At 35.3% G+C, this 72,089-nt stretch overlaps 3 protein-coding genes across 6 annotated transcripts; all 3 read right to left on the bottom strand.

Moving 5' to 3' along the window:
• Positions 1–6,630: 6,630 nt before the first annotated feature.
• Positions 6,631–8,067, bottom strand: LOC131165443 (uncharacterized). Its single transcript, XM_058123270.1, has 2 exons — positions 7,886–8,067; positions 6,631–7,785 (listed from the first exon to the last, which is right to left on the bottom strand). The coding sequence occupies exons 1-2, from the start codon at positions 7,937–7,939 to the stop codon at positions 7,030–7,032; spliced, it is 810 nt and encodes a 269-aa protein (XP_057979253.1). The 5' UTR covers positions 7,940–8,067; the 3' UTR covers positions 6,631–7,029.
• Positions 8,068–20,441: 12,374 nt separating this feature from the next.
• On the bottom strand, positions 20,442–45,705 carry LOC131165441 (SHUGOSHIN 2). 4 transcript variants are annotated; one of them, XR_009139564.1, is made up of 13 exons: positions 45,457–45,605; positions 44,805–44,962; positions 44,663–44,700; positions 44,428–44,536; positions 44,274–44,297; positions 44,106–44,174; positions 43,976–44,017; positions 43,767–43,869; positions 43,639–43,696; positions 43,227–43,529; positions 24,972–25,037; positions 20,703–20,918; positions 20,442–20,454 (listed from the first exon to the last, which is right to left on the bottom strand). XR_009139564.1 is itself a non-coding variant. In XM_058123269.1 (11 exons), the coding sequence occupies exons 1-11, from the start codon at positions 45,500–45,502 to the stop codon at positions 22,477–22,479; spliced, it is 963 nt and encodes a 320-aa protein (XP_057979252.1). In that variant the 5' UTR covers positions 45,503–45,605; the 3' UTR covers positions 22,172–22,476. The 4 variants fall into 4 exon arrangements, 2 of the variants coding, with proteins under 2 accessions (XP_057979252.1, XP_057979251.1); XR_009139565.1 differs by lacking the exon at positions 20,442–20,454 and adding an exon at positions 20,527–20,539 and having other exon boundaries at positions 20,703–20,802; XM_058123269.1 differs by lacking the exons at positions 20,442–20,454; positions 20,703–20,918; positions 24,972–25,037 and adding an exon at positions 22,172–22,489.
• Positions 45,706–47,714: 2,009 nt separating this feature from the next.
• Positions 47,715–48,044, bottom strand: LOC131166530 (uncharacterized mitochondrial protein AtMg00820-like). Its single transcript, XM_058125122.1, has one exon. It carries the CDS (start codon positions 48,042–48,044, stop codon positions 47,715–47,717), a length of 330 nt encoding a protein of 109 aa, XP_057981105.1.
• Positions 48,045–72,089: the final 24,045 nt, after the last annotated feature.

The following is a 72,089-nucleotide window of genomic DNA, read 5'->3' as shown; positions in this document are numbered from 1 at the left end:
CAAATAATTAATTATATAGATCAGACTTTAATTAAAATTAAAATATAATGATGTGTGAATCTAAAATATAATTATGATAATTGTATTCATTTTTTTTTCAATTTTTTTAAAAATAAAAAATAAATTTTAAAATTCATTTTTTATTAATTTTCAGTTGCCTTTTACAATGATATTTCTTATAAAGTACTAAAAAGTGAATTTAATAATAATATAATAATCATAAAATTTTCAATTATATATATTTTTATTAGGTAGCCACATTTTTCAATTTTTATTTGTCTCAAGTACAAAAATGAGCATGAATTTAGAGAAAATATTAATTTGTTTTAATTTTAGAAACAGTAACAAAAAATTAGTATTTTTTAAATTTTGGTTTTTGTTTTAAATTTTTAGTTTTAGTTTTTATAAATTTTGACAATGGTTTCTTAAATTTAAATTTTTATAGTAAGGAATACGAGATGGAATAATGACGAATTAAGCACTCCTCCTAATTAAGGCATTAAGCTCAATTAATGGACCTCTAATTAACTATGGACACCTCCAAAGAAAAACCGACATAATTTCTTCACTAGATGTTATGTTTAAATTAGATGTCAAAGTCTTTTTATGGAGCTTTGACTTTGGGAAAATTAATAACGATGATTTTTTAATTAATTAGTTTGGTCAATCTAATCAGAACATTACTTTTTAATAACTAAAAAAAGGTTTTCGGAGCACAAGACTCCTTGTTTTGCAAAGGGGAGGGAGGGATTGTCACTGTGTCACATTGTACGCAACCTTATCCCTACTTCTATATATAAATTTGAAGTTGTGATCAACCAATCACAAGGGAGAAATCTTATCGCTAATTCAAGGACCATTCTATATTTAATGACCCTTTAGTAATTGATTAAAACAAATTATTTTTTAAGATTAGTTGATAACACGAACATGGCAAGAGGTGGCTAAAAAATGCTACTAGTTAGGAACATCTATCCTTTATAACAGTTAAAGCTCGAATCCTTTATGACAAGGATTTTAAATTTGACTAATCCTGAAATGGCTGGGAAGAGATATAAGATGAGAAATGAGTTATCTCTCCTTACATGATCTAGATTCGATCTCGAGAATGATGTGTAATTCAATTAATTAATTATTTAATTCTTCTCTCTTGAATGGGTTATATATATAAAAAAAAGTCAACAAGTGATGAGGCAGTGTTTGGTAAATCAAGACCTATATATATATGACTATTGGTTTTGGAAAGGTTGAAGGTAAAACAATGGGAGGAAGAAACTAAAATGTAGAGGAAGTCATACGTAGGCACATGCATGGAGCATGCAGCGTATTTGTGTCGGTGCCAATGAAGAAGTCCTAAGAGGACTAATCTCTCTCTCTCTCTCTCTCTCTCTCTCTCTCTCTCTCTCTCTCTCTCTCTCTCTCTATATATATATATATATATATATATACTCAAATAAATATATTAATGCTGGGATATGATAATACAATCAAATCTCGTACGACTGTACGATGCGAAGATCTCTTCTCTGCAATTCATATTATAATCTACGCACATCCACACAAAGTCCATCTCTCTTGATTTTTGGGTTAAAACTTAATTCTCTAGCTGCATGCGTGCGCTATATTTTAATTACTTTGTAGAGGAGGAATTTTTTTTTCTTCTTCTTTTTCCAACTTTGATTTGGTAGGGATATATAGAAAGTTGATTAAGGAAAAGAGAAGATGGAAATGGGACTTTTGTTTTCTTTTAAAATCAAATTTCCCAAGGAAACAACTAGTAAAATAAGTTTTGCATAATAAATGGGTGCGATATAATTTTTTTCCCTTTTATTTCTTTTATTCGGTTTAATGACAACAAAATGGTCACCATAATAGTAGTTAATATAGTTAATATTTTCCAATATTATAGGAGCAACCTAATCATGCTCATGCTTCTTCAATTGACAAATCAACTATATGACTTTGATTAGTTTATAACTGCACTGTTTGTTCTTCAATCTAGCATTTGACTTGAATTGTCCAATAAAACTAACAATGTGACTTCTGGAATATTAGATGTTTATGTTCAATCTGGAGAACACAAGAAAATCCCATGTATGTCGTAGGTATTTTTGGTTCCCTTTGAATAAAAGATGCTTATAAAACATAAATATTCAAACTCACTGCTTGTTTAAGCATAACCCTTTAATAGTGTTAATTAAGAGTATAAAAATTTAATAAATTTTAATTAATAATAGAATGATTAACTTATCATTTCATTTTATACATACATATGCACATTACAAGGATTAATATACGTAACATTATTGTAGTTACATGTTTAAGAGTACTCTAATCTAGTAATTGGTTGAGGTAACATTAAAATATCCATATTATTGTTAGTGCCGGAGGAGTCCATGGGTGGGCTTGATACACATGAGTGAACACCAACTTGACCCAAAAGCTTAAGCCTATTGGGTCTTGGGTCTAACCATGTATATAAACACTCATCATCCACTCAAATTTTTCAATGTGGGACAAACTAACAAGTAAAATTCTCAACAATTATGCTCAACATTATAATATTAGTCGTGAAACATAACGAACAAACTAAATAAAAATATTCCTATCACTTAGTAAATCTATTCCGGGTTACACACAAACATTATTGTAGTTTCATGTTTGAGAGTACTCTAATCTAGAAATTTATTGAGATAACATTAAAATATTCATATTATGCCAACTTTATAATATTAAACGTGAAACTCTTAATAAGCAAATCAAATAAAAATTTTCCTATTATTATAAAATGATGCATAAATTAATAATAAAATAAATAGAGATGAACAGAAAAATAAATAAAGACGAGACCGAATTTTACGTGGTTCGACTATGCCTACTCTACGAGCGGATGAGATACAAAACTTCACTATCACGGGCGGAATTATAAGATGATTTGGAATAGACCTTATAATAAATATCGGAACTGGTCTTATATAAGATATATGTCTTCTCTTTATTTACTCCAATTTTCTTCCTTACATTGGCTATGTGGGAGGAGGAGGTATTTATAACCTTCACAAACTAGCTAATGCTAACTTTATTAATACAAACATATGGGGTAAGGTAACATGGGACATAATTAGTGTAGACATATGGGGAAGGTTCATAGGGACATGAATTAGTGCAGATATATAAGACATGTTCATAGAGATATGAATTAGTGTAAAACACATATGGCAAGTTCATGAGAACATAAAAGAGGTGAACAAAATATGGATGAATGATAATCACGCTCATCCATTCATAACACCTATTACTTAGTAAATATGTTCCTGGGTATATTTCTAAAACAATGATTCTATGATACATAAATTCTCGAATCAATTGAATGTATGCACTAGGCTAGGGTTAAAACACCTCAATGGGCTGCATGCAATCTTTAACTAACCTCACATTGCTTCTTGCTTATTGAAGAATTCGAACATGAAATTTTCAGTTAATAAAGAAAGATGATATTTAGGATAATTCGCTCAGTTAAAGCCCCATCATCTTCTGAATTATTTTTTTTAAAAAAATAGAAGATAATTACCTATGTACTTAAGATTTCACAAAAAAAAAAAAAAATCTGACATTGTTTGAAATGTTAAAATTCTCGTAAACCTCGACTATAATCTGATATAAGACAAATCTTTCTGAAAACATGATTACGTCTTTTTTTTTTCTTCTAAAATTTAAGTAAAGTTAGTGTTATTTTTACAAAAAAAAAAAAAATAGAAAGCACATACGTCCTTTTTCATCGAAGTCCTTAATTAGTTTATTATGCTATGATCATATATATGATTTGTAATCTATTGACAATTAAGTACCACCCTCCTATATAGTCAAATTGCTGATAAAGTAAACATCTTTTCGGTGCTCAAAGAATGTGGCCAGAGATCAGACCAGTCATCGTCCCCATTCAACACAAAAGGAAGAGGCTGGCTTAGCTCATCCTTCTAGTTTCCGTAGCTCCAATTACGCGTGGTGGTGACGACCGTACCCTAATCCGCCTCGCCCATATTTGGACGGCCAGGATTAACTTATGAGTAATAATCAACGGTTCGGTCTGGCAAAGCGTGTGGAGCCCCACCGGAGGATCTGGGTTATGCATGTTCGGATCGGATGCCAGGAGGAAGCTTGCGACACCACTGTCCCATCTGAAAATGACCCACCCGTTTTATTATTCTATATTTCCTGAGGAATTAAAAATGGTTTTGGTTACTTGTAATTTTATTTGGGGTTTAATTTTTTAATTTTGATTTCGGTGCCTTATTTTTTTAAACACAGGCTGGGCTACTCTCAGCTTTTGAGTCTCTATAGAATTGGTCTTCCAATTAGAACTTATGAATATGTTTACTTCCAAATATTTTTTATAAGGAACTTCAGAAATCAATATCACACACTCGTACACATTTATTATTAATTAAAGAAATCTGTATTTTGAATAAATAGGAAGGCTATATGTAAGGGCGATACATCGGATTTGTTTTCGAAGTTTTTTTTTTGTTCCTTAAACATTTAAACTCCTTTGGATCAAAAAATGAATTGGTGACTAGTTAGTAAATTTATATTATATTTATTTAACATTTGTGGTTTGTTTATAGTTTTGTTTGACACAACAAAATGTTGGCGCCGAAAGAGTCCATGGATAGGCTTGATACACATAGGTGAACACTAGTTTAACCCAAAGTTTAAACTTATTAAGTGCTAGACACAACCATGTATTTAAGAACCTATCATCAACTCAATTTTTTTAATGTGAGACAAACTCACAAGTAAAATTCTCAATATGAAAGTGTTGGATAGGAGTGACCAAGAGGGAGGCTTAGTCCATTTATATGGTATAAGACTAACTCATCCATTTCTAGAAGCCCTTTAACTTGCTCTCTCTCTCTCTCCCTCTCTATATATATATAGATTATATTTTGGTCTCTTAAATAAGTAGTATGCCCTTATGAATGACAATCTAAACATGAAATAAAATAACTATTGTACGTGGTCGATTAGTTAAATATAATATTATTCAATTCACAGCCAGTTGGGTTTGCTCAAGTGGTAAGTACGAAGTTAATCTTGGGTGACCCAAAGGTTCTAGTTTCAATTTCCTCACTCATCGCTTATCTAGTGAATTATTAAGAATGCGTCAATGGAGGGCAACAATATTATTTTCATTTCCCGATTTGGTGTCACTTTAGTGAATTCAAAGGGTTTATACAATCCAGTATAATCCCAAAAACCTCAATTACCAAAACAAAAGCATGCTAATGAACTATCGAAACCTTCTATTTCTATAACTTTTCCAATTATTTCTCCACCATACCCTAAATTTAGACATTATATGTGGTAGTCTTTAGAGGTAGAACTAAGATCTCTAATCATTCTTGTTGTTATTTCAATATTGAATGATAAAAATATTTTTGTAGAAAAATAATTTTAGTTTAATATGTCTAATTTAATAGAAATTATAAAAATGTCTCGCTTTTCTTTGTCCTTGTCGTTGATTATACTGGTTCTTTCACTCACTATAATTAAACAAATACAAACAATATTTCTAGAAATTTCCCCATGCCCCCTCCCACTCCCATTTGATCGTTGCAAAATCATTTTAGAAGTTAATATTTCACTATCAAACACCAACACAAGTCACCATCACAATTTTTATTAAAATCTTTGTTATCTGCTTCCTTAATATATGATAATTTTTTTGCTTTTGGTAATCTTCTACCACTACCATTACCTTATTATATGTTTTAATTGTTACCAAATGGGCGAGCAGTTTAAATTCTAAATCAAATCAAACTTGTTCAATCCCATGCACTCCGAATGAATTTCATTGATGGATCAAAAGGGATACAAATTAAATTTGAACAGTGGGACATTATTCTTGCAATTTGAATAACGACATTCAATTCTACACATGAATTGGAAAGTCCAAACCAGTTTCAATCCAGAGTAGTGAAAAGCAGTCCCAATCAAATCAATTAGTGAGGTTTGATTAGATTTTTCAAGGTGTATGCATGATTGAATTAAATTCTTCACGATTGTGATCAAATGGGATGCACTTTTTTCTTTTTTCCCTTTTGTTTTGTGGCAGATGCATGCCATTGACGGTGGGATATCATGGCGGGGCTTCATGGAAAGGAAGATCTTTGTATATACTACACAATTAATAAACTAAGGATCATGATTAGTGCCTTTGTTCTTTCCATGGTCATATTTGACCATCATTATTCCCCCCAGCTTTAAAATGAAAGTGACAGCAGCAATATTTATACCATCAACAGTTATTGATCTCTCAGCAGAAATAATTTAACTAAGAAACGAAAGCTAGAACAGTAATAAAATATGGCCCTCCAGATGTAGTGCAGCAGTAATTAAGAGCAGACAAGGACTGAAAGAGATTTAACATTCCATTTCTCAGTAAATCATTTCTGAATTATTCGTGCTAGTTGTGACGAGCGCAATCAGTTTATCTCAAATTTGATAAGAAGATAAGGAACGAAAGGGTCCTAACCACCCAGTTCCAATCATCCAAAAATGAAAATGGAACAAGTACATATATGCGCGCGCGTGTAATGTAAATGAAAGCAGGGAGACGTACGACTCTTCTTGTCTGGAAAATTTGAAACCCATTTCACAATGAACACTTGCAGTGGGAACAAGGAAAGATTATTAACTCCATCCAACATAGAAGTTAAACCCCTTGGAAAATTTCTCTCTCTCTCTCTCTCTCTCTCTCTCTCCCTCTCTTTCTCTCAATATTGGAGAAGTTAGAAGTTTTCATACCTAAGACATGAGCACTATTGTACAAATTAACTCTAAAAAGCTACACATGATAGCCACAGCCACCCAGTTCAATCCATTCTCACTGCTTCTTTGTTTTCATGGTTAACAGTATGAAAGGGATGGGTGGCCGGACGTGCATACTATGCAGGAAATGACGATAATGACGATGATGAGTAGTTGGACTATATGGGTATCTATAGTGCTTCTGTGTAGAATTATTGGTCAATGGTTAACAACCCTTTGATACTTGCCGGGGGAAGAAGAATTGGACCTTTCTTCACATGGCATCTGCAGAGCCCTTTTCTTACTCAGACTACTACTGCTGCAGCCATTGAACGTCATGCCCACCCCAGCTGGGTCTTGCAGTACCAGTGGGAGACAGTTAGGCAGCCTAGGCGACGGAATCGACACCGGCGGAATCTCGATAGACTCAAGCTGGGGAGGGGGGTGCTGCCACCGCGGGAGCGGTCCGGCCAGGAGGAGCGTCTGAAGGAGCGGCCCGGCTTCCATCACTGCCTTCAACAGCTTCCCCTTCTCCGGCAACGGCTTCTGCGGTACTGGCGGCACGGCCTGCAATACTTGGTGGACATTCCTGCGAGCGGTTGCCGGTGCAGAAGACGCGTTTGCGGTGTTGCCTTCGGAGTCGGAGCTCGAAAACCCATTGCTGGAGTCTCTGAGGTTGTCCTCACTGCTAGAAGTACCGGAATTAATGGACAGAGGAGGAATGGTGGGGGTGGTGGCGGTGGCGGTAGTATTGGGTTGCTTTAGTTTTTGTTGTTGGAGCATGTTGAGTTTGTCAAGAAGCAGCTTTTGGCATTTGGCTTGGGCTGTCTCTCTCTCTTTGATGGTTCTGTTGAGAAGATCACTTAGGTGGATGATCTCTTCTTCTCTTTTGGTAATTTCCTCTTGGGCTGCTAGGATTGTTTTCTGCAGCTCCAGAGTAGTGAGCAGAAGAGACCGCCTCAGCTCTTCCATTCCCTGCAGTACCCCCCAAATAAAATCAATTACATTTCCATAATTAAATACACCAAATCAAGTTAAAAATGCACATAACACAATTCGGATTGAATTGACTCACCTGTTCTCCTGGGTGGCAGAAAGCCCAGCTAAGATTGCTGCATTGATCCTCCATCAAGAGAGAGAGAGAGAGCAGAGAGGGACAGAGGGAGAGAGAAGCGTTAAACTGAAATAGGGTAGAGGGGCTAGGTGGGTTCTTGCAGTAGTATAAAAGGAGAGATTTGAAGCTGCTTGCTGCTTTTTCTGCTGTCTGAGTCAGTCTGAGCGCTTTATATCATGGGGGGACATGGGGGGAGGGGGAGGAGGTTGGACATAAACGCAATAGGCCAAAAAGCCATCACTCCATATAGAAAAAACAAAAAGGAAGAGCGCGGAAAGTGTAGGGGAAAAAAAAAAACCAAAGAAGCTTACTGCTGAGAATTCATGTTCTTCTTGTGGAGTGGAACTTAATGTGAAATCCGCGAAAACAGTGGAACTCACTGTCCCCTTTTTAAAATTATAATAAAAATAAATAAATATGTTCATATTTATTTTACTTCTTGAAAATTGCCCTTTTCGAGCTTTCGGATTTGATTTTACAGTTTAGTTATTCACGGTGTTGACACATTAGATTAAAGTCTGTTGTTTTGACAGCTATATCACAATATGAGTCTCTTTATATGTATCAGATTAATGATGCAATGAGTATGGAATGGATTGTCAATTTTTATTATTTAATAAAATATGATATTTTGATGAGCAAAAAGGAAATTAATAATTGTTATTGGAGAGCGATGGTTTGTTTAGGTGACTTGAGCATGAGACTTCTATTTTAGAAGTTCAATTACGATTCCAACTTTTCCGAGGGATAAAAAGGAATTTACAAAAAAAAAGTATGAGATGGTGATGACAAAGAAAGAGAAGTTTTTTAAATGTCCCAAATTTAACTAAAAGAAAGACGTGCAGAAGACCATAAGATATGCGAGAATAAAATATAAAAAGAAAACCAACACATTCAATCAAATTAATAAGATAAATTCCCACTTCTATATTATATAATAGCATTGAGTAGTTATAGATGAATATTGTAAAGGCAATTATAAAATGTTGTTGATTGGGGCAATCAAAGCATACAAATAGTAGGCGATTTAGAGATTTATATTAAGGTCATGAATTTGCTAAAGTGCAAACAAGTTTTTTAAAACTTTCATTGTTTTACGATAAATCACTTGTTTTTTTTCCCCTCAATTAAAAAGTTTGGGTGGAGTTTTAAACATTTACGATAAAAACGAAGAGGGTTGAAGGTGAGGCTTCAAAGAAACTTTGTGATGCTTTTAGTAATGGGTTATAAAAAGAAAGAGGGTGGACTACTGCTTGAAAATGATTTTGTTTTTTTCATAAGTTTCTTTCATATATATATACATAGTGAAATGGCTTGAGTACGTAGTAGAGATCATGGAAGTTGAGTTTAGGCTATCAGCTTCCATTGCACTAGCTTGCTAGAGATGTATGTCTATCCACTTGACAACACACAGCACAAGTGAAGTGGCTCCTCATATGCACATGGGCTAGATGACCTCTTCTCATTAAAATATTGGAATATTAGACATTAGTTGTCTCCCATGCCCTTGCTTAGCCTTGGATATCAAAGTCTAGAAGTAATTAGTTCAAAGTTCTAAATCTAACTTTATCAAGATGTATGCTATAGATGCTATTACCAACTTGGAACAGAGGATAAGTTTTCATTAACCAAAAGCAAAGATGATAAGGTTGTCCATGTTATATAGGCATCTTTGGCGGCTGTTAAAAAAAAAATAGGGCAGCTTAGTGCATCTTTGCCGTATGTGTACCCATATAATTGTGGACGATTGATCCTTGGTATCCCAAACACAAGAATAGAAAATTCATTAGTAGTACATTGAGCATTGGCCATATACACTCCTATAAGTGTTTGGTATGGTTTCTTAAAAAGATATTTAAAACTCGTTTTGTTTGCACAACTAGTTGAACTAAATGGTCTACCATGGTGTTGGGAAATATACACCCCTACAGGGTAGACCATTCATGAGTAGTACATTTAGCATTGGTCATATACTCCAACTCTGGGTCTTATGCTAGAAGTTCTTCACCGCTATCTCCTTGTTTTTTTTTGCTCGAGCAACAGTTTAAGCCCGGAATGGAGGAGGTTGTTCTTATCCTCAGTTAGCAATTCCTTCTCAAGCTTACTACTATTTTCCCTTCAAGTTTGACAGTGTTTTTACGACCTCCCTAGTTGGTGGCATGTGGTACCTCCCATATTTATAAAGAAATGGAGATTTTGGGTTGCTTGGCCCATTTTCCTTGAAGGCATAATCCATTCAATTGCTCCCTTAAACCGCAACTTTTTTACTCTTTCTTATCCTAGTTGATGTTCTTCTAAATGATTTTAGGAGTCCATGAAACCTCTTTTCATATCAATCGATATTTTTCTTTCTATTCAAGTTGAATCAAAAGGATTTGAAGATTTTTGTAATTTCACACTGATCAAATTTATCTTCTTCTTCTTTTTCTTTTTCAAAGATCACATCTTCTTTCCTTTGGTTGTTGGGCCTTCCTAATATTTCTATTATTTTTCATAATATTCACATTTTTACCTCTTATTGCTGTTGTTGGTAGAAAGAGAAAGAGGTTGGGGTCAAATTAGCATACCTCTACCTCGTGAATGTTTTTGGCTAGCTCAAATTTTTAGGAAAAATAAATATTAGTTCTTTCATTGTGAAAATTTATCCTTCTTTATTTCCTAAAAATATGTTTTCTTCTAAGTATTTCCATTTCTCTCCCCTTATTTTTTCTTCTTGTTTTTTTTTTTCAAAAACAGAATTTTAGGGAAATGTAGGGGCCAAATATAAAAATATGTCCCACCCTCTCAACCCTGCCCTCCAAACAAAAGATTAAGAAAACAAATTTATTTATTTGGTGAAATATTTTACTAAACTGATGAAGTCATAGGGACTGGTCAATTGAATGATAAGATCAACTCGATCTATGAGGATATATATATATATATATATATATATAGGGAGAGAGAGAGAGAGAAGAGAGAGAGAGAGAGAGAGATGCATCAGCATGATTTATTATATGTCAGGGAGTGATGGGACCAAATTACACAATAGATCCCTTTTGTCTGACCAGGAATACCTCAACTTGGTTATTGAATGATTAAATCCTCGTAGCCTATAAAAATTTTAGACTCTCACAAGATATGCTTAGGTTTTCTTTTTGACTCATGACACAGATTAAATAATTACTACGTTCAAATTTAGCATTATTGTTATTATTATTAAGATGAAAAGCTTCTTAATTAATTAATAGTATCATTATCTCATTACACATTAATTATATGCTTTTCATTTGATCGCTAGCCATTTGGTGTAGTTTTTTTTTTTTTAAAGAAATTTATAGGCTAAGAATTCAATTGCATGCATAGCGTGCAATATGATTTTGAGTCAAATATGTACAAAAGAAATTTTAGTCACATAGAGATAGCTTAAATTATCATTATATGAGGCATTGTTTATGAGACAATTATCTGATCCAATGATCAAAGCAGATAGTGTTTCGCAGGAGTTAGGTCAAGTCCCTTATATTTAGTAGCATAGAAACTGTTAAATTACAACTTTACAAATTACAACTTTACTTAAAAGTTTTAAGCACCTATGATAGGGAACATAATTTTTTTAAATACCACAAAATAATTACAAGTAACAAGACTAGAACTCAAAATCTCCTACAAACCAGCTCTGATATCATATTAGATTACCATTTTACCTAAAAGTTTAAGTTGTTAGGTTGTGATCCAACAATGTATATCATATTTTATTAGTAACCTTATAAGTATTGTTATATGATTGGATTATATACTGAAGTGTAGATCACTTTGAGGAACCTAGCATAATCTTACACCGAACATCATTAACCCCAACTTAAAATGGATAACAATCCACTAGAATTAACTCAAGACTATAAAACATAGGTCATATAATTCAATAGTGCTAATTATATATTCTATTGAAAATATAAAAAATTATGCCTAAAATCATCTCTTGTTATAGTAGAATCAACATGTCCACGTGTCATTAAGAAATTATAAATGAAGCTTAAACGATAATAAAGTGCTTGGGTACAAACCACTTTCAAATTGGTAAAATATTCACACTTCCTCCCGCTTTTTATTTGCTTGTGAGGAATTGGACATGATTTGGGAAAAAAAATTATTGTGATGTATTATGACGAAGGGATTTTTTTTATTTTTCATCTGGTAAAAAAAAGTAACTTTCCAGTGTGAATTTAATCTCTCTTTTATATTATAGATCTCATATTCAAACTTTAGGTAAGATGACAAAGGATTTGAGAACGAAAAAATACGGTACATGCTATGCTTCATTGTACAACCCGAGTATAATAGGGTCCCAATGAGTTAAAAAACTTAAAGAAAAAAGAGAGAGAGAGAGAGAAAAAAAAAACCAACGTGTTCCAATTAGCTATTTTCACTACGTCATGATATATTTCAATATAGAAGTCATTTCAAATGGGGCCTTAGGTTGCTAATAATCTAACATTTTTTTGTGGTATGTATTATTCTTCCAAATAACATTTCTCTTTAATGAGCGTAATTGGGATAGTAAAAAGTGTTTTAGTTGCCGTCAAAAGCATTTTTAACGTCCAAAAGTAAAAACACTTTCAAAAAAGTGACTAAAATGTTCGAAAATAATAATTTTGAGGCCAAAGCAATTTTGAGCCCCTAAAAAGCTGTTTTTAATAGGAACTTTGTCCACTAATAATCTAGCATTTGAACATGGCATTCTTCTTTGAGGTAACATTTCACTTTAAGAGTCTCAATAGATGTTTTAAAATTTTTAAAATGTCGTCTTACACATTATATTTTTCTAACTACAGTCAAAAGCGATATTGAAACCTATAATAATACCTCTTTTATAAAACTGATTCATCTGTTCAATAAAAATCCTTTTAGGGGTTTAAAAGTAATTTTGAGCCATTTTCCATTTCAAAAAAGCTTTCATTTAATTAATTTATAGTCTAGAAAGTTATCCTTTTGTTATACTATTCCTTCTAGAGTGTCAGAAATAACGTTACGGGTTTTTAATTGTGGACAAAAATTACTTTGAAGTCTACAATCACTTTTTTAAAAATAGATAAATAACAAAAATTTCCTTTGACGATTTTGATAATAACACTTACCCTCTTTGACGTTTAATAATTTTACATCCCTATTTGTATAAATTGAATATTTTGTTTTAATTGTAAGAAGGAAAAAAAACCCACAACTTGTCTCTCTCTAACCCAATATGTAAGTATAATATTATATATATATATATATATATATATATATATATATATATATATAATATGGGGAAAAAGTTTAAGAATAATTTTGACAGCAAATAAAATGATGTACTCAATGCAACCATTTTTCATCTATGCCTAGTTTAAATTTTGAACTATTTTATTATATTATAAGATTGCATTGTATTTATTTTAGCTTAAACTTTAAAATTTTAATAATTTTCTCTTTGTGAACTAGTATTTTATATCAAAATTTAATTTATTTTTATTTTATGGTAATAAATGTTACTTAAAGTAAATTATTAAATTTTATATTCAGATTAATTATAAAAGAATAATTAATATTTTAATACCAAACAAACCCTTCAACAAAAGGATATGATCATACCAGCATTAATGTATCAGATCTCATTAGAATTCTGCAGTTAGGTGCACCCTCATTTTTTTGTTTAAAAAAAAAAAAAGCCCTTTATCAAATAACAATTTAGCATTCTAAACCATAATCTGTCTTTTGTATAAATTATCATCTTGACGTCGTTGTAATATTTTTACTGCTGATAAAAGAAGCATAATTGATTTTCCATAATTTTTTTCTTCAATTGTCTTTTCGAAAAAAAAATCCTTATGTTATATTTGGGTCTTAAATTTAGATTTGTGTGGATTTAAATAAAATTTAATGTAATTTCATAATAAATTTTTGTCCAAATCCATTGAAGACCTCAAATTCAAACTCCCAAGCACAGCGCCATTTTGCAAGTTCTTATGACTACAATATATATCAATTGTGGATATAAGTAACTTAACAAATTATTTTTACTTTAAAATTATAGTAAATTTTTGTAATTACACATTATTTTTTAAACTCTCCATCATGCCCTAAAAATAATAAATTCAAAAATACATATGGACATAAAATTAGTATAGTTTTGAGAAATAGGATAATACGTTCAAGATTTTGAACTTATGAAAATGGTTCACTTCTACAAAATAAAATCATAAAATTATTAGAACAAAATAAATAATGAAAATAATTTTTTGTATTTCTATTTCTGAAAAACAAATTTAAACTTTAAGAATAAATTATTTACCTAGTAGGTATATCTTTCTTCCGCTCGTGCGCGTGCGAAACCCGACGCGGTTTTATTGTTCATTTTGTTTTGATTTTTTTAATTTATTTTAATGGGTACGCGGTTTCACTTTGTGGGAATAAGATGTTGTGAGGACGACCGTTTTTGTTCCCTTGTGCATGTGTGTGTGTGTGTGTGTGTGAGAGAGAGTGAGAGAGAGAGAGGGTTTTAGGGTTTTATAGGTAGTAGGCCCATGTGTTTGATTCTCCTCTTGTTGAACAACTTCTCTTCTACGACCAATCCAAAACAACATAATTTATTTTATTTTATAAAAAAATTGGGACATAAAATTTTTACGATTCGAGCTATCCTGTTTGGAGGTAGATTGAAGCTAATTCTAAAGAAGACTTTGATGTTCGAATGTTTTGAGACAACCTCGGGGTAGGTTCTTTAAATTTTGTAGCACTTTAATCTCGAATGCATGTTTTTACATTTTGGAAATCGAAACACGTGGTTTCCAAACGTGCTCCATGTGGCCAATGTTTCAAAAAGAGAAAACGAAAATAAATTTAACCCGCTTCCAGTGGATGTGTGTTTATAGGGTCTTTTGAAAACTCAGTTATGTAAGATGAATCTCAAACGAAACTCCACGTGCCCTTCTCTTTTTTCCCTGAAAAATAATATTTACACGCAAACGCAAGCGCAAATGCACGTACATGAATATATCTATATCTATCTACACCATGTTAGGTGTTTTAAGTTGAAATCTGCATCCTAATCAAAAATTTTTAAAAATAACTTAGACAGACGTTTTCTTTATGGCACATTAGGGTCCATTTAGCAAAAGAAATTATATTCTTTTTTTTACATTTTTTTTAAAAAAAGTTATAAAAAGGTTAGTTTATTTTTCACTTTTCTAAGATTTGTGTCAAAAGATTAAAAATAAAATATTTAGTTAGTTAGGCAAAACACTTTTCATTTTTTATTTCTAGCAAATCACCTATTTTTCTTCCAATTTTTCAGAAATATTCTATATAAGAAAATAAAAAATATATATATAAAAAAAATGATATTTTCCAACTTTTCAATATAAATTTTAAAAATTAAAAATAATATGACTTTGTTATAATTATTTTAAAAATTAAATTGTGCCAAGCCGATACTATCGATTTTTTTTGTTGTTATTTCCTAGTTTTTATGCAAATATTACAAAACTGAGAAATAAGTTAATTTTTTTTAACCCTTAAAATTAAAAATAAATAATAAAAAATAATTTCCACGACGACCACAACTAAATAAACTCCATTGCACTTGAGGGCATTGATTTTAAATTTTAAATTTAAATTTGGGTAAATTTAGTTAAAATCTAATATGATTTTGTATTATATTTTGTTCAAAACCAAATCCAAAATCTTTCCTAGGATTAGAATTATTTTTATTTTATTTTATTTACTGTTATAAATAATTGAGAGAGTGTTGCAACTTGCAATCAAGATTGTTTCCAAAACCAATTAGAAGCAGTTTTTGTTTTAAAAATCAGCATATTTTAATGCATGTTTTCAAAAAAAAAAAATCAAAATCACGATGCTCTTACTCATAACTTTTTTTAGGGCAAAAGACACTGACCTCCTTTGTGGTTTAGCAAAAAGATAGGGAACTCACATAAGGTTTTAAAAATTTTAAAACCTTAAAAATCTTAAAAACCTTCCTCTAAGGTTTTAAAATTTTTAAGACCTCTTCTCATATTTGCCAAAAAAACAAAAACCTCTCTTTTGTCTTTCGAGATAAAGTTTGTGTCTTTTTTCCAAATCCCAAGAGAGGTCCGTCACATTTTTGAAAGTAAGCCGATGAAAATTTTGAAATCTCGGGCGAGATGATTGTCTTTTTCTCAAACACCAAGGACGTTAGTTGAGTGTCTTTTATTTTTTATTTTTAAAAAAAAATATTATTTCACACAACAAAAGAACATGAAAATAAAAAATAAAGATATTTTTCTTATAAAATCAATTGCCTGTGAGTAAGCAAAGCAAGGCAGTAGCCAGTAGGGCTCTAATTTTTAGTCCCAAAGCTAGTCCAAGCCTAGGAGGAGTGTGTAGGCTGTTCTTTTCATATTTCTTATTTATTCTAAATTATTTTAATCATATATGCATATATACAATAGTTTTAATAAAAAGATGTGTATGTAGGTGCCCTATTTTTTTTTTTTTTTAAAAATAGAATTTGAAATTTAGATTTAGATTTTATATTCTCAAATTATTTGATGATATATAGATATCATCATAAGATCCAAAATATTTTAAAGAATATATTTAATGAGTTATTTATGTGTCATGATTTTAGCGGGTGAGGTGACGAATCATATTAATATATCACTATCGTTTAACTATTTAAGATAAATCAGAAATAAAAGTTAATCCGTATCAAGTATAAGTGGGTTATCTTCTTCTATTTATGTGTACCTCCAATTTTTGTTATTTAAAAATGGACTTGTATAAATATTAATTGAGTAAAAAAAATTAATGCGATGTTAAAAAAATATTAATTATTTAGGGTCATTTTGTATCACTATTAAAAATTACAAAAACGAAAACCAAAAGCAAAAATAAAAAATCAAGAATAAAAATTAGAAATTAAAAACAAGCAACCTCTCAGGCTAATGTTTACAAAATTTAAAAGAATTAAAAATAAAAATAAAAGATACTTATTTTTGTCTATAAATCAAAAAATATTATAGAAATACAATTAAAATAAAGAAATTATTAAATAATACACATTAAAAAATAATACAACAAAAATAAAAATTATAATGATTATTTTATTTAATTGTTATACATTCAACATTTACTTTATAATAAAAGTTTTATTGAACATGAAAAATGAAAAACAATAAATATATTTTGTAATCGACTTTATTATTATTTTTTAAAATTTATGCATATTAAATTCATATGACCATTTTATTTACTTTAAATTTAAAAGTATATAAATAAATGATTTAATCAAAAAGAATAATTTTTTAGATATTAAATTTTTTAGCAATAGTTGTCAAAATAACTAAAAAGTATAAAATCTATTATTTAGTTTTTTTTTTTTTTTTCCAAAGAGTTGAAAACCAACCATAGAAACAGAAAATTGACAACAAAAACAAACAAATTTTATAATTTGTTTCTTCACTATGCCAAAATAAAAACAAAAAATAGACAATAATACAAAATAGATAATCTTAACCGTTTTAAATTAACTTAAAATTATCACATAACTTTAGGTCTTCCTTTGCCGCCCACTTTAACTATGCTAACATGTGATGACAAAATCAAAATTTCTATAATAATGAAAAAGACTATTACTTAACAATATTTATTCAACAAATAATAATTCATGATAGAATACAAAATAAATAGGTACATACAAAATTAATTTCATCATATAATAACCAAAAAAATAAACAAAAATGGAAAAAAACTTATTTAATTACAGAACTTTTATGAAAAAAAAAAAAAGACATTAGCATGTGTATCCATCCAGTAATTAGTATTATATTTATTTAAATACAATAACAAATTTGAAAAGACAAGCAAGCCCCTCTATTATAAATAAAAAATTTTAAATTATGTCCATAAAAGAAGTTAAGCATGACAAAAGTAGATCGAATTGAATCAAATAATTCATGATAGATTAGATAAATAATTCAATGAGAAAATCAAAGTTCATTTTTGATTCATTAAATAATGAATTCTTTTTAGCTAATAGAGTTTGATCATAGGTTAATAAACTATTTTTAAGGCACCAAGCATAACAATACTCATTTAAATATAAATTTAATCCATTAAAGAATTAAATTTAGAATGTGTAATTATTGATTTCGATTAGATATGTTATATTTATATCAAAAAGACTACATAATTCTAAGATTTTTTTTTTCCTTCAAAGTTATGAGCACTACATGACTCAAGCCTTGTTTTGAAAAACAAAAAAACAAATAATAAAATAAAATAAAAATTAAAGAAGTCCACTTTTTAATGTTTGGTTATCAAGTCTAACAAGAAAAATAAAATAAAAAATATACCAAGCTAATGATTTTTATACATTATTAATATTTGATTTTCTTAATTTTTAGTCATATTAGAAATAATTTTTATTTTATCAATATTTCATTTAAAGAAAAAATATACTAAAAAATGAGCTTCATTCTTATTTTCCTGTCTATCCGAAACAAAATTCTTGATCTAAACAAACTCTCAAAGTTCATATTTTCCAATTTCAAATTTGTAATTTTATTTTTATCCTCATTCATTTTTTGTCTCAATAAAGAAAATCAATTACAAGAGTATCAAAAGATTTCAAGAAAGCAGACCAATAAAGGATAATTGCTATAATGGAATAGTATAACGCTGATTGAGCTTTGATAGTTCTGAATCTGCCTCATTTTTTCTTGCATTGCTCTTTCACTTGGAAAATTTGGAATCAAGTCATTTGATTTTATTGGGAAAATTTTGGTTTTTCATATGCTAGCCATTCCTTTTTTAGGGTTCAAAAGGGGCAAAGTACTTTGTATGCTGTTTTGTACGATATTTAGATGAAAGGAACAATCATATATTCATACAACAAAAAAACTTCTTACATCTTTCATTTGAGATAAGACTCAGTATTGGGCTTTTCTATGGATAGTTGCTGCAGGTTGTATCAACTGATTATGTCTTGCATCTGTTCAGATAGTATAAATCTGGCTGATATATATATATATATATATATATATATATACTAGTTCCTACTCTGTATATCTACCTACATTTGTGATAAATAACTTTCATATTTTTATTTGTGTTAATTAATAAGCAAATTAACAGATATTTGCTTCCATTCACTAAGCATGTATAAGCATTAGAATCCATATCTAAATTATTGGTACGACTTCGGCATGTTCGATTTCAGACGTCAATTGGATGAGTAGGTTTATAACCATTTTGCCAAGTCTACCTTCAACGTCAATTAGATGAGTAGGTTTATAACCATTCTGCCAAGTCTACCTTCAAGAGTTCGAAAATAAAACATTAAAAAGAAGAAAACACAGTATCATAAGCATGTTTTATAGATGGATGTTGCCAACCTACTACTATACATCCCATTGGCTTAAAATGTAGCAATCGGGCCCATTTCAACAACTTTGGGCCCAACACCCTAAGGTCTAAAAAATTGGAAACCCCATCGGCCCAGCCCACGACAAATTTTAGCCCAAAAAGAAGAAAATACAGTATCATAAGCATGTTTTATAGATGGATGTTGCCAACCTACTACTATACAGCCCATTGGCTTAAAATGTAGCAACCGGGCCCATTTCAACAACTTTAGGCCCAACACCCTAAGGTCTAAAAAATCGGAACCCATCGGCCCAGCCCACGGCAAATTTTAGCCCAAAAATCAGCCCACCCTTTTTGTTCAGGAAGAATGGACCCCCAGCCCAACAAAAAGAAAATATGGAACTTTAGGGCATCTGTTTGTGTCTCAACTCTGATAGTGTTAATTGACATACTTTTCAAACACTAGTTAACAAATAAAAATACACCAGAACACATGCAGTTAGCCTTAAGAAATACGAAGTCCACAGAAAAGAAAAACATGATGAGGGAAAACAGAAGAGAGGCACGTAAATGCTAATTGCTAAGTGCATTGTTGCAATATCTGAACCACTTAATGTAACTAACTACATTGCATAGCTTATGATCAAAACTATGGCTTTTGTTAACAGTTAGGTCAGTTGATATTGCAAAGGAGAAAGACAAAAGTGCATCCAATTTCTATTCTCTATATATATCTAGTGGAACAAGGAAATGGACCTCGACTTGGGACTTGTATGAAATTAGGCAACATTAAGTACAAAATTATTGAATTTTGTGTAGTTTTGCATAATTTTAAATCCAAAATTGTCCTGGCTACTAAGCTATACAGCATCAGTACCACAGAAATAGTTTATGCACCCAAATCTTATGTCCAGGCCAAACCAATAGATATCTTCCTTCAATAGTTTATGCACATCTTCTCTACTCCTAGGATGATGATTTCCTGTTAGAAATTCTTAAAATGGCCCAATAGCTACTCATGTTTCCCAGAAAGCAAGAAAGCATGATACTAAAAACAGAGATCTTCCTTCTAATGTCAAATGCCCACTGCACTACCATGTTTCCTGCCATCCACGAACTTATCATTCACAATATTCCAGTGCAATCTTACTGAACATATTCCCCTGATAAAAGTAAAAAAAAAAAATACTGCACCAACCTTACCAAAGTACAGGCATAACCTTAAAACAAAGCTGTAATTTAAAGCAACTGCAATGAGAAATAAAAACTGCCTGACACTCTTATTACAGAAAACCTTACAAGAGTTTACTCCTGTACTCCTCATTTGCACAAAGTTCATTTATTTTCTAAACATTAAACAAGACACAATGAATACTTTAAGATAAGTCGCATGACACAAAAAAGTCATTACCTTGTTTATATACCGTCCAAATATTAGCAGGAAAACCGCCTTCAAAACATCATTGTCATAAAAGTAAACTTTGTTTTGGTTTTCGGCTATACTGGCAATCCTGAAGGAGCAGCACATTTTCGCAACCATAACCTCCGAAACCATCATGCTTCAAAGAGGGATGCTTTTACCATAGTATTAAAAAGTCAGGCAAGCAAGTTTGTTTTTCAGCAACTACTATTAGATCACATACAAAGCATTATAATGAGCATAGCACTACAAAAATCAAGATCTCTTCAGTTATCCTCCAGAACTACAACCTTAGGTAATGCACATCCTACAAAGCATTTCTAGGCATTCATACCCAATCGTACTCCTTAGTTATTTAAATTTTTACATGTCCACATCCCAAGCTTTTCGCTCTTTTCTCCCCAATAGAACAATATTCTAGGGTTTCTAAGTTGGTGTATACCATCCAAAGTTCTCCTAGCACTGATTAGTAATCTCGAAATATTGCTTTTTTGCTCCCTCTCGTTACAAATAAATTTAAGACAATATTATTACAAAATCATAGGCAATGTTCATCTGTTTCTTCGTTGAAATGTGCATAAAGAGGTCTAAATGAATAGATTTCTATACAACCATATGGTGCAAGTAAGAAAGAGAATTGTCTGAAAAATGAACGCCATATGTCATTGCCACGCCATATAATTTTACAAATATAGTTAGATAATTAAGTATTGAACTTCCCAACAAAACATTAGCTAAAAAAGCATTGTATATTACCTAGTAAAAATGAATCAAAATTACAAACAAAAAAACGATGCACTACTATGACTGCGGTGCAAATAATCATTTCAATAAATTAACATACCAGATACTGTTTCTTTTGGGCCAGAGAAAGAAATATGAGAAAAAATAAAGAAATAAAAGACTGCAAGGCAAACAACATTGTCTTTTTGAGATAGCTGTGAGAAAATAGCATGGCATACACCTTCCTAAGATTTTAAAAACATTTGAACTCTGCTGGTGATCTTTAGAATGCTAAAATTTAAACAGATTCTCAACATGAAAATTGGAAGACTTGTGACTGGTGAGTTCTCTTTTTTAAGATGCCAAAATTGACACTATGTCATTGATTAATGTCAGAGACATACATTTTTCCTCTCAAAAGTCAACATTGTAGAGACTACAAATATACGCATGCATGCACAAGTGATGAAGGACCACCAGCATATTTTAGGTGCCCATTTGGCAAACTTAATTTAGGTGAACATTTAGGAATTGGTGCTTGTATTAAACTTTTTGTTGCATTATGTAATTTTATGATTTAGGAATGCTCTTGAGCAGGTGAATTAGCGAAAAATGATTCATGTAGCCAACCCCACCTAGTGAGACTTAAGGCTTGTTGTTGTTGTTGTGTAATTTTTTGTTTTATTCAGATTTTTATGCATACTATAGACCCATTGTGGTCTGCCCCTTCCCCGGACCCTGCATACGGGGGAGCTTTGTGCACCGGGCTGCCTTTTTTATTAATACTTTTATGCAAATATGTGTTTTAATGCCGCCTATGATGCACTCAATGCGTTAGGTAGCTGATAGCTAGTGTAAAAAACTTGTCAAATCAATAAGATATGAATACTTACCAACTATTTTCTAGGGCATCCCCCACCAGCGACGCATTGCACTTATACCACCCAAGTGTAGCGAAAAGTGGGCGAGAGTGGGCAAGGACATTGCCCCAAAGCGACGAGCTGTGTTAGCGCCCGAGTACAGGGTCAAATATGTGCAAGGGTTATCGCATCATTCTAGATGTGGGCGGATAAATAAGTTAGTTCAAGAGACTAGGATTAGATTAGCAACTTGGAGTCTAGGAATACTAACGGAAAAAACATGGAAATTGTAAACATGATGATTAGAAAAATAATAATAATAAATAATCTAATTTGCTTTCAAGAAACTAAATGAGTAGGGGAGAAAGCTAGAGATTCAAAAATCAAGATTCAAACTTTGATACAGGAAAATAAAAACATAAGAATGGGGATTGGAATTATCATAGAAAAAAACTTAAAATACAACATTGTAGATGTCAAAACAATAGGTGATAGAATTATAAAAATCAAGATGCTCTTAGGCCAAGAGATAATAAATGCCATTAGTCCTTATAATCCTAAAGTAGGCTTAGCAGAAAACCTTAAGAGACAATTTTGGAAATATATGAATAAGAGATGATCTTAGATTTTTCCACGTCATATGATTTTATTACAATGAATACTTGTTTAAAGAAGAGAGAAGAACACATAATAACCTTCAAAAGTGGACAAATAAATGTCAAAAAAAAATTTCCTTAACTAGAAGGGTAGATCGTTTATTGTGCAAGGATTGTCAAGTTATCCTTGGTGAAAACTTAATCACACAACATAGAGTTTTAGTGTTAGATATATGTATTAAAAAATGGAAGAGGAAGAATGAAATAAATTAGTGCAAGAGAACTAGGTAGTAAAACCTAAAGGGAGATAATATAATAAAATTATCAAAGATGATCATTGGACTATAGAGAATGGTGAAGACACAAACACTCTTTAGCGTAAGAGAGCTAGCTCTATTAAAAAGATAGTAAATGAGATTTTAGGTGAATCAAGAAGAAGATTTTTGGATATCAAAGGTTGGAGATGGGATCAAGAAGTCCAAAAAGCTATAAAGACAAAGAATATAAAACATGGCAAAAATATAGAAACATGAAAAACTTTGAAAAGTATAAAGAGGCGAGAAAAGAGGCAAATGTGGTCATTAATGAAGCTAAACATAGATCATTTAATAAATTGCATGCTAGATTGCAAACAAAATAAGGAAAAAAAGACATATTTTGAAAATCTAACTCCATTTCTTGAAGCATCTTCTTTTGTAGAACCTTCAAATTCTTACCCTGCAGGCGACCCCACTCCTCTGGAACTTGAAAAATCAAAATTGCCTTTGCCTCTACCCCTACCCATGCCCAAGAACCTTAATGTAATCTTGGATGACAAGAAAAAGTTCACACAAGCAGGATCATACCGAAAGTACCTGGTCAAGTGGAGAGGTGAGCCACTTCTTGAAAGGAGCTAGAATTTTAAGGAAGACCTCCTTCATCTTAACCCAGAATGTTACTCCCAGTACTTCACCTCTGATTCTTCGAAAAAGAATTCTTTTGGGCCCGGGAGAGATGATGGGGATCATTTTGTCTTACCTATGTGATTTTTAGATGTTGTGACACACGGACGGCCTCTCGATGTCCACATTTCCTTTACTGATATGCTGACATGTGGATGACCCCCTGATGTCCATATTTCCTTTGCCGACATGATGACACGTGGACGACCTCCCGAAGTCCACATCGGTTCATAATTGTTTGTAAATTTTGAATGGATTATTTGAAGACTTGTTTTAAAGAATTTTCTGTGTGAGAAATACCTGAGTAGAGATGCCGAAGCAAGTCTGAGTTCAAGACCCATGTGGGCCCCTAATCTTGCAAGACAACTTGCTTGCTTGCATGTGCATGTCTTAGTAAGTTGTGTGTTGTAAGTTGTGTTAACATTTAATGTGTCTAGTGAGTTGTGTATTTGTAAGTTATGGATAGTATTTATTGTCTTGTAAGTTGTTTTATTTATTTTCTTTGCCTCCCATGCTTGTATGGGAATTGTTAGTTAGTTAATATCTTTGTCCCCCCATGCTACCTATATATACCGCCTTCATTGTAAGAACTATGTGCAGAGAAAAATATTGATATCGAAAGGAAATTTCTTTGTTGAAACTTGTTAAACTTTGTCCAATCCTTGTGATTGTGTAGTGAGAAGCTACGTCGTTCTCCTCAGAGATCAAGTGGTGAGAGACCACAATTCCATCTAGCGACTCCATCCCTACCCCACTTTAACGACTTCCCTCCATCACCCACACGGCCACCACCAAGTTACACCCAAGGGCAACAATCCACCATTCCATTGCAACATATGTCATGCCCCCAGCCCAGTAATAGGACCCAGAGGTGAATTAGTAACCTAACATGTCTCTGTTTCATATAAAACATGGACATGGGACAATGAATAAGGGTCTGACCCCGTGGGTTTCCCAGGCACTATACACATCCATATACAACAGAATATACATAGCAAAAAATGATATTTCTATACACATCCAGTACCATACCAGAATCTATACAAAAGGTAATCCAGGTCCATAATACAAAACACAACCCAGGTATCATCCAAAACCACAAAAGACCACCCGATACAGTCCTATTACTTATCAAAGTACCTCTCGCAGTACACCAACCACTATGCTCCCAACCCAAAGAACGCTAGTTCCGATTACTCGAACGACCTGAAAAAATATGTACGTACAGTAGGGGTGAGACACCTCTCAGTAAGGAAGAATCAGGTTATATCGGTGTGTGGCATTTGAGTGTTATCATGACACAACATATACAGTTAAATGCAATTCCAGTATTTTAATAATACAGTTCCAGTACAGTGCATACACACACACACACATGATCAAGCAACCCGATGTCGTCACACCCTTCGGCCTGAAGCCGGCCCGCATTACACGGCGTCCCCAACACATGGCTAGTCCTAGACTCCCATGGCATCATACCGGTACAACTGGTGGATCCACACCCTTCGGTGATCAGCCGGTAAGGCTCACGCTCTCGTATATAGAGTCGGACACTCTTGTCAAACATGGCCAGCGATTTCATACGCCCTCGAATATAAAGTCGGACACTCTTTCAATACCTGGAATAATTCGGAACCCAGTTCCTATTGCATTTCAACAAAACACAACTATGCATGCTCATATAACCAAACAAACCACACTCATTTGGTAATCTAAAATCATGATTTTCCAAACATAAACAGTTTAAACAAGTCAAGGCATGGTCATCCCTATAACACAATATATTTACGGTTTTCCAACAAAACGAGGATTGTAGCCCGTCGCCCCCTTTTCCCAAAACTGTAATCATGAAAAACTCATAATTTTACCCGTTAGATCCCCCCAAATGAGTAACCAAAACACACACAACACCGTGGAGCATAGTACCATCGAGTCCGATTTCACAAATAACCGACATAAACATAATTCCCCTTACCTTTCCCCAAATGGTCAATCCCGAACTCTACGGCACCTAAACAACAAATCGAGTTCCCAAAACTTACAAACCATAGTATAGAATATACTCACAACCCTATTCTCTACATAACTACCGGATCAGAATTGAAAACCGAGTCTTACCTCAATTTTGAGCCAAAACCCAAAAGTGCCTAAAACAAAGATCCGATCCGTGGAAATGTTGGATCAACAATTCCCGCAACGAATGGCAAAGAAATCTAGGGAGAGAGAGTACCCATTCTAGTTCTAGAGAGATAGAGAGAGGATTTGAGATTTCTTAACTGAGAAGTAATGAAAATTGATATTTATAACCCTTTGACTCAGCCATCCTCGTCGACAAGATGGCGCCTTTGTCGACGAGGCACTAAAGACACCTCGTCGACAAGATGGTGACCTCGCCGACGAGCCTGAGATTTTCGGATTCCCAAAACCTCTCGGCCTCTCGTCGACGAGACCCTACACTTCGTTGCCAAGCAACATATAGCCTTCGTCAACGAGCTCTAGCTTCGTTGACGAAGCTTGCTTAATTTACCACTTTACCCTTCTCTTAATTAATTTATTCCATATATCACGGTTCGAGTTCTTACAACCTCCCCTCCTTACAAAAATTTCGTTCTCGAAATTTGCAATCTCTCATTCACGAACTTATTCATAAAATCAAACACACACTCGACTCTAGAAATAAAAGAACTCGACGACCACTACAACGCAGCCCCATCACAATACATATATACCCTCACTTATGGCGGAGGAATACCGTGGTTACATGCATAAACCGTGTCAGGAGTTTATACATACACACACTCCCTAAGACTAACCACTTAATCCAATACAAAGTAGGGTAATGTACACATACTCAAAACAACTGTGGATACTTCTGGCGTATTTCGACTTCCAATTCCCAAGAAACTTCCTCAACCTCGTGATTCTGCCATAATACCTTCACCAATGGTATTTCCTTGCTACGAAGTTTCTGAACTCTACGGTCCAAAATCTGATTAGGTACCTCCTCGTACGCTACAGTATCCCCAATGTCCATGTCCTCATAACTCACAACATGCAATGGATCCAATACGTACCTCCTCAACATGGATATGTGAAATACATCGTGGATCCTAGAGAGTGCTGGGGGTAGTGCAATCCTGTAAGCTACTGGACCCACTCGCTCAAGAACCTCGAATGGTCTGATATACCTCGGACTCAGCCTGCCTTTCTTTCCGAATCTCATCACCACTTTCATCGGAGCGATCCTCAGAAATACCTTACACCCCCCCCCTCGAACTCTAATTCCCGGTGGCGAACATCTGCATAACTTTTCTGCCGACTCTGAGCTGATCTAATCCGATCCCAAATCAAACCCACCTTCTCAGACATCTGCTGCATGAGTTTAAGTCCTAACACCTGGCGTTCACCAACCTCATCCCAATACAGAGGAGATCGACACCTCCAACCATACAGAGTTTCGAACGGTACCATCTTGATACTAGCCTCGAAGCTATTGTTATAGGCGAACTCTACCAGTGGCATAAACTATATCCAGCTATCACCGAAGTCTAACACATAAGCCCGCAACATGTATTCCAAGATCTGTATTGTCCTCTCCGACTGTCCATCGGTCTGGAGGTGGAACGCTGTACTAAAAGTAAGCTTCGTCCCCAGTGCTTCCTGCAAGCTCATCCAGAATCGAGAAGTAAACCTTAGGTCTCAATCTGACACAATGGACACCGGTACCCCGTGCATTCTAACTATCTCAAGCACGTATATGTCTACTAGCCTACTCAAAGAATAGCTAACCTTCATCGGTAAGAAGTGAGCAGATTTCGTCAACCTATCCACGATCACCCAAATAGCATTCTGCCCGTGAAGTGCTGGCGACAATCCGGTCACAAAATCCATGGAATTGCCATTCCGAAATAGCTAAGGGTTGTAACGGCCCTAACGGCTTCTGATGTTCATCATTCACCTGCTGAAACGTCAGACACTGCTCCACGAACTGAGCAATCTGCATTTTCATACCACTCCACCAGAAGGTCTCGCACAAATCCCGATACATCTTCGTACTACCCGGATGTTCCATATACAACGAACGATGCGCTTCCTCCAGAATCATCCTTCTGATCTCATCGTCATTCGGAACATATATCCTGGTCCCAAACGTCAACACACCTCCCTCGAAGAGGTTAAATTCCGCAACCAACCCCTACTGCACTTTCTCCACAATCTCAGCTAACTTTGCATCACTAGCCTGCACAGCTTTAATACGCTCAAACAAAGTCGGCTGAATCATCAAACTAGCAATGAAAGTTTGATTGTCATCGGCCACCAACTCTATAACCAAGCTTTCCAGATCCCGTCTGATGCGATGCTGAGCTACAACTGCAGATAATGTAGCATATTCCGACTTCCGACTCAATGCATTTGCTACCACATTAGCTTTCCTCGGGTGATAACTGATGGTACAATCGTAGTCCTTGATTAGCTCAAGCCACCGTCTCTGCCTCATATCCAACTCCTTCTGCATAAAAAAAGTACCTGAGGCTTTTGTAATCAGTGAAGATCTCGCATTGCACACCATACAAGTAGTGTCGCCAGATCTTCAGTGCATATACAACAACAGCTAACTCCAGATCATGCGTGGGGTAATTCTTCTCATATTCCTTCAGTTGCCGAGAAGCATACGCTATTACCTTACCCTGTTGCATAAGCACACACCCCAGACCCTTCAAAGATGCGTCGCTATAGATCACAAAACAGTCATCCCCAGAAGGAACGGTCAAAACTGGAGCAGTAACCAGCCGGTACTTCAACTCCTAAAAACACTGCTCGCAATCACTGGTCCACTCAAACTTCACCCCCTTCCTAGTCAATCGAGTCAGAGGCCCAGAAAACTTAGAGAAATCCTCCACGAACCGACGATAGTAACCCGCTAGTCCCAAAAAACTCTAAACCTCCTGCACATTCTTTGGCCTCACCCAGTCAACCACAGTTTCAATCTTACCAGGATCAATTGAAATACCGTCCTTAGACACTACATGACCTAAGAATGCAACCTGATTCAACCAGAACTCACACTTCTTTAGCTTAGCATACAGCTTCTTCTCCCGCAGAATCTATAATACTAACCTCAAATGACTTTCATGCTCTTCCGAACTCCTCGAGTATACCAAAATATCATCGATAAACACCACTACGAACTGGTCCAGGTACTTATCGAAAACCCTGTTCATAAGATCCATGAACACTACCGGAGCATTCGTCAAACCAAAAGGCATGACTAAAAACTCGTAGTAACCATATCTAGTTCGGAAAGCAATTTTCGCCACATCCTCATATCTAACCCTCACTTGATGATACCCTAACCGTAGGCCGATCTTCGAAAAGACCTGAGTCCCCTATAGCTGGTCAAAGAGATCATCAATACGAGGCAAAGGGTAACGGTTCTTCACAATCACCTTGTTGATTTCACAGTAATCAATGCACATGCGCATTGACCCGTCCTTCTTCGTAAATAAAATTGGAGCTCCCCAGGGCAAAACACTAGGTTGAATGAAGTCCCTGTCCAGTAATTCTTACAACTGCTCCTTCAACTCCAGAAGTTCTGCTGGAGCCATCCTGTATGTAGCTTTAGAGATCGGTGCCTTGTCAGGCAGTAACTCTATTGCAAACTTCACCTCACAATCCGGAGGTAAACCGAGTAAATCTTTTGGAAATACATCCAGGAATTCGCTGACTACCCGAATATCCTCGAGCCTCATCCCATCCCGCGGCAGTTCCATTACGAAAGCCAGGTACCCCTGACATTCGTCCAAGAGTAACCTCTTCACCTGTAGTGTCGATAGAACCTGTGGTGTCGAACGCACACATGATCCTACGAACTCATACACCTGCTCCCCCGAATGGTGTAACTATAGACAATACTTCATCCATGACTTGGGTCTCCACCTCACACAGTTTTACAAAATTAACAGATATAAAGGAGTGGATAGCACCCAAATCAAATAAAACCACAGCTCTATTTAAAAGCAACATCATAGTACCTGTCACCACATTCCCCGCATGCTCAGCATTTATTGGAGTAAGCGAGTACACTCGTGCCGGAGCTGTGTTCGCCTGATACGTCCTCTGGGATACATGACTACTTCCTCGATTCTAACTTGAAGAAGGCGTGCCCCTCTTTAGCGCGTGACAATCCCGAGCCATGTGACCTAACTGGCCACAATTATAGAAGTTACCCCCAAACGGCTGACAATCACTGCTATGCCATCTGTGACACTTGGTACAATGATCACCCGACTGGCTCATCTGAGAACCCTAGCACTCGGTATTCTGACGGTAACCCGAGCCCTTGCTCTTCTTCTTCCATGATCCCTGACGAGATCCCAACTGAGAAACAAAAGGTACTAACCTCTTCTTCAATTCTTGATCCACCTCATCCTCTCGGATGCCGGTATTGATCACAGTGGCCTTATCCACCAAGACCAAAAACTCACAGATCTGAAGCGTCCCCATTAATCTGCGGATGTCCTTCCTCAAGCCTTTCTCGAACCTTCGAGTCTTCTCATACTCGCTCGAGATCAAGCACGAAACGGGATAACTCTATATACCGAGCTGCATACCCCTGCACCGTCATACTTCCCTGAGTCAGCACAGAAAATTCATCTGCCTTAGCGTCACATGTGGAAGTTGGGAAGTATCTGTCAAAGAACACCTTAAAACGGCTCCACGTCATCTCCACAAGAATGGCCCTCTGCTTCTCCAACAGACTCACCGCAGTCCACCATGGACCCACCTCCCCAGACAGCTGGAAGGTAGCATAGAGGACTCTCTACCTATCTGTGCAGCGTAAGACCTCCAGAATCCTCTCGATCTTCTCAACTCAATCCTCTGCTATCATCAGGTCAGGTCCTCCTGAGAACGTCGGAGGATGCATGCGTGTGAACCTCATAATGGTGCACCCCGCAAACGTAGGAGAGCGTTCGCGTCTCCTGACACTCCGCTCGATCTCCCGCAAGACCTGCCACGTCAATCCTCAAGGCACAAAAGAAGACTCATCACTCGCCGTCTCCTCGGAGCCACTCCCCAAGTCATTATCCTAAGGCTCCATTCTGAAAACACAATAGGAATCTATTAATACCCTTATAACACATACAGTTAACACAATTATCTACGACTAATCATGTTAACTACCACCTCACGGGTCCAGGTCTGTCCCATCACACTGACATGAAAGTCATCAATGGTTTGCCATGATTTTACTGAAATCGTCATTCTAGGAAAAACACAGAACACCCTGTCTAGCAACAAAACAACCCTCGACCTACTCTACCTATTTCCAACATCCTATACTCTGGTATGTACTCATAGTTACATCTACCAAGTCTACAAAACCTAACAACCTCGTTAGCTTTTATACCAAGCTCACACCCCCAACCCAGTAATGGGACCCAGGGGTGAATTGGTAACCTAACATGTCCCTATTTCATACAAAAGTCCATACACAAGACAATGAATGAGGGTCCGACCCCGTGGGGTTCCCAGGTACCCTATACACATTCATATACAACAGAATATACGCAGCGGAAAATGGTCTTTCTATACACATCCAGTACCATACAAGAGTCTATACAAAAGGTAATCCAGGTCCATAATACAAAACACAACCCAGGTATCATCCAAAACCACAAAAGACCACCCGATACAGTCCTATTACTTACCCAAGTACCTCTCGCAGTACACCGACCACTATGCTCCCAACCCAAAGGACGCTAGTTTCGGTTACTCAAAGGACCTGAAAAATATGTACGTACAGCAAGGGTAAAACACCTCTCAGTAAGGAAGAATCAGGTTATATCGGTGTGTGGCATTTGAGTGTTATCATAACACAAAACATACACAGTTAAATGCAATTCCAGTATTTTCATACAGTTCCAGTACAGTGCATACATGCACACACACATGATCAAGCAACCCGGTGCAGTCACACCCTTCGGCCCGAAGCCGGGCCGCATTACACGGCGTCCCCAGCACATGGCTAGTCCCAGATTCCCATGGCATCATACCGATACAACTGGTGGATCCACACCCTCCGATGATCAGCCGGTAAGGCTCACGCCCTCGGATATAGAGCCGGACACTCTTGTCAAACATGGCCAGTGTCATGAGCTAAGCTTGTTCAGGGCATTATGCTTGCCTGTGACCGCTTATCTCGTGTGCTTGGGATGGGTTTCCATCATGTAAATACTAGTGTAGGGTTATTTTCTACTAGTAGAGTCTTTGTATGCCAAACAAGGCAGTATGATTCCTCGCTCACTTTGATGTTTCCTAGTGCCAGGATGATAATTACATAAAAACCTCCTTAGGGGAGGGTGAGTGTTCATTAGTCATTGTAAAACTCACTAGCTATTATCAACGTGTTTAGCCTACTTGCCTCCCTCGCTAAACACACCATGTCAACAGAGGTGTTGTTAATGAATTATGTTTGCTTCAATGTTTACTGCTTGCTTGCTTCACGACTTTTATGAATTGATTACTGTTTCCGCTGCTATTTGAATGAATGTTAGTGAAAGTGCTTCATGGATGAATGTTGGTAAACGATAAGCTAGCTAGTTAAGCAAGAGTGCTTTAACTAGCACCGCATGGCCCTTCACAAGGGTGTGCAAATAGTCAGATCGTGACACCAGCGATTTCATACGCCCTCGGGTATAGAGTCGGACACTCTTTCAGTACCTGGAACAATTTAGAACCCAGTTCCTATTGCATTTCAACAAAACACAACTATGCATGCTCATATAACCAAACAAACCACACTCATTTGATAATCTAAAATCATGATTTTCCAAACATAAAACGTTTAAACAAGTCAAGGCACGATCATCCCTATAACACAATATATATCACAATATATTTACGGTTTTCCAACAAAACCAGTGATGTAGCCCGTCGCCCCCTTTTCCCAAAACTGTAATCATGAAAAACCCATAATTTTACCCGTTAGATCCCCCCAAATGAGTAACCAAAACGCACACAAGACTGTGGACGACAGTACCACCGAGTCCGATTTCACAAATAACCGACATAAACATAATTCCCCTTACCTTTCCCCAAATGGTCAATCTCGAACTCTACGGCCCCTAACAGCAAACCGAATTCCCAAAACCTACAAACCATAGTACAAAATATACTCACAACCCTATTGTCTACATAACTACCAAATCAAAATTGAAAACCGAGCCTTACCTTAATTTCGAGGCAAAACCCGAAAGTGCCCGGAACAAAGATCTAATCCGTGGAACTCATAGAGAATCCTTTCCTGATCCTCGTGGTAACGTCGGATCAATGATTCCCGCAACAAACTACGAAGAAATCTGGAGGGAGGGTATCCGTTCGAGTTCTAGAGAGATAGAGAGAGGATTTGAGATTTCTTAACTGAGAAGTAATGAAAACTGATATTTATAACCCTTTGACTCGGCCGTCCTCGTCGACGAGATGGCGCCTTAGTCGACGAGGCACTGAAGACACCTCGTTGACGAGATGGTGACCTCATCGACAAGTCTGAGATTTCTGGATTCCCAAAACCTCTCGACTTCTTCTCGTCGATGAGACCCTGCACTTCGTCGCCAAGCAACACAAAGCCTTCGTCGATGAACCTGCTCAATTTACCACTTTACCCTTCTCTTAGTTAATTTATTCCATATATCACGGTTCGGGTTCTTACAACATACATATTACATTTCAAAGTTTGCACGAAGGACTTCAGGAAAGTTCTATCTTGTGTAGAATATCGTCAAGTCAACCATCATTTTGATTGGTAAATTCATCATTCATTTGGATCATTACATACTTACAGCAGTTTCACTTCCCCTCCATTACATTACTGTGTTTGTCTCGGTGTTTTAAACCTTGTTCCAAGGAATTTTCTAGCATGGTCTAAGACTTGTGTTGAACAATGTCAAGTCATCTAAATAATTTTCTTGGTAATTTTTGTGCTTGTGTTTGAATCCTTGCTATATATTGTAAAACCTTGCTATATTGAAGCCTTTGCTGGAAATCTAAAATTCCATATTTGATAAGCCCTTTGAATCCATAGATTGCAATATTGATACTTGCTAGTTTAAAATCAACTGTGGGAATATTGCTTGCTAATAATAGAACTTAAATTCTTGAAAATTTCGTTTAGCATATTTGTTGCATATAACTTGATTCCTTTGTGAAAGAACATCATACACTGTTTAAAAATTCAACATGTGAAATGAAGCTTGATTTATTGTGTTTATGTTTGAGTAATTAAATTGTTAATTTAAAGTGTTTCGAATGTATGTGCTTATGAGGGTTGAACCGTAGGACTAGGCCACCCATACTCATCCTACATCAATTTGAGGAATTGGGAGTTGAGAAATTGCATGACCATGCTCTCATTGTAATTTGTGCTCGAAACCTTTGGTAAGGTAACCAAACTCTCCCATTCATCTTGATTAATGTTTACATGATTAGGAAAATTAGCACTATGCATAATTCCAAGTTTCTTGTCACCACTTGAAAGAAATATAAATAAATAAATAAAGAGTCCCTTTGTCATGTGAATTCCTTCAGTTCATTCATTGTTTGAATCCTTGTTCGTACCCATACTCCCTTGTTGTCATATTATAAAGGATCATATCAAATGTCATAGCTTCACGCGTGTGCATATTGTAGTAATGTTTGGATTCATATAACTTGTCAAGTTTAGTCTTCCTCAACATCATTTTACCATATTACATTACCCATGGTCACCGAACAAAAAATAAATAAATAAAAAATTAAACCCATCCCCACTAAACTTGCACCAATTGATACTTGATCTTTGTCTAACTCAAGACTCAATGGACCAAAAATTTGATCACCTTATAGAACAGCTTCTTCAAGTCATTAAGTAGTTGGGCAAACGCCCTAGTGTAGGTGGCTTAAAACTTAGGCACCCCAATGAGTACCCATATTTAGTAGGTCAGCCTAGGGCATTCTTCCCACTCAACAAGCTCCTATAGCACCTAACAAGATAGTCAAACCCCAAGACAAACCACAAATCAATCCAGCTCCTCCTGCCTCAATTTAGTCTAAAAAGTCTAGATTTGAATAGGGTAGTTTTGAGGAGTTTAACAATGTAGGATACCAACCTAATCCTAGGCATGATTAGGGGGACTATAGAAATGTTTTAGAAATGGTCAAGGTAGATGTGCATACCAATGATAAGAAATTAGACCCAAATCCCTTATTAGATTGGGTAGAGGAGATGGAGGATTACTTTGAGTGGGACCGCATACAAGGTAAGGGCAGTTCTGTTTGTGAAGATGAAACTTGTAGCCTATAGGATCAGGCAAGAAGTATTGGCTAACTATGCAGCAAGCCCTAGAACGGTTCGATGAACCTCCTATTACCCAATTAAGTGATGAGAAAACAATTGAAAGAGAAGCACCTCCTTCCTATGTTGAGAGATTCAAGGAGCTATTGCTTAGGGAGTGGTATTGTTGAGGTCACACATCACATAGTGACTAGGTTCATGAATAGTCTTGAGTATGTTAGGAGAGAAGTTGGATTGTTTTCACGTGGGTCTTTAGAGGCAGCTAATTAGAAAACCCTTGCCATCGAAAATTACCTCAATATTCCCCATTGGTCTTCATCATGAGTGACTCTCATCATTCCAAATCTTTTCATCAATTTAGGCATATCATCCCTCAATCTACAAGAGTTCTGCAAAGCAAATAGGGTCCCATCACGTTGTTCGCTCTAGTGGGTCTAGTATTTTTCATGCTAGTATTTCATCTATGCAGTGTCATCGCTGCCACACTATAGGTCACATTGCTGCCCGTTGCCCCCAATAGGCCTTAGCTTAAGAGCATGAAACACATGGCATGCCTAATCATTAGGTTGTAGATGCCATTAGTAGTCGGAAGATGAAGGCAAGCTTGTTGATGATTTTAAGGTGGATGTGTGATTAGGTGTGTCTTATCCGCTACTATGGATGGTGAAAAGAGGAAACAAACCACGATTTTCCACACTTACCTTCTATGTGGAGCCAGGAAATGAAAGCTAATTATTGATGTGGGGCCATAGCATGAATGTCATCTCCAAAGCTACTCTAGGAAGACTAAATTTTAAGGGAGAGGCACACCCTCATCCTTTTAAAGTTGTTGTAAAGTTAGAGATGGAGGAAAGAAGAAGAGAGAGAGAGAGAGAGAGAGAGAAGAGAGCAAAAGAAAGGAGGAGGTGCCAGCACACTGGAGAGTTTGTACAATTCCAGGTCTGCCCTTCTATATATTAATAATAATAAAATTCTTAAGGACAAATATACCCCCACTCACACAACCCAATTGTTAAAATAACCTATTCTCTTCTAACACTCCCCCTCAAGCTGCAGGTGTATAAATATCACCCAACCCCAGCTTGTTACAACCATTAGACAAGGCAGGCTTAAAAAAGGGCTTTGTGAAAACATCGCCTAACTAATCCACAAATTTCACAAAAGGAGTCTTCACGACCTTCTTCAATACAACATCCTTCACAAAATGACTATCAACTTCAATGTGCTTTGTCCTCTCATGGAATACTGGATTGCTAGTGAAACAAATTGCAGCTTAATTATTACAAAACATATCCATTGGCTTCGTTACTGAAAACCCCATGGCTCAGTTACCGAAAACCCCATGGTTCACATCAGAGATTTTAGCAATGTAAGCTCACTCACAGTATGAGCCATAGCTCGGTATTCTGCTTCAGCATTAGATCTGGCTAAAGTAGTTCGTTTTCTTACTACAACAAGTAACAAGATTACCTCCCATGAATGTAAAATATCTACTAGTAAACCCTCGATCATCAACAGAGCCAGCCCAATCTACATAGAGCATCCCATGATCTCACTATTTTTATTACATTTATATATCAAACCTTTGCTAGCACAACCTTTGAGATACCACAAAATTCTACAAACAGAATCCCAATGTGGTTGTTCAGGATTTTCCATAAATTGACTCACCAACCCTATTGCAAAAGATATGTCAAGTGTAGTGATAGTCAGCTAAATCAACTTGCCTTGCCTATATTGATTCTTGTCCTCAAATTCTGGCCCAACATCCCTAGACAGCTTCATGTAAGGATCCATATGAGTATCAATTGGTTTAGCTCTTAACAAACCAGTCTCACTTAGCAAGTCCAAGGTATATTTTTGCTAAGATAGACTTGACCCTTTCCTACACTGTACAATCTCGATACCAAGAAAGTAATGTAGAGTACCCCAAGTCCTTGATTTGAAATTGTGCTTGTGTGCGCTGCCAGATTCTTCATAGTTGTTGCGTTATTCATTCTTGATTCTGGTGTGCACTAGTGTATAGGAGGTGGTTTTGATGGACTTTATAAAGAGAAATTTTGTTGATATAGTTAAAGTGCAGATCACAACCATCAAATTGGTTGGATCCTCCAGCAAACTATTGTGGTCTCAGGCCGTGCACGTGTACATTAACACGAAAAGGAAGTATTTGTTGCATTCTCCTCCAACTCCAAACTCCAAAGATTATGAAGATTGGATGAAAGAAAATGATATATTGCTTGTGTGGTTGTGGTATAGCTTGAAGCCACAGCTTAACATCTGCAATCCCGCTCTGGTCACTGCTAGAGATGATGATATCATCAACATAAACTGCTAGAAGTACCACACATGCCTTTGTTTTGCGGACAAACACCGAATGAGCATAATAGCACTAGATGAAGCCAAATGTAGAGACCACCACACAAAATTTGTCAAACCAAGCTCGACGAGACTGCTTAAGAGCATAAATAGCCTTATTCAACCTACATACTTTAACATTCTCCCCCTAAGCAACATTCCCAGGAGGTTGCTCCATGTATACCTCTTCTTGCAAATCTCCATTAAAAAAATATAAAGTAAAATAAAATAATATAAAAATTCTTCACAGCCAACTGGTATAAGGGCCAATCAAAATTAACTACCAACGAGATCAACACATAAACAAAGTTTAGTTGAACAACATGAGAGAAGGTCTCAAAATAATCAATACCATATTTTTGGGTGGCCCCTTGGCAACCAATCGAGCCTTAAGCCATTCAATAGAGCATTCAAGAAGATATTTAATACTATAGATCCAACGACACCTAACCAACTCCTCACCAGGAGGAAGATCCACCAAGTCTCAAGTCCCTTGAGTGGTCAAAGCATCCATTTCTACATCCATTGCATGCTTCCACCCAAGGTTGGCAAGTTCTTCAACATGCAAGGAACAGAAATAGAGGAAATAGACAAGGCAAAAGAATACATAGGACTACAAAGGCGAAGAACTAAAACATAACAAACAATAGGATATGTAACTAAGGACCATGTACATGTCCGAGTACCTTTTCAGTGAGAATAGGCAACTCCAAGTCACACTGAGATTGATGTCCAAAATCAGTAGCCGAAATAGTGATGCACAGATGCGGCTGCATAGTGTTAGTGATGTTTGTGCTTTCTTTCTGTTTTTCATAAACCCTCAATCGTATATCTTTGTCTACATTTGATGGATTTGGATGAGGAATTAAAGATTTTTGGAGAGGGATAACAAAAGGAACCAAAGGATCAACACATGAGGTGGCATCAAAAATCGTTGATGGACTCAAAATAGATTCATCCAAGGAGGATCCTGCACTAGAAAAATAAGGTGTCGCTTCATAGTGAGACATCTGCACTAACATTTTGCCTGCAAATGTGGGGATCATAACATTTATAACCTTTTTGGGTTGTTAAGTAGTCAACAAAGACACATTTAATAGCACAAGGAGAGAACTTGCACTATCCAATATGAGGAACATGAACAAAACATGTGCAACCAAAGACACGAGGCACGGTACAGAACATGGATGTTTTGGATACACAATGGTAGGACACCGAAGGGCATCCTATTGAGCAAAAAACAAGTTGTGATCAATCAAATTTAGAAGTGATTAATTCTCTTATACCATGTTGTAAAGTTACAGATGGAGGAGAGAAGAAGAAAAGAAGAGAAGAGAAGAGAAGAGAAGAAAAGAAGAAGAAAGTAAGAGAAAGGAAGAGGCAGCAGTATGCTGGAGAGTTTTGCATAGCTCCAAATCTGCCCTCTTATATATTAATGATAACAAAATTCTTAAGGACAAAAATAACCCCACCCACGACCTAATTACTAAAATAACCTATTCTCTTCTAAAAAAGTGAAGTGGGTAAGTAGGAAAAATATGCTTGTCATTGAGAGGTGCCTTGTACCCATTCAAATGCAATATTGTGAGGATAGGGTTTATCATGATGACTCCTAATGGATTCCTATTAGGGTGTCCATGGTTATATGATAATGATATGACCAATTATGAGTAAGTAAAACACTCATGTGTTAAGGCATAATTGCATAAAGATAAGAAGATCATCTTGACCTCTACCAAACCCAGACCCAAGGATCCCAAGTTTAGAAACAAAATAGCCCTTCAAGTCCCAATTCAAAGAAGCATTCACTTGCCTAGATCACAGGAATTATGGGCGAGAGGTCTTAGAAAATAGGTGTATCTTAGAAATATCTTTTGTGCCTTTTGTTCTCAAATAAAAACTCAGTTTGATATGCCAATCAAGGTACTTCGTAGTGATAATGCTAAGGAGTATTTCAGTACCCAATTCAATACCTATACGACTAATTATGTTAATGATCCATCAATCATCTTTTGTCCACACTCCACAACAAAATAGAGTTGCACAATGGAAAAATAAACATATTCTCAAAGTCACTCGTACCCTATTATATCAAATGATTCTCTCCAAAGTTTTTTGAAGTGATGTCGTGCTCACTGCTTGCTCTCTAATTAATAAAACGCCATCCTCTGTCCGTTGTGATAAAATTCCATATTCAGTTATTTTCCCTAAGGCTCCTTTGTTCTGCCTTCCTCCTTGTATATTTGGTTGTGTGTCTTTTGCCCATCAATTAACTCGAGGAATGAATAAGTTGGATCCTCGCTCTATCAAATATATTTTTCTAGGATATTCCTGTGTTCAAAAGGGATATCTATGTTATAGCCTTACTTTACATTGGTTCGTTATCTTTGCTGATGTCGACTTTTTTGAGTCTACACCATACTACTTTGATTCCTTGAGTTCTGTTGATCTTAATGAGTCCCTTCCTCTGCCCTGTCTTCAAGATCCTAGCCTAATATTTGCGTGCAATCCTCCAACATTTTCATCCACTTTGAGTCCTTCTTGTCTCTAGGATCCCCAATTTGCAGGTATACACACAGCAACTCAAGAGAGGAGAGCCTCCTCTAGCTTCCATTTCAACACTTTTAGTTCCCTTGTCAAATGATCCTATTTCCCAAGATTTTGATCCACCCCTTGCTACTTTAAAAGGTAAATGTAGTTGTACCCAACACCCAGTCTCCAATTTTGTTTGTCACAATTTCTTGTTACCCTCATATTACTGTTTTGTTAGTACTTTGTCTTCTGTTGCTCTTCCAAAATTAATTTATGAAGTATTGACCCATTCTAAGTGGAGGAATGCAATGATAGAAGAGATGCATGCCCTGCAGAATAATGATACTTGAAACTTGATACATCTTCCTCCTGATAAGTTTGTGATTGGTTGTCGTTGGGTGTACACCATGAAGGTTAATCCAGATGGTTCCCTAGCTCGATTGAAGCCCAACTTGTTGCTAAAGGATACACTCAAGTGTATGGCCTAGACTATTCAAACACATTCTCTCCTATAGCCAAACTCATCTTAGTATGTTCATCTCCTTAGCCGCCACCTATCACTAGCCTCTACACCAGTTAGACGTGAAGAATGTTTTTCTATATCGTGATCTTCAAGAGGAGGTCTCTATGGAGCAACCACTTGGCTTTGTTGCTCAGGTGGAGTCAGGCTTAGTGTGTGAGCTCAAGAAGTCACTACATGGTTTAAAATAGTCTCCAAGGGTATGGTTTGGTCGCTTCAGTGTTGTAGTACTTGAATTTGGCCTTCAACAGTGTGCAGTAAATCATCCTATATTTTATTCCATCCAAAAGGATTATGCTTATAGTTTTTGTGGATGATATTGTGAATACTGGTGAGGATGATCAAGGTATTCAAAGCCTAAATCATTTCCTGCAAACTAAGTTTCAAACAAAGGACCATTGAAGTTTTTCTTGAGTATAGAAGTATCGACATCTCATAGAGGAACGTCTTATCACAAAGGAAGTATGTTCTTGATCTTTTAGATGAGACGAGGTTCTTGGAATCCAAACCTGAAGATAAACCCATGGATCCCAATAGTGAGTTGGTGTCAAATATAGGCGATTTGTTGCCTAACTCAAGATGGTACCGAGGAATTGTTGGAAAGTTGAATTATCTTATAGTCACATGACCATGTATATCCTTCACAAAAAAGTGTAGTGGGTCAGTTTCTAGATTCCCCGAGAACAAGTCACTGGGATGTAGTCATTCGCATTTTGAGACAACTGAAAGGTACACCAAGGAGAGGTCTCTTATATCAAGATCGGAGTCACGCTCAAATTCAGGGACATACAAAGGCAAAATAGGTTGGGTCACCTTCTGACCGAAGATCCACAACCGGGTACCATATCTATGTCAATGGCAATTTGGCGTCTTGGAAAAGTAAGAAACAAATTGTGGTGGTTAAGTCAAGTGCTAAGTCAAAGTATAGGGCTATGGCACACACTACATGTCAATTTGTTCGGTTAAAGAACATGTTGAAAGAACTAGGTTTTTCACATTCTCAACCTATGGAGTTGATGTGCGATAATCGAGCTGCTATTCATATTGCCTCCAACCCGGTCTTCCATGTGCAAACAAAGCACATTGAAGTTGGTTGTTAGAAGCTCTACAACCACACATGTGGAGTCTAAGTTTCATATTTCACTAAAGTGTTGCGAGGTGCTCAGATGAAATTTATTTGTAACAAGCGAGGAGCATATGATATGTATTCTCCAGCTTGAGGGGGAGTGTTAATGGTTATTTAGTCATTATTATTATTATTATTATGTGTTAGAGTTATGTTAAAAAGTGAGTTAGTAAGGGTATTATGACCATTGGTATTGTACTTAACATATATCATAAATAGAGAGAGAGACCTATCATTGAAGTTAGATCTTCCATTTTACCCAATTATTCAACAATTCTAAACACCAAAAAGCACCTAGTAATGTGGGTAGAAACAAATGTCCTTCTAAATATAAATAATCTAAAAAATGAGTCATGGAGGGCACAAACTTTGGCCCAAAAAAATAAAGTGGGGGAGCTGCATTAAACAAAGGATAGAAAGATACCAGCGAAGCAAGAAAAATGTGATTTCAGAGGGCTGACCTAGCTCGGCTAGAGTCTATACCTTATCCTCACACACCCATTAAATTTCCTTCCATCAATTTCCAATAATGGATTTCAAATGCATAAAAAGAGATAAGTTTTGAAAATATGCAGTCACTCAAAGAACTTAAACCCCTAATGCTTAGCATAATTTAATCATAAGGTAAAAAAGGATATCCAAAATACTAAAAAATTCAAGATCCCACGAATATATATTAGTATCTCCTAAGTTTGAGCTATTTTACAAGTTTAGGATTTAGGAAAAGCAAATACAGAATTTGAGAAAACAAATGAGGTTCACATTTCCCAGTTGTCTGGAAGATTCAAGCCAATATAAGTTATAACTTCTGAATATCATATGCCAAGCTCTGGTCAAATTGGCTTCATCTAACAAAAAAATGCAACTTCCATACCATTGAATTTATTTAATTGTTCAAATCTTATTTGCATTGCTCTTTCAAAAGAATAATGACTCACCCCCCCCCCCCCCCACACCAGCCACAAGTTTACATAAATCAATAATCTTACCAAGAACTATAATCATGTAAAACAATAAATTATTGTTTACAAATGATTGAAAGCTCAAACCCTCAATAAAAAGTCTCGTTTGTTAATCATACAAGAAAAACTCACCAGTCACTGATCAAATAATAAATCAACATCATCAAGGAATCTAATTTACATATGCAGCCACTAATAAATTGGAAATCTAAACCCCTTTCTCAATAAAAAGTGATGAAAGGAAAAGAAGAGTAACTGAACATAACATGTAATTTTGTTAAAAGAGTTAAGCCTGTTCAAATGCAATTCAATTTTAATAAAGCAAAGCCTTTGATATCATGCACTTCTTAATTTTCAGCCACACATGATCAATAAAGAACATGTGTAATTCTTAAGATTTACACTGAATTAGCAACACTGATCCCAAAAGGAATAAAATGGATATGAAACAACAATATCATCAAGAAGAAAAGAAAGAAGGATGCATGAAAAACTTTTCATGCGTCTCCATTTTTCAGCCACTCCTAGCAACAATGTGCAAAATTAGTTCAGGAGATAGCGAACTCACTCTGATCTCCGCATTTTCACATTCAGCGGAACTTCCTTGTAGGATTGAACTCTCTCAGCTGCTCGGCGCGATGGCCTTCCAATAGATGATCTTCGAAATTCTTGAGCTTCATACCTAGGTGTAACATTTCCTTCTTTGTCTTTTTTTTTGCCCAAGGAGCTTGATGAAGTTGAACCATTTTCCTGCATTGGATCATCCCGCAATGGACTGACAGGAAATTTAGCATCATCTATCTCAAACAAGTCTTCAGTCAGTTCTGGTTCTCCAGATTTAAACCTAGTAGATTGCCTTCTTGAACAGGTCCTGTTAAAAATTATGAAAACACATGAAATTCTCTAATCATCTAAAATGTCTAAAAGCCTTAACCACACAAATACTAGAGGAAATAAAAAATATTAACACAAACAATCACCTTTTGTTGTCTGCTTTCTCTTTTGCCTGGACTTGTATGGTGGTAGAAGCGCCCATAGCTGCAAACAATCCGTGAGAAATAAATTTATGACCATAAAGGATGTTCTACAGTAAAAATCCAGAAATTACATTGGTCTCTGTGCTGCTCCTTTCTGTCCAAATTGCAAGATATATTATCATCTTTGTCTACTTGCAACATTCCTTCTGTCTTCACACATTTGATTGCTCCTACCTGTATGTTGCACAAAGACAAATCACCAATAACACAAATGCTGACAAATTATTAGTTCTTAAAATTAATGTAATAGATACTTGACAAAGAACATCTTCTTAAACACCTGGTTGCTACTATCTCGACATCTTTTCCTTTTGGCTTTCCCCTGAGAAATCAAAGAAGGTTTTAGGAAATAAATACAATGATAACCTTCCTGAAATTATGATAATAGAAAAGATAATTATTAAACTGACCCCCAACTCCAGAGCTCTGGCTTTAAGCAAGCCATTTTTGCATCCAAGCTCATGCTGAAGTGCCTTTAACTGACAAGAAAACAGCAAGGGTAAGTCCGCAGAAGCTATACAAATTTTGGTATCAAGCAGGACTAAATTTCTATAAACTTGGCATCCACAAAAACTCACCCTATCTTTACCTGAATTAAGTTCCTGCAAAATTCAAGGAATACAAACAATATCACCAAGAGCTCAATATTTTGCAAGCAAGTTTTCAAAAACGTAACCACCTAGATGAAAACATGAATGATTAAGTCTTGAGAAATGATCAAAGGGCACAGACCGCCAACATCTGGCTGTTTGCTTGAGCCAGCTGCAAATTCTGTTGCTGCACTTTCTGCAAAGCGATTCGCAGCTTCTGTAACTCCAGTCCACTCAGTTCAATGATTTTACTGTTGTCAAAAATTTTTAAAAATAAAATAAAATCCCAAGATAAAAGAATGACCAAAGCAAATTATATCAACTGAGTTTGACCATGAAAAAAATATACACTAAATCACACAAGTTGTGAAGGATACTTTCTGTCTGCTAGAAGTTTCATCAATGCCATATTTTCCTGGATCACATATCACAATTCAGATCAACTAAGCTAAACTCATCTTCGTGGGAAGTAGAAAAAACCCCAGAAACAAAAACATAAAAACTGCTAATGATATATACCTTGTGGAGCTGGTCAATGTATTCTTTAGTGCACTGAAGCTTTTCAACTTGGCACGAGGGTTGTGATTGCTGGGGCAAGTTGCTAATGTCAGCAAGCTTCTTCCTTGTGCCATTTCCATAAGAAAATCTCTTCGCTATCTTATCTATTTTGGGGTTATCTGTGACGACCGTACAAATCTTCTCAATTACAGAAAAACACTATGCCAAATGAATTAAATCCAGTAAACTATTTTTCACCGAATTTCTCAGCGATCCAACAAACGAAACCCTAATAAAATCCAATACATGTTACTAATTTTCTCAGTAGTTGAAAGAACCCTAAGAACTTCGAAAACAATTAAGGGTTCCATTCAATGAACCAACATTTGCACCTATCTCATCAAACCCACAAATCCGAACCACAAAGACCCAAATTGGTAACAAAATTTCTTGAATTTCACAAGTGCAGCAGCAAGACCCGGAAATTTGAAGAAAGTAGGTTGCCGAACAAAATCAATGATTCAGTTTTTACAACTTCACATAGATGAATAGATGAGCAACAACAATGACGAACAAAACAAAACGCATGAAAAAATTAGCATTTTAGGGTTTTTCGTGGTATGACAGAAACAGGAGCCAATACAAGGAAGAAAGCCAAACGAAATGAAATTACCTCCAACGCCGCCATTTTCCGCATTAGAACTAAAGGAACCATCCATGCTTGCTCTCTCTCTCTCTCTCTCTCTCTCTCTCTCTCTCTCTCTCTCTCACACACACACACACACACACACACGCAGTCCGTTGCAGTGGGGTGTAGAGAGTTGTGTGGGGAAGGAAGAAAATCAAATGAAGTTGTTGGAGGGAAAAGTCGGAAAAGACAAAGAACCGGAGGGCAATTTGGTAAAAGCAGTTAAGACGTTCTGAAATCAAACGGCTTCCTGAAGCAAGCCGAGCCTATTTTAACTCAACATTTCCTATTTTAATTATTTTTTCTTATTAAATCCCATTTGAAGTCTAGAAAATATAAAGATTAGAACAAAATAATTAATAAGTTATTAATAATAAAATAATATATATAGTAAGTGAATAAATAAATATTTAATTTTAAACAAATACTGTAACAAAAATAAAGTTTGAAATAAAGAGAAAAATGAATATTTCTTTTTTTCCTTCTTTAAAATAAAATCCTAAAATCAAATGAGGGATGAGAAAAATAAGTATGAGAAAATCATTTTTATGTGAACTAAATGAACATATAAAATTTATCAAGTAGAGCAAATATAAAAAGTCAATAAAAGCTTAATTAGAGATACAAAAGCTTCCTTTGTAATCAAAATAAATCTAAGTAATTAGTTTAAGATCAATTTTTTTAAGTTTTATGATCAGGACAGATTAAGCTTAACTTTAGCATCATACTATTGGTGCTTTAAAATTGTTCGATATGACTTAATTGTTCAAGAGAAGTAAAGGATTCTCGTTAAAATTGTAATTTCTATGAGTATACTAAACTTATATAAAATTTAAAGTTTGTGAAAAATTAAAGGAAGAAGAATATATTAAAAAAAAAACTGTTCAAAATTTGTATATCTTACAACAATTTACAACCCCTATTTATACTTGTAATTGGAGAACAATGGAATAAATACAAAATTAATTCTAAATTAATTTCCAGCTCCTTTCTATAATAACGAGATTTGCTGATTTTTCTTAAAAGAAAATATCACGTAATTGGGGCCTCATGTTTCCTCCTTGATTTGTGGTCTTCCTCAACGCTCCCCCTCAAGTTAGTGTAGATATTTATAACACCCAATTTGCTGAGTAGGTAGTTAAATTACACAACTCCAAGAGTTTTGGTAAATAAATCAGCGAGTTGCTGGCTTGTGTGCATATGGATTGTTTGAATGATCTCATTTTGGAGTTTTTCTCGAACCACATGACAACCTATCTCGATATGCTTGGTTCGTTCATAAAACACTAGATTTGAGGCTATGTGTATAGCAGCTTTGTTATCACAGTACAATCTGACTGGTTGAGAATATGTCACTGCAAGATTTGAGAATAAAGATTTTAATCATGTGACCTCACAGCATGTAGAGGTCATAGATCTATACTCTACTTCAACTGAGGAGTGAGAGACCATTATTTGATTCTTGGTCTTTCAGGAAATGAGTGATTTTCCGAGCAGGATGCAATTCCCAGTGACTGATCGTCTAGTGTCCCTGCAGCATACCCAATGTGCATCACAATATGCATGGAGTTGAATTTCACTAGAAGCCAACAAGAAAAGCCTCTGGCCTGTAGATTTCTTAATGTACCGTAAGACTCTGTGTGTTGCATCCAAGCGTGGTATACGTGGCTTGACCATAAACTAACTTAGTACATGTACTAAATAGGCTAAGTCTGGTCTTATGACAGCCAAATAAATCAACTTTCCAACAAGTCATCTATATGATGAAGGGTCTATAATGAATTCACCTTCACTCTCGCTAAGTGCAAGGTTTTGTTCCATGGGAAAGTTGCTAGGCTTAGCTCAAAGGAAGTCAGCGTATTCTAGTATCTCAAGGGCATACTTCCTCTGAGACGGAAATATTCCCTTGGTTGAATGAGCCACTTCAATTCCCAAGAAATACTTGAGAATTCCCATATCTTTGAGCTTGAAGTGGTACTTAGAAGTTTCTTAACCGCATTGATCTGCTCCAAACTGTTTCTTGCAACGATAATATCATCCACATATACTAAAATGGCAATGAAATTGTTCTTGTGGGATCGGACGAAAAGTGAATAATCTGCTTTGGACTGTGAATATCTTGCATCCATAAGGGTGGATGACAGCTTGGCATACCATTATCTCGAGGCTTGTTTAAGGCCATAAAGAGACTTAATGAGCTTGCATAATTTAGTCTCCCCCTTTCGTCTAAATCCCAGTGGAAGCTACATGTATACTTCTTCTTCCAGATCTCCATAGAGGAAACCATTTTTGATATCAAGCTGATGAAGATGCCAGTTATGCATGGAAGCAAGTGCTAGAATGGTGCGAACGGTGGCCATCTTGGTGACTGGAGTAAATGTCTTGGTGTAGTAAATGCCTTCTTGTTGACTATAACCCTTGGCAACGAGGCGAGCCTTGTATTGTTCGATGGATCCATCTGGATTGTATTTGATCTTATAGACCCATTTACATCCAATAGGCTTCTTATCAGGAGGGAGAGGAGTGAGGATCCAGGTATTGTTGAGCTCGAAAGCATCAATCTCAACACGCATAGTAGTATGCTAGTTTGGATCGATCATGGCCTACAAGAAATATTGTGGTTCTTTGGCAAGAAAGATAGTCATGGTGAAGGCATGGTGAATAGGAGTTAAGAGGGAATAAGAAAGGTAATCAGTGAGAGGATAAGGAGTACCTGATGAATGAACTAGCACAAAGTTAGATGATTAAGTGGGCGGTCAAGATGGTAGAACCTGTTCCACATGAAAATCCTTTAAGTATGTCGGTGGCTTAGTGGGACGACTAGATCATTGCGGCACTAGAGAAGGAGATGGTGATGGTGATGGTGGCGGAATAGGAGATGGTGATGGTGATGGTGACGGAATAGGAGATGGGTCATCTTGAATATGGTCAAGGGAAAATACAAGACAAGGTAGGACAGGTTCTGTAGGTTCAGGTTTAGAAGAGGAAAAAGGAAAAATATCTTCATGAAAGATGACATCTCAGGAAACAAAGACTTTATGTGTGCTAAGATTATAGGGTCAGTACCCCTTTTGACCATACGGGTAACCAAGGAAGACACATTGGATGGCTCGTGGGTCAAATTTGGTTGTGTTCTGAGAGTGAGTGGAAGCAAAACACAGCATCCAAATACTTTCAGGTGAATATATATGAGTTTGACACCATGCAATTTTTCATAAAGAGATAAACTACCCAAAACAGAAGAAGGTGTGCGGTTAATGAGATAGGTAGCAGTAAGAATAGCATCCCCCCAGAAGTGTGTAGGCATATGTGCTTGAAAGAGTAAAGGGCAGGTAACATTGAGGAGATGATGATGTTTGCATTCAACCACTCCATTTTGTTGAGGAGTGGAGACACAACTGGTTTGGTGCACAATACCCTTGGGTGCATAAAATATGGGCATGTGAAACTCTGCCCCATTATCACTTTGTATGATTTTGATGGTGGTAGAGAATTGGTTTTCAACGAGATGAATGAAAGATTGTAAGAGAGAACGGGTTTTAAATTTGTGGTGCATTAAATAAACTCAAGTACTACGGGTAAAATCATCAACAATAGTGAGAAAATAACGTGCACCAATAATAGAAAGGGTGCAATAAGCCCCCCAAATGTCAACATGTAGTAATTCAAAAGGTTTATGGGAAGAAATAGAACTAATTGGAAATGGAGCACAAGTTTGTTTAGCCAATGGGCAAATTAAACACGGTTGCGAATCAGAATTACAAATTTTTGGTTACTTATTGGAAAGAAAAGACAAATTTTTATTGGACAAATGTCCTAAGCGTTGATGCCAAATATGAGAAGTCGAAGTGGAGGTGGCCGCCTGACAACAAGCTTTTCTGGTGTTTGCAAAGTGGTAGAGGTCGTCCCGCTCAGTTCCCATCCCAATCATCTTCATTGAGCGTAGGTCCTCAATAAAACAGAAATCAGAAAAAAAGATAATGAGACAATGGTGTATTTTGCATAACTTACGAACGTAAATTAGGTTGGAATGAAAGGTCGGGACATGAAGAACATTATTTAAAGTGAGAGTAGGAGAGAATCGAACTGATCCAATATAAGCAATGGTGGCATGGGAGCCATCTGGTAATTGAACTATTCAACCATGGACTAAAAAAGATTGGGTCAGAATAGTGGGTGTGTAAACCATATGATCGGTTGCACCAGTGTCAAGAATCCACAGATGGTCACTATTGAGCGTACCTACCAATGAAGAGTCGACAATACCTACTTGGTGTGCCATGGATTGCAGAGGGGTGGAATTGTTGAGAATAGCCATGAGGAAAAATGAAACCTCTCAAATGAAACACTTCTTTTTTCTTTTTTTTTTCCTTTTCCTTTTTTTTTATTTTTTATTTTTTTATTTTTGGAAGAATTGATTCTCCACTCAGTTGAATATTTAAAATATTGATTTTAGTTGATCCATAAAGCTGCGAGTGGGTCACTTTGGAATTGCTCTTCAAAGTTGAGTGGAAGTAATGGCGGGATTCAGAGCCCACTTTTGGCGTGGGTTGGCTGGGCATAGATCTGTAGGAGGTCATCTTCAACCTCTGATTCAGACGAATCAGCGTGTTCTCTGCTTTGTTGAAGACGACAACGTAGACGATTAGGAGATGACGTCAAATCAGATGGCAGATCTGATTTAGCAACAAGTTGATTAAGGAAGATAACGTCTGAAAGTTGACAGAGACACCGATGACAATGTCGAATACTTCAACAAAGAACAACAATAGAGACAACAACATCGAAGGTCATTGATAGCAAAGACGAAGATCAAATATGCAGCGAAGGAGTGACGATTCCTTCGTTGTCGTCGATGGCGAAGGTAGTGGTGAGATCACCGGACAATCAGAGCAAAGGTTTGACAAACCAGCTCTGATACCATGTGAAAAATTAAAGGAAGAAGAATATATTAAAAAAAAAATCTATTAAAAAATTGTATATCTTACAAAAATTTACAACCCCTATTTATACTTGTAATTGGGGAACAATGGAATAAATACACAATCAATCCAAAATTAATTTCCAGCTCCTTACTATAATAACGAGATTTGCTGACTTTTCTCAAAAGAAAATATCACGTAATTGGGGCCTCATGTTTGCTCCTTGATTTGTGGTATTCCTCGTTACATAATCACAATACCCACTCAACATGACATATGTCACAACACCTTAGAAAAGGGCCCGAAACCGTAAGGGTTAATCATATTGAAAATTTGATGAAATTGTCACTAACCTATTATTTACCTAGGTGCGTTTAGAACACATAATTAATATTCATTTGATTGGTCATTAGATTAAACCTAAACCAAGGAACCAGTAGTTTCGTTCTACTTTTTCCAAAAGCGGGATCGGGAGTTCAGTTATGCAATGTGAGGTATTCGCACCCCTACACATCTGTTCGATTAACGATACCTAATTAATTATGAATCATCCCCAAATTGAATTTAATAACCTTAATTTAACTCATTTTAAAATAAGTAAACAAATCAATTAACCAATCAATCAATTAATAAATTAACAAAAATAATAGGAGATTGATAACCTCCATTCAGGCAAAAACTAGAAGAAAAAAAAATGTCAAATTATAAGCAACATAATCTTTGAAAACATCCTTAGATTTTTCAAAATTTTTGTTGAATTTTTATGAAATGTTTCAACATTTTTTTTTCAATTTTTTTTGGAAATTTTAGAGATTTGTCTCAATTATTTTGCCTCAAAACTGCCCTGAAATTTTTTTTCCCTATTTTTATTACCTTCAAAATATTTTTTCCAAATTTTCTTATTTTTTTCCTATTTTTTAGATTTTTTTTATCATTTAAAAATTATTAAAATAAAATGAATGAATGAATAAATAAAACGGTTCAGGAAACAGACCAGCTCGACCCGTCTGAATCAAATCAACCAGTTCGGGAAGTGGGGGCCATGCGTCAACCCAGAGTGGTGACACATGGCAATTTTATTTTTTTCAATTTATTATAGTAGGGTGATGTTAGCGTGAGGTCATCCTGCCACGTGGCTGCTTTCTAAGTGTTTCTAGGCGAATGATAGGGATTGCTAACGTGGTAAGAATCCAACCGTCAAGAGATAACACAAAATTGACGACTGAAATTGTGACACGTGTCATCGTACGGATTATGACACGTGTCCCACTTTATTATTTCATATTTATTTTTTCCTGCTAGAGAGTGACATCATAATGACATCACCCTGCCACTTGGCAGTCTTTGAGTTACCCAGAGGAAGTGACAAGGATTGTTGATGTGGCAGATATCCAATAGTCCAAAGAATAACACAAATTAATTTGACAGTCTAGATTGTGCCACGTCGCCCATTTTAATACTTGGACCAGAATGTGCCATGTGTCATCGTGTGGTTGTGACATGTGACCCACTAACCCCTCACATAAAAAAATATTTTTTTCTCTCCTCTCTCTCGTTTTTCCTAAATATTTTTCTCTCTCCTCTCTCTCTTCATGCTCTCTATCTCTCTTCTCTCTGCCTTCCGTTATGCGTGCTCTCTCTCTCTCTCTCTCTCTTCTCTTTCTTCTCTTCTTCTTCTTCCCTCTCTACTCTCTTCCCTCCTGCCCTCCTCTATCTCCTCTCTGATCTTTATTCTGCAAGCTCTCTCTCTCTCTCTCTCTTCTTTCTTTCTTTCATGCTCGCTCTCTCTCTCTCTCACTCTTATGTTCTCTCATGCACGTTATGTCTCTCTCTCTTTTTTCCCCTTCTCTATTTCTTTATATATTCTAATCTTTGATTTGTATTCTCCCCTCTTCTCAGATCACCCCTTCGTCATTTCCTTTTCTCTTTCTTAAATTTTCTTTTCTGATTTCTATTTTTTGTTGTTTTACAGGTTCGAAATATTTGGGGAAGAAGAGGATTCCACCAAAAAAATTCCTTCCTTTGAAATTTCTTCTATTGTGTTTATTTTTGTGGGATTCAATCAGATTATGTGTTTATAATTTGAAATTTACAATGATCGTTGGGTTATGGGGTGAGTTAACTCACCAAGCTTGGTTAACCCATTGGGCTGGGTTAACCTGGTGAGTTGAGGTTCTGGTTTGATTATGGGTCAACCCGGCGAGTTGGGTTGGGTTCTATTTGGGATAAGTTTTTTTTTTTTTTTAAATGAGCTATAGGTTTAAAAAAAAATGGGCCTTGAGTTTTTTGAAAAATTGGGCCCTAGGTTTGGATTGAATGGATGTGCTTATTTTTTTAAAATGAGCCTAAGGTTGTTAAAAAAAAAAAGTGGGCTTAAGGATTTAAAAATGCAATTGGGATTTTTATTAAAAATAGGCTCAAGATGGGGCTAGGTCAACAGGTCAATGTGTTGGATCCAGATCCATTGGTTGGGTCAACAGGCCGGGTTCGAATCAGATTTGAACCCATAGGTTGAATCCAATTGATTTCAGAATGCTTCTATTCCTATTTTTGAATGAATATTGAATCAAATAATAAAGAATTGTCAATAATTCAAAATACCTACTTGCTGTCTTCCACTCCTTTAACCTTTAAACAATGTATTTGTGACGACCTATATTTTTTTCCTACCAAATTTTTTTTTGTTCCTAATACAATATTAAACTACAATACTCAACCATCTATCAAATATCTCTGATACCATATATCAATATAGCCCGACCTGAAGTGGGGTACCGAGATGATCCAACCATCACTCAATAATAATACCAAGCAGCGGAAACAAAGTATGTATATAACCCCAACTACAATACCAGAGTACTCACATCATCAAATACATTAGTATCTCTCTCCGGACCTAGACTTTAAAACAAAACCAGGAGTCCCAAAATATCACTATACACATGATAGATCTCACAAAAACTTACCCTGAATACCAGGGTAACAAGATCTCCTTTACCTTGGAGCTATTCTGCTAGTCTGTTTTAGTTTCCTGAAATGTTTAAATTCTGGGTGAGACACCTTTTAGTAAGACGGAATAAATTATTGACAGTGTGTGGCTCATAATGTACTCATTTAAATGATTATATCATCTGAGAAAAATATACAGATATGTACTCATAATCATATAGATATAAAACATAGTTTCATAAGCTTTGATATCATTTTTCATATTCATATTCATAAGCTATTATTTCTCAAAATCATATACATATACTTCTATATTTCATCTTTATATTCATACTCTTTCATTTCTCTTATCATATGCATACCTTTTCATTTCTCATATTCATATTCATTCTCTAGCTCATGAGTATCCACTAGCATATAGCACAATGCGTCAGTAACTCATGGTTGTTCATTTATCATTTTCATAATCGAGCTCATGAGTATCCACCAACATAAAGCACGATTCGTCTGTAACTCATGGCTGTTCATTTCACTTTTCACTTTTCATAAACATTTTCTAACTCATGAGCATCCACCAGTATAAAATACACTATGCGTCTATAGCTTATGACTGTTCATTTTCGCGTCTGTAATGAGAAACCATCGTGAGGATAATCACTTTGTCATGTATTCACCCCACATGACCGGGTTATGCGGCCCGAAGGCTGGATCTAACTACGGTTGGCCTAATTGGTTAGATCAAAATAGGGAACGCGTCTGTAGTACGATTGGCCTACCCAATCCTAGTTCAGACCCCAGTGGTAACACAACCCTTCACAAACCCAATCGACTATCTCGCCACACTCTGTACCAAACGTGTGGTTGCACTAATCACAAATACCAGCAACGGTATTGTGCTTTGTAAACTATGGTCCATCAGGATTCTCATTTCCACATTTCCGTGTTCACATTTCAACATTTCTGTAATTCTCATCATTTTTGTATAATTCTCTATTCAACATTTTTGTATAATTATGATTTCATCATTTACGTGTAAAACATCACTGTCTTTATCACGTATCATCATTTCTATAAAAACACTTCAGTGTATATCACGTATCATTACTTCAATATAAAACATATCGATATTTCTCATATCATCATTTCGGTATAAAACATATCAATATATCTCATGTTATCATATCTGTATAAAAATATATTTGCATATCTCATAACTTTATTACTGTATAAAATAATATTTGAGTTTCTCATATCTTCATATCTGTATAAAACATGTCAATTTATCTCATATTATCATATCTATACAAAAATGTATTCGTATATCTCATAACATCATTTTTTTTTTTATATATGTATATATCTCATTTCATCACATTCCCAATATAAAGCAGTTATTTCATATTCCTCATGCCACACAATTTTTTAATTCATAATCATAATATAATAATTACATGAAAAATATCAATATCATAGTTTTCAAAACTATATACCATATGCTCATTTTCACATACTTTAATCAACCAATTAATTTCCCAAAATATTTGTTATAATTTATTTCCCTTACTTGCTTACTGAGAGAATTCCCACGAAGATCTTAAAACCCAAGCATGCAGCGTTTCGGAGCTCAAAATCCTGAAATCACATTTCCCCAGTTCAATTAACTCAACCATAGAATTACAATTATCTTAATATTCCTAGGCTCACACGCTCCCATTAATCGGTTAAATTCTAAAAACGCGGGTTTGATCAACTTCTCATATTTAAATTTAATTTCTAACATATTTAAAAATACCAATATGATCAAATCCCTACAGTTGAATCTAATTCAAAATATTCCTCAAAAATCTATTTAATCAAATCCCTGCAATTTAACTTAATTCCAAAATATTCCCAAAAAATCTAATATAATCAAATCCTTCAGTTTAATTTAATTCCAAGAATATTTCTAAAAATCTAATATTACCCAATTCTAGAGTTTAATTTAATCCCAGGAATATTTCAAAAAATCTAATATAATTAAATACTCAAATTTAATAATCACATATTATAATTTAACCGATTGAATTTCTAAAATAACTGACATAATTTGTACTCCTCACTTTAACTTTTTAGTGGTGCATAGGATCCCAAAATCAAAAATCTACTCCAATTAACTTGCTCAAAATCGCAGTTAGGACCCTGTGGTGGTATCAAATTGTCAATTTGGCCGAAGATTTGAGAGAAATTGAGGAGAGAGATGGAGTTTACCTTATCCCAGGAGTGGTGTCTACGACGCCTTAATCACGAATCTACTCCAGTTAAAATGTTGATGGCCGAGAATGAAACCCAGTGGTATTTTCCATTCTTCAATCGGTCAATAATTGAGAAAGAAATTGAGGAGAGAAAGAGTGGTTGAGGAGAGAGAAAGTTGGCGAGAATCAGCAGAGGGGCATTCTTCTAATTTCAATTCAAATGAAATCGGGAAGCTTAAGAAGCTTCCTGATTTCACTTTTTTACTTTAATATATATTATAATAATATTATATTATATACTTATATATATATATATATATATATATATATATCACTTATCCTTATATATTTATGCACACACACACACACACACACACATATATATATATATCTGTCATATTACTTAATTTAACTAATTCAATTTAATAATATTTAATTAATTAAATAATAATAATTATTATTATTATTATTATTGTTGTTATTATTATTATTATTATTAATAATTTAAATTTTCCGAGTCTTCACATCCTCCCATTCTTATAAAAATTTCGTCTTCGAAATTCGCTAACCAACACTGAGGAAGTCTATATATAAACTAACCAACCAAGCAACCGACTAAACTGCAATGGTTACCTGATTAGCGTTGGCCCTCGTTAAATATGTATAGACCCAGAGAATTATAGAAAATAAAAAAAAAAAAAGATTTTTCTAAAAGGGATTTAACAGGATCTCGTCGACGAACGTAGAGCGCTCATCGACAAGCAGCCTTCTTGGGCTCGTCGATGGGGACTCGTGTCTCGTCGATGATAACTTATCAAGAGCGGTTTAGTGGAGCCTAAATTTTTTCGACGAGGGTTATGAGTTCATGGACGAACTTCCTTTATGGACTCGTCGATGAGGTGACGTGTCTCATTGACGAATCCGCATCTTATAAATAAGCTGAGCTCAGGATCCAGTAAGAAAATTTCATGCAAAATCTCTCTCTCTCTCTCTCTCTCTCTCTCTCTCTCTCTCTCTCTCTAAAACTCGTCTCTCTCACCTTCTCTAAAGAATTTTGGCTTTGTTAAAGCCCGAATCAACGATCGAAAGGTACCACGCTACTCTTGGGAAGATTCTCTTCAAGTCTATTGGAGTAGTTCATTGGTTAGGCCAACTTAGGCACCATCCCAAAATTAAGGTAAGTAAGAGATTTAAGGGTATTATGAGTTGTTTGGAGTATTTCAAATGTAGGTAGTATTATACTGAAATTGTTGTGCGAAATTAGGTGATTAATTTGGTAAAATGATTATTTTTAGGCTTTTGAGTTGGGAACGCCGAGGAGCGTCAAATTGGGTGTTGTTGTGAGCATCTCAAAAAGCTAGGTAAGGGGAATAAATTATAACAGGTATTTTTGTAAAATACTGGGTGAATTATATGTGAAACGAATTATAGTGTTTTCCCTAAAATTATTATGATAGGATTAACAAATGAAATCTGTGTGACATATGATTATAGGAAAAATGATGAAATATTAATTGTGATTTTTGGATAATAAGAAAATGGGATAAAGGATGTATAAAAATGATTTTTGTGAAAATAGTGATAGTATGAAATATTGATATTTGTGTATATAGAGAAATGTGGAAATATGTGAAATATGGAAAGGGTTTTATAAATGGGGAAAATATGAAATATTGAAACGTGCATACTAATGATGAAACATGTGATATGTAATATATATATATATATATATATATATATATATATATATATATATATGCATATTGTTATGATATGAAATTGGTATTGAAATACTGAGAATTTATCGGTAGACAAATGTAAATTTACTGGGAATATTGAAATGGGAATATTGAATGGTAAATACTGAATTGTGAATGGTGATTGTGAATATTGGGAATGTGAAATTGCAACTAACAACTGTAATGAATATTGAATTTGGAAATGTTGATGTAACGCACCGAACCCTTAAATCCGAGTCCAGCGCGTTATACCTGATAAAATCCCTGATAATCCATAATCAACATATTCGCAGTGGAAAACATAAACATAATCTTCATATAACATAATACCAGAGTTTACTAATTCTAACTACCAACCATAATAAATTAATCATCCACCTGTATTCAAATATACACATGTCTCCAAAACATTATGTAAGAACCCGAAAAATATAAAATGGATTCCTGCAGATTTTGTTGACGAAGCCAGATTTCGTCGACGAAGGCAGTAGACTTTTCATCGACGAAATTCAGAGGTTCGTCGATGAAGAGAAGCCGAGAGGTCTGGAAAATATTAAATATCAGACTTTGTCGATGAGGCTACAGACATCCGCGACGAAATCCTTGATTTTTCGTCCACGAAGGTACTTTTCGTTGACGAAAACCGGGCGGGTCAAAGGGGGTATAAAAGGAATTTTCTCATTTCTTCTTCATTAAGTTTCTCTACTCTCTCTCTCTCTCTCTCTCTCTCTCTAGTTTTCCTCGCCGGTTTTTGATAGAATCGGAAATTCCGAGGTTACCATGAGGATCATGGAGGGATTCTCTACAACTTCTGTGGATTGGAATCTCGGTTCGAGCATTTTCGGGTTTCAGGCCAAAATCGAGGTAAGGTTTGGTTTTCATTTCTAATTCGGTATATGTGTAGTAGTACGGATTGTAAGTATGTTTAGTACTGCGGTTTGTAGGTTTCGGAGTCTCAGTTCGTAGTTTGAGGACCGTAGAGTTCGTAGTTGGATTTCGGGTTAGGTAAGGGGATTCTGTTTATATCAGTCCATTATTGAAATCAGGATCGGTAAGCCTGTAGGCTATGATCGTATGTATGTTTTGACTACTTATTTGGGGAAATCTATCTGGTAAAAATATGGGATTTTCGGGTTACAGTTTTCGAAAAAATTGGGGATTTTGGGTATCATCTCTAATTTGTTTGGAAAACCGTTTGTTTTGTTTAAATTGTATTATTGAGGTGATCATAATCCATATTTACATAAACTGTATACTTGGAATTGTAAACGATATGATTTGCCGTAAACCAAATAAGTGTGGTATGTATGAATGTATGTATTTTGTTCCAGATATTTGTGAAACAGTTATGTGGCGGTTTATTACTGTACGTTGAAATGTATAAGGACGTGAGTTCCCAAAATGATTCTAGGTTTTATGAAATCGGCTAGTGGCATCTAATTACCGTACGCCAAGAGTGGCTGGCTCTATATCTAGGGTGTGAAATATCACTAGTATGGTTCTGCTGGTCACTGAAGGTGTGATCTACACTATTTGTAGCAATGGATTCACAGTGGGTCTAGGTTGTCGCAGCGTAGTTGTCACATGGTAATGTAATTGGGGATAGATCAGGTGACCTTGTGTAGTTGCGTATGTAGCAATGGATTCACTATTGGGCCTGAGTCATAGATCTTCATAGTTACATGTGTTGGAACGTAACCGCTGTGAGACTGGATGACCTTGTGTAGTTGCGTATATAGCAATGGATTCACCATTGGGCCTTGATCGTCGCAGCGTAGTTGCGTATGTAGCAATGTAATCACTGTGAGATAGGGTGACCTGGTGTAGTTGTGAACTAGTGTGACGACACTAACCGTATGTATGTATGTATGTATGTATGTATGTATGTATGTTGGGTATCGTGTGAACTGGAATGGTTTTGTGAAAATACTAAAACTGTATGGATATGGATGAAACTGTACGGATTGTTTCAACTGTGTCGTATGTATAGTGTTATGACGTATGTAAAATAACACTGGTATGCCACACACTGATATAAACTATTTTCTTCCTTACTGAGAGGTGTCTCACCCTGAACGTACGTACAATATTTTTCAGGGCCTTCAGGTAGCAGTAAGTAGCATCCTAGCGAGTGGAGGCAAAGGTGTCGTAGCTACTGCTAGTACCTTCTAGGTACGAGTTTTGGTATCCAGGTTGTTGGGACAGTTGTAGACACCTGGGGTATGTTTTGTATTATAGGAATGTATGACCTAGTTGTATAGACTCTGGTATGGTATTATGTATGTATAAAAGACCGTATTCCGCTGTGTATGTCTGATGAGTATGGATAATTGTATGTATGTATACAGGGCAACCATGTACCCCTCGGGGTCGGACCCTCATTGTATGTTGTATCATGTATGTTTTAATTGATACAGAGACAGGTTAGGTTCCTAAATTCACCTCCAGGCCCCATTTCCGGGTTCTGGGCGTGACACTGTAACACCCCAACCCCTAGGGGCCTGGGATATTAACTTTTTACTACTAATTTACAGCGGAAGCAAAATAAACTCAATTTTTATTAAACTAGAGCACTAATTATCCATATTACAATCACTTATTTCAAAAGAAGAAAATTACACAAACATAAATATCTGAAATCATACAAATATTTCTAATAAATCTTTATTTTTCTAATCCCCACCCGCATGCTTGCTAAGCTTGATTTCCAACATGCTCTTCAGAGTTATCTGAAATAAAAATATTATTGGAGTGAGACGACGCTCAGTAAGTAAATAAGATTATTATTAGTGTGTGGCAAAAATGAGCTTTCTAAAAATTTCATAAAACAATATTTAACATTATAACTTCAAAACTGTCTTTGGAATAAATATAAATTTAAAAATTTCTACATAAAACTTTTACCATCAACTATAACAGTAAAATTTTACAATCATATACTATAACTGTTAAATTAAACTTTTAACTTTAAAACTGTATAAACATTTAATGATAAACATACATATACTTTTCCTTATACGTTTTCCTTAGATCGTCATTTAAGCACCAAAATGATCCTTTTCACGTAAACTTATACTTTTCCTTCAAATCATCAGTAACTTTGTACACGTAATTAAATATGTGTAAACATATATTATAAAAATCACCCTTAGGCCTGTTTGCCGTAAGTCATGTTTACCCCCATGACTGGGTTGTGCGGTCCGAAGACTGGACTTAGCTGGCTGGCTGACCAAACTAAATCAACGTACGTAAACTTTAAGTGAGATTTTCCTTATTAAGTTCTGGTCCGGAACCAGGTGTGCACTCAGGAGAAATCCACTAACATAAATAACCATTCTGTAAACAGTGTGGGTGCACTCTGATCCGTATAAACTTTAAGCTGCGGTACCGAGCATCTGTAACTTTAAACTTTCGTTGCCATAAGGGGTTTTAAAATCATCTTATTATAATTTATGCAATTTAAAATAATATTGTAAAAATCTCATCTTTACTCATATTTTCATAAAAAAATGCAACGTAGAAATAAACTCATGCCACACAATTTTTGTGTTAAAAATATATATAATTTTATTTTTGAATAGAAATAAATGCTGAAAATTTACCCGAGAGGATTAGAACATTTCTTAACCCAAAAATAAATGCAAGTATATTAAAGATAAAACTGGTATAATTAAATATACGTAAAAATAAACTCATGGAAATTTTGTGGAACTAATTAACATAATTGAAATTTACTTATAAAATAAACTCGAGTATAAATTTTAAATAAAAAAAAAAAACTAACATAATCAAAATTTACTTACCTTCTTCTTTTACCGTGTGCTACGAATACAATAATTATCTTTAAGAAATGAGATCGGAAAAAGTGGGTGATTGAGAATTTATTCAAAAATTCTCTCTCCATCACAAATTCTTTCACTCACTAATCCTTCTCTTCCTTGGAAAATTATTGTGAAAAATGAAGGTTGAGAGCTCCCTATTTATAGGAAAATTTTGGGGAAGAAATAGAATTTATAAAAGTGCGGGGAGATGGGTGAAATTATAATTTTTTAAAAATTAAAGAATGGGCAAGGGATGGATAAGGTATGGGTTGAGTATGGGATGAGGATGGAGGTCATGTGAGAGTGCTTGCCACCATTCCCATTAAATAAATTCTTAATTAACTACTTACCTAATTAATTAATCAATTAGTTAATTAATTATTTTATTATTTTATTATTTTTCTTAATCATTATTATCATTATTATTATCATTGTTATTACTTTTAAACTATTTTTAGTATTTATTTATTTTATTATTTATTTTTGAACAAGAATTAAATTTAAATTTTGAAAACTCATGTGGGCCCCACACGGTCTTGTGGGCCCCACACAACTTCGAGACCCGAATGGATCCTACGCAACTCGAATAATTCTTATACGATTTTATGTACCCTAAATAGCTTTGAGACTCGTGTAAACCTCCATACGGCTTCGGGACTCATGTGGGCCCCACACAGTCTTGTGGGCCCCGCATATGATACTTACATTATTATTATTTTATCATATATTTCTACAAATTATGTCAGTCAAAACATTATTTTATGTATATATACTTATTTACGTGTACAAACAGTGTCTATCCTGTTTATCCTATGAAATTCCATTTTGACCAGGCCGACCTCCAGGGAGGGACTGAGCCGCAATGGTCTTTGAGCACTCGCTAAGACAAGGTCTTTCTTAGGCATCAAACATGGAATCAAGGATCCTACAGAAAAACATTTCTGTATTGATATTAACTTAATGACTATTTTTATTATTTTATTATTATTGTACTTTAATCATATATATATATATATATATATATATATATATATATATATATTTTTGGGTCATCACAGACACATTATCCACAAATACTAGTATGTTTCACAACCATCCATATCTTATAAAACTTAAAACATAAATCATAAAACATAAAATATACATATCATAATTAACATAAAAATATACCATTTTCTCTTTCTATTTACCAAAAATGTTATAAAATCTCGAGCTCTCTAAGCTCGATCTCAAGGAACTCCTGAAAAAAATAATTTCATATTCGGGTGAGACACATCTTAGTAAGGGAAGAAACAATATATTAAACTCAGCGTGTGGTCATCATGAGATTATACATATCATTTTATAATATTTGCAAATCATTAACATAATATTGAAAGTCATTTTTTAAACCTAACAATCACATGCAAAGGTTTACCCATGAGATTACCCAAGGATAGGGGTGAGAACTCGCCCATACAAGTAGCACCCTTTTGCTCTGATACTTAGGTAACCCGAAAGTCATTACTAAAGCATACTAGAGCACTCACCTTACTCAGTAAGCCCTCAAGTGTCAACTTGATCTCGTACTCACGCATTCAACAACAGTTTACTGGCAAAGGCCTCAAGGATAGGGAAATCTACCCGCCCATACAAGTAGGTTCCCTCTGTCCTAATACATTATGTAGCTACTGCCACATCTGAAGCTACTAGTGCACTCACCTTACTCAGCAAGCTCTTAGGCGAAGAGTACGCCCTGCCTAATCGTAACATGTTCTATGTACATATATACTTCTAATATCATAATACATTTTTCTTTCTATCATTATTCAATCATTCACATCCTTTCATGTTCATAACTTAACATTTCCTTGTGTTTCACTTTAAGTGACTCTTTCCCATTTGTATCATTCATATTTCACATTTCATTTCGTTGCATTGTCATTCCTTGTCATTTCATTTCATAACATTTTCATTTCATTCCTTTGTACTACAGCCGCTCTTTAGCCGTCATCAGTTAGTCCACATAGAAATGCGCTAGAATCTGTTAACCCGGCTTTCTCTGTCATGCCTTTACATGGTTGCATTTAACATACACAGGCAACATTGTCCATATCATATTTTATTCTCATTATTTTACTTACTTAGCCTGCATCTCATACATTTAACATATAATTTGCACAGATTCTCATGCCACATAATTTAACAGTAAAATTTATAAATATTTCTCATAAAATAAGTCAACCCACATTTAACATTTATATACTCAAAATACACTTTATTTCTTACATAATTCCTTAGAAATTTCCTTTCACTTTTGTTCGTTTACTTTCACACATACATAACTATATAAACAACCCTAGGGTCAGAAAACATGAATTTCATGGTTGGCATTTTAAACCCACATAAAAACATATACACATAAATAACACATGATTTTTTTAATTCATGAAAAACCTGATTTAATATATAAATTTTTCCCTTACCTGATTTCTTGAACTACGCCAACAGGGATCCCGAAAAATAGCTGCGGCGCTCATCCGGACCCTGAATCAAAAATCCCAATTTCATTAAATTAACCCTAAATAAAATATTATTTTAATATTTCTTAAGGCCATAAATTTTAAATAAATAAATATACCCTTAAATTTAGTCAAATTACCGAATTTTTCAAATCTCACTCTCGCTTTGGAGTAGGGCCTAAAAAACCCCAATTGGAACTTTACTTATGTCAAAATGATGATGATCACGACTAGGACCCCATAGTGGTGCCTGATTGTCGATTCAACAATAGATTTAACCAGAAATTGAGAAATTAAGGAAAATATACCTTTCCCTATGAATGGTACCTATGCCGCTCCCACGACAAATCTGCTCCAGTAGAAATTTCGGTGGCGGAGTCAGGAATCCAACGGCACCTTTCGTTTCCCGATCGGTCAAATATTCGTTGAGAAATGAGAGGAAAGAGAGAAAGGTGGAGACGGAGAGGCGAGACGGGAGAGATGATTGAGAGAGCTGCGCTCTCTTTGCAATTTCATCTACAAGAAGCTTCAGCTTCCTTCTTTTCTCTTTTCCTTTTTTTTTTTATTACTTACTTTATCATATAATATAATAATAATATTATATATATATATATATATATACACACACACACATCTATACTTTAACCATTACATATATATATATATATATATTATTTATTCGACAATTTAAATTGAACAATACTGAATTAATTAACTGATTAATAATAAATCATTTTAATTTAATTTAATTTTTTTATTTTATTTAATTAATTAGTTTAATAATGTTTAATTAATTAACTAATCAATAATTACTCTTAAGTTTAATTTTTTTTAATTAATTAATTAAATTTTTTTATAATTTTTTTTCCAGGTTATTACAGTTGATGTGGAAAAAGTGAAATAGTGGAAAAGAAAACCCTGATGGAATGGATATGTAAACTCTAGCGATGGGTTATGATATCGAGTACGGTACCGATGCAAGCGGATGAAAAGTGTAACCACACGAACTCGAGGAGCGTGTGGCGAGGCAGTACGAATGGGCCAAAGAAGGGTTGTATATTGCTCCATGGATTTCAGACCAGGGTATTTGGCAGGTCATTCGTTACTACATATAGGTATATTGTATTATTTGATCTAATTAAGTCGGCCAACCACGGTTAGATCTACCCTTCGGGCTGCATAACCCTGACCATGGGGGGAAGCATGACATGGAGAAAGATCCTCAGGGCAGCCATGAGTTACAGACACGGTTGTATGGATTACCGAGGATACTCATGTGCTAGATATGGAAATGGAAAATGGAAAATGGAAAATGAATGGAAATGGAAATGAAATAAAAATGAGAAATGAAATTGTGTGAGTAAATAAATAATTAAAGTGAAGTAAGACACATCACCTGAGGGCTTACTGAGTAAGGTGAGTGCTCTGATAAGTATTAGTTGTAGAGGAACCCATGTAAATCGAGTTAGGCTGCAAACGATTTCAGGACAGAGGGAAGTTGCTTGTATGGGCGGTTAAGTTTCCCTATTCTCAGGAACTTGGCGGGAAAACTTGGATTATGAATGAATGATTTTGGAATTGGAAGTGAAAGCTTATAAAAGCTAGTGTTGTATATCTATATGATTATGATTATGGAAATTATATATTTTCTCAAAAGTTACTATCACTAATATGTTATATGCTATGAAATAATGAATCTCATATATGCCATACGCTGTAAATAATTTATTCCATCTTATTGAGATGTGTCTCACCTAATCATTTAAATTTAGGAAACCTAGATTGAGCTAGTGATAGAGCTCCCAGATAGAGTGGAGCTAGTACCTTGACATACAGGGTGAGTGTGTAACTAGGGATGGATGATTCCCCTAGAGTTTTGTTATTTTGGGATGTATGTTGATGTATAAACTTCTAGTTAGTTGACACTCTGGTATGTGTATTCACCGTGATGTGTGTATATATATATATATATTGTGACTTCCGCTGATAGGAATACTGGTATGACCGTTTTACCCGGTACCCAACCCGAGCCAAGTCGTGTTAAAATGGTATCAGGGTCGTGATGTGGCCAATGTGTTATGTTTGTTAATACGTGGAAAAAAATTGGTATGAAAAATCGGGGCATCATAAAATAAATGTGAGTACCTCTGGCGTATAATGCTTCATTTAGTGCCATTTCAATATTGGTTTGGTAGCTATTATTATAAGCAAACTCCACTAGTGGAAAGTACTGAAACCAGCTGTCTCCAAAATTTAACACACAAGTCTGAAGCATATCTTCTAATATTTGGATAGTCCTCTCTCTCTGTTCATCAGTTTGGGGTGAAAACCATGCTAAAAGTTAATTGGGACCCCAAAGCTCTCTAGAAGCTCTTCCAAAACTGAGATGTGAGTCGTGGGTCCTGTTCTGAAATGATGGACACTAGTACTCCACGAAGCCTAACTATCTCCTAAATATATATTTCTGTCAATCTACTTATAGAGTAGTTAGCCCTGTTTGGAAGAAAATGGGCAATCTTCATCAAACAGTCCACAATCACCCATATAGCGTTTTGCCCATGCAGTGCCAATGACAATTCTGTAACAAAATTCATGGAAATATGAAAAGGAAAGTGTACTCCCAAGGGGGGGTGAATTGGGATTTTAAAATATTCTTTAAATCCTTTTTAATAAACTCTTTCTCAATCCTCTTTAGTTTTAACAATTACACATGTAAGATTGATTATCAATGATAAGTACAATGGAAGATTAAAATAGTTATCAACCTTAATGGATGAGTATGCTTACTTTGAATGCTTTATGGATTAGTCAAAAAATATTTCAGTAATTATCCAACAAACCAATCCAACCAAGGTAAACAATATAAGATTCACAATATGAAATAATAACAAAATTTCAGCAATGCTTCCAAGATTCAGCTTTTATGTATGTTGCTGACAAAAGTTCTGTTATTAATACATAAGATACACTTGATTTTTCAATATGAAACACAATAGAAATTTCCAACCATTCTTTCAAAACTCAGATTTCAAACCAATCACTTTCAAGATTAAAGATTGTTGTTGATTTTCTTTTAATGATTTTTGAGTCTTGGGTGTTAATCAATCAACGTACTCCTTTATGGTTTCCACAATAAGATTTGATTGATCAACCAACGTACCCCTTTTCGGTTTCCGCAATCCCAATATCAAATTAATTTTCAACTTTATTTATTTCCAAACCATGCAATGTATATGAACTGAAAAATAAACAATCAACCACACAATTAATATGAACAGAAAATTAAAGAGAGTAGGGAAGAGAGTGAGACGAGAGTTTTTACGAGATTTAGCTATACCTGCCTACGTCCTCGCCTTAGGCAACACACCTAAGGATTCCATTATACCACTCCTTTACAGGCGGAGCAAACCTTTTACAACCACTCCTTCAAAAAGGATAGAACCTTCCTCTCCAAGCGATAACCCATGCTCGGTTACACAAGAATTCCTCTTCTTGCAAATTAAACGATCCAACAATCCTGAATCGTCACAAAAACAAAAAAAAAAACAAATGGTGTACAATGACACTCTCTACAAGAGTTGGTTAGTACAATTGATTAGCATAATATACTTCAATAGAAATCAATATAGAAAAAATGAAGCTCAAGATAATATCATCAAGTTTCTCTAGATTTGGAATATCTCAATATAAACTCAAAGAACAGTGACTTTAAATCAGCAAATTCTCAATAGAAACTTCAGCAAGAGTTTGAGTAAGAGAGTGCTTTTGAGAAGTATTTGCAATATAGCTTGATTGCTATTTGTATTCCTTGGTATTTTGAAATCCTTGGGTTTAAGGGGTATTTATAGAGTTTATAAAGTGCATTTCATGTTCCCCAAGTGACTTGGATTGTTTCCCAAGTTTTCATAATGTTTAGAATTCAAAAACTCAATTTTGGAAACTTCCTGTTACTTTAAAAAATTTAAATTTCGAAGAGTCAGCCGACTGGAAACAAAGAGTCAGTCGCCTGGGTAGTTAAAAACATAGAGAATTCAAAGTCAACAAGGAGTCAGTCAATTGGACACACTGAGTCAGTCGCCTGGGTCCTCTCGAGTTGCTGTTCAATCGCCTGGACAGATATTTTCAGTCGCCTAACAGGTTCGATTATTTTTTAGTATTTTGGTCATAACTTTTTCTATACAACCCCGATTTGAACTTTCTTGATATCAACAGAAATCTAAGATAAAATGTTATAACTTTCATGTTGATAATTTTTGAATATAAAATCCTTTGATAGATAAAATTGCACATCAATGCGGATATAGAAAAAAGAACAGAATTTGGAAAATCCTATTTTGGTGCTTTTCATTCTAAAAATGATTTTAACCTTTTTGAAATAAATTTTGACCTTATCAAAATATTTTTCAAGTATTTTAAAAGGTATCTAGGTCCAAGTAATTAACTTAAGAGTTTCATGTATCCATATTGAAATTGAATGAAGTATTTACATAAGACTTATTAAACTTAAGCACTCTAAGCAGTAAGTCTTCATGTGTAGCTTCCATTCTTCATTTTTAATTTGGCTTTAAGTTTCATCTATAACTTCATGCTTCAATATACTCCAAGCTTTATTAGATCATCTTTGAATCCATGCTTTAATACTCTTTATGTTTCATTTGATCACTTTCTTTTGAGTATAAGCCTTTAATAATCTTTGTGTGCACTTGACCTTGTATTCACATACTTGAGTCATGAAATATCATCACTTAACCAAATATGTTAAGTTCCTATGATTTGTTATCATCAAAACAAGATTTGAAGTCTTATAAGGCCAACAAGATATGCTCCAATTTTTATTCTGGAATATGAAGTGATTGCAATGGCCCTGCTGGCCTCTAGTGCTTCATCTTTTACCTACTGGTATGTCAAATACTGTTCTACATATCGGGCAATCTCTCTTTTCATATAGCCCAATTTAAAAGATTTTTTTTAGATCCCTGTACATCTTAGTGCTTCTTGGGTGCACTATGTAAAGAGAATGATGAAACTCTTCCAATATAGTCTTTCTAATTTTTGTGTCATCAGATACACATAATCTAGTACGAAATCTCAAAGCTTCATTATCTGAGATATTAAAATCCATTCCCTGCTCCCACTGCACTTTATCCCTAATTTTTACCAATTCTATATCTTTCATCTAAGCAGCTTTAATTCTTTCTTGTAAATTGGGTTGAAGTACCAGCTTAGCAATGAGTGCCTGGTGATTTCCCTCTACCTGCTCCACACCAAGCCTTTTTAAATCCATCCGGATTGGATGTTGAGTCACCACTACTGATATTGATAAACCCACTAATTTTCCAACTCAAAGCATCAACTACCACATTAGCTCTTCCTGGGTGGTAACCGATGGTGTAGTCATAATCTTTGATCAACTCCAACCAACTCCTCTGCCTCATATTTTTTTCATTCCGCGTGAATAAATACTTCAAACTCTTGTGGTCTATAAAAATCTCACACCTACGGTAATGACATGCTTATTTACCATATTTTTTAAAAATCAATATAATGAATCTAGCATATCATAATCTACCTGAACCTATGGGTACTAGGGATACATTATAAACACAACACGAAAGCCTAGGCAACAGGAAACATAAAATTGTATACATCTCAAAGTACCATTTAACATAATACCAGAGTTTACTACATCCATCATATAGATACACACATATTAAAAGTATCCAAAGTAGTCCTAGGGTCTCCACCCAAAAATCCGTTTGATCCTAAAAAATACTTACCCTTCAGAAAAGGGTAGATCAGCTGTAACTATCTTTGCGGAGCTTTATCTGCTCTCCTATCTGGGGCTCTTGAAATGTTCATATAATTTTTGGATGAGACACATTTCAGTAAGGGAAATAAACTAATACCAGTGTGTGGCAACATGAGTATTTCCGTGTTATACATAAAAGCATACATAAGCATATTTAGTAAATCTGTCTATATCATTTATGGGAAAAACATGTATAATCATAGCATGGTAGAACATACTGGATTTCCATAAGCATAATTCATCTTATATAGTAATAATACAAAAACAACCCTAGTAGGTTAGCTGGCTGGTGTCATGTCTTACCCCTATATGACTGGGTTGTGTGGCACGAGGCGAGACCTAACAATGGGTGGCCGACCACTGCCAAGTCAAAATAAATGTCTGTAAGTACGATGGGTTTGCCAGACTTGATTCATACATTAGGGGTGTAATGACTCGAAAAATAATGGTATTTAAATAATAAAGAGGGAGGGAAATGGAAACAGAAACAGAAGGAGGCAGCAGACTTCGTCGAAGAACGTTCGTCGACGACACTGCACTTTGGGAGTAATAACTGAGAAAATTTATCAAGTCCTCATCGACGATCATAAGGGATTCGTCGATGAGGGTACAAGAGGGCCTCATCGATGAAGACAAGTTTCGTCGATGAACTTTTTACAGGACTCGTCGACGAATCCGACCCTATAAATAGCAAAAACTCATATTTTTAAAGCAGAAAATCAGAAATCTCTCACTTTTTCTCTCTCCCTACGGTTTTTCTCTCCTATCTCTTTGATTTCGGCCCCATCGTTCATCGGATGGACGATTTGAGGCCACCATGACGCTCCTAGGGAAGTTCCTTCCAAATCTGCAGGAGTGAATCTTTGGTGGAAGTGAGTTGAAATTCATCTCTGGGTTGAGGTAAGACTTTTTATGCCAAATTTGATAATTACGCAGTTATAGGAAATGATACTCGCGTGAAAATACTGAAATTTAGTTATGTGAGAGTAGGTTTTTAGGGGGTTTTCTTTTCAGTGCCAGGTAAGGGAATAAACTAAAATAGTTATTTTCCATGCGTATTATTATTATTTATCAGTAAATTAATTTTCAGGGAAGCATGTATTATATTCGAATATTATTACGAAAATGCATATCTGGGAAAATACTGCTGTTATGCAGGAAATGTAATTTTAGAATGAAATGTACAAATTTACTGAGCTATGTGTGGCATGAATATTATTTTTCATGAAAAGTGTTATAATATGGCAATTTTACGAGTAAAACATGTTTTCAAAAATATTAAATAATTCAGTACATAATGATGTTGCAAATACATGATAATTGATTTATTATTTAGAATGATATGTATGAGATATTCGGCGCGAGGTTGTATTTATGAAATGTTCATCGCGAGACCGTATTTATAAAATGTTCGGCGCGAGGCCGTATTTATGAAATCATAGAAAATGTTATCAATCCATTTATGTTAAACACTATATTATCATGTATTATATGTTATCAGAACCTCGATATTAGTTTAGTTCAATTCAGGAGTACGGTACCGTAGTTTATAGATCAGATATCTATGTTGTAACGAACCGAAGAATCATATTATTTAAATAATAAAAAGAAAGAGAAATGGAAACTAGAAATAGAAGAAGGCAGTCGACTACATTGCATTTTGAATGGGATAATCCCGAGGAATTTTTCAGCTCCTCATCGACGAACACAGGGGACTCGTCAACAAGGGTATAGGAGGAGCTTGTCGACGAGGATAGGATTCGTCGACGAGAAGATATCGAGAGAGAATTTGTGGAAACCTGAAATTCGTCGACGAGGGTTGAAGTTCATCGACGAACTTTCTACAAGACTCATCGACGAGGTGACGTGGCTTGTCGACGCCCACAATATAAATATGGTTAAACGAGAATTTTCAGTCACTTTCCTGCGCCGAATCTCTCTCTCTCTCTCTCTCTTCATACGATTTCTCCTCCTTCTCACTAAGATTTTGGGCCGAATTTCCACTGGTTCAACGATCTGAAGCCACCGCGACGCTCCTGGGAAAGTTCTCTGCAAGTCTGCCGGAGCGGATCGTCGGTAGGGCTAAGTTGGAAACCATCCCAAATCCAGGATAAGGCTTTCTACTTAGTATTTGGTTATTTGGCAGTTGTAGAAAGTGTTAGACGCGTAGAAATACTGAACTTTAGTTTTGGGGAATGTTGTTTTCAGGATGTTGGGTAGGGAACCTTACGAGTGTAGGATATATTTTCTTAGGAGCTTTTCAAGAATCAGGTAAAGGGATAAACTAAGCTAGTATTTTATGAAAAATATGTATATTGTTATAGCATTTGATTTCAGGAAATAAATATATTTATATATGATTTATATTTGGGAAAATGCTGTTGAAAGTAATGATATGTTAAATATTCGAAAAACCTGTTAGTGTGGCATGAGTAGAAATTGTTACGAAAAACTGTTTTCTGGGAATGTGTTAATGATACGGATTTTTATAATGGAAAACTGGCGTACGAGCCGAGATTTTTATATGTTTTTCTGGTGTACAGGCCGTGCTATGTGTATGATTTGCCAACGCACGTGCTGAGCTATGGATATATTTTGCCAGCGTACGAGCCGTGCTATGTATGTGATTTGCTAGTGTACGGGCTG

Source organism: Malania oleifera, chromosome 10, assembly GCF_029873635.1.
Source record: "Malania oleifera isolate guangnan ecotype guangnan chromosome 10, ASM2987363v1, whole genome shotgun sequence".
In the NCBI taxonomy this organism is placed as follows: Eukaryota; Viridiplantae; Streptophyta; class Magnoliopsida; order Santalales; family Ximeniaceae; genus Malania; species Malania oleifera.
This window is presented reverse-complemented; position numbering and strand designations above follow the sequence as displayed.

What these genes read in the sequence shown, in the direction of transcription:
- LOC131166530 (XM_058125122.1), bottom strand. Translation starts at nt 48,044, where the DNA reads ATGCGTGTTGAGATTGATGCTTTCGAGCTCAACAATACCTGGATCCTC.
- LOC131165443 (XM_058123270.1), bottom strand. Translation starts at nt 7,939, where the DNA reads ATGGAGGATCAATGCAGCAATCTTAGCTGGGCTTTCTGCCACCCAGGA. An exon ending in TCTGCCACCCAGGAGAACAG is followed by an intron (nt 7,786 to 7,885) that starts GTGAGTCAATTC and finishes GGGGTACTGCAG; the next exon opens with GGAATGGAAGAGCTGAGGCG.
- LOC131165441 (XM_058123268.1), bottom strand. Translation starts at nt 45,502, where the DNA reads ATGGATGGTTCCTTTAGTTCTAATGCGGAAAATGGCGGCGTTGGAG. An exon ending in AAACTTCTAGCAGACAGAAA is followed by an intron (nt 44,537 to 44,662) that starts GTATCCTTCACA and finishes TTTTGACAACAG; the next exon opens with TAAAATCATTGAACTGAGTG. An exon ending in CAAACAGCCAGATGTTGGCG is followed by an intron (nt 44,298 to 44,427) that starts GTCTGTGCCCTT and finishes TGAATTTTGCAG; the next exon opens with GAACTTAATTCAGGTAAAGA.